The sequence below is a fragment of the Salvia miltiorrhiza genome, chromosome 7 (assembly GCF_028751815.1).
Source record: "Salvia miltiorrhiza cultivar Shanhuang (shh) chromosome 7, IMPLAD_Smil_shh, whole genome shotgun sequence".
In the NCBI taxonomy this organism is placed as follows: domain Eukaryota; kingdom Viridiplantae; phylum Streptophyta; class Magnoliopsida; order Lamiales; family Lamiaceae; genus Salvia; species Salvia miltiorrhiza.
This window is the reverse complement of record NC_080393.1, coordinates 29,420,246-29,487,532: the sequence shown is the minus strand read 5'-3', so window position 1 is coordinate 29,487,532 and position 67,287 is coordinate 29,420,246. Positions and strand designations below refer to the sequence as shown.

The 67,287-nt window shown below is 36.8% G+C and overlaps 5 protein-coding genes and 1 pseudogene across 13 annotated transcripts in view; 2 read left to right on the top strand and 4 right to left on the bottom strand.

The window, feature by feature from the left end:
• The first annotated feature begins 8,234 nt into the window (after nt 1-8,234).
• On the top strand, nt 8,235-11,843 carry LOC130995905 (UDP-glucuronic acid decarboxylase 6). Of its 7 annotated transcripts, none has more exons than XM_057921396.1 (14): nt 8,235-8,291; nt 8,446-8,504; nt 9,421-9,550; nt 9,637-9,723; nt 9,819-9,906; nt 10,018-10,109; nt 10,246-10,310; nt 10,410-10,498; nt 10,607-10,684; nt 10,781-10,874; nt 11,023-11,089; nt 11,179-11,242; nt 11,339-11,379; nt 11,453-11,843. In XM_057921396.1, exons 3-14 carry the CDS (start codon nt 9,461-9,463, stop codon nt 11,636-11,638), a joined length of 1,041 nt encoding a protein of 346 aa, XP_057777379.1. In that variant the 5' UTR covers nt 8,235-8,291; nt 8,446-8,504; nt 9,421-9,460; the 3' UTR covers nt 11,639-11,843. The 7 variants fall into 7 exon arrangements, with proteins under 7 accessions (XP_057777379.1, XP_057777381.1, XP_057777376.1 ...); XM_057921393.1 differs by lacking the exon at nt 8,235-8,291 and adding an exon at nt 8,766-8,855 and having other exon boundaries at nt 8,363-8,504; XM_057921394.1 differs by lacking the exons at nt 8,235-8,291; nt 8,446-8,504 and adding exons at nt 8,565-8,603; nt 8,766-8,855.
• On the bottom strand, nt 11,818-14,488 carry LOC130995904 (putative methylesterase 11, chloroplastic). Its single transcript, XM_057921392.1, has 5 exons — nt 13,505-14,488; nt 12,811-13,050; nt 12,543-12,686; nt 12,344-12,475; nt 11,818-12,239 (listed from the first exon to the last, which is right to left on the bottom strand). The coding sequence occupies exons 1-5, from the start codon at nt 13,868-13,870 to the stop codon at nt 11,943-11,945; spliced, it is 1,179 nt and encodes a 392-aa protein (XP_057777375.1). The 5' UTR covers nt 13,871-14,488; the 3' UTR covers nt 11,818-11,942.
• Nucleotides 14,489-14,543: 55 nt separating this feature from the next.
• LOC130995903 (pre-mRNA-splicing factor ATP-dependent RNA helicase DEAH10-like) lies at nt 14,544-20,460 on the bottom strand. Its single transcript, XM_057921391.1, has 11 exons — nt 20,010-20,460; nt 19,885-19,931; nt 19,606-19,686; nt 18,657-18,873; nt 18,052-18,439; nt 17,331-17,534; nt 16,077-16,261; nt 15,721-15,952; nt 15,399-15,598; nt 15,188-15,285; nt 14,544-15,104 (listed from the first exon to the last, which is right to left on the bottom strand). The coding sequence occupies exons 1-11, from the start codon at nt 20,090-20,092 to the stop codon at nt 15,085-15,087; spliced, it is 1,755 nt and encodes a 584-aa protein (XP_057777374.1). The 5' UTR covers nt 20,093-20,460; the 3' UTR covers nt 14,544-15,084.
• Nucleotides 20,461-20,586: 126 nt separating this feature from the next.
• Nucleotides 20,587-26,053, bottom strand: LOC130995902 (cell division control protein 48 homolog B). Of its 3 annotated transcripts, none has more exons than XM_057921389.1 (13): nt 25,575-26,053; nt 24,209-24,359; nt 24,078-24,122; nt 23,933-23,988; nt 23,424-23,573; nt 23,174-23,281; nt 22,984-23,083; nt 22,581-22,865; nt 22,337-22,506; nt 21,619-21,747; nt 21,435-21,522; nt 21,281-21,358; nt 20,587-21,135 (listed from the first exon to the last, which is right to left on the bottom strand). In XM_057921389.1, exons 2-13 carry the CDS (start codon nt 24,353-24,355, stop codon nt 20,671-20,673), a joined length of 1,821 nt encoding a protein of 606 aa, XP_057777372.1. In that variant the 5' UTR covers nt 24,356-24,359; nt 25,575-26,053; the 3' UTR covers nt 20,587-20,670. The 3 variants fall into 3 exon arrangements, with proteins under 3 accessions (XP_057777372.1, XP_057777370.1, XP_057777371.1); XM_057921387.1 differs by having other exon boundaries at nt 24,209-24,470; nt 25,575-26,023; XM_057921388.1 differs by having other exon boundaries at nt 24,209-24,445; nt 25,575-26,023.
• Nucleotides 26,054-27,132: 1,079 nt separating this feature from the next.
• LOC130994055 (pyrophosphate--fructose 6-phosphate 1-phosphotransferase subunit beta-like) lies at nt 27,133-48,746 on the top strand (annotated as a pseudogene).
• Nucleotides 48,747-65,491: 16,745 nt separating this feature from the next.
• LOC130995856 (uncharacterized) overlaps nt 65,492-67,287 on the bottom strand; it is a 5,037-nt gene continuing 3,241 nt past the window's right edge. The window contains exons 9-14 of the mRNA XM_057921303.1: nt 67,030-67,123; nt 66,631-66,827; nt 66,354-66,453; nt 66,144-66,260; nt 66,009-66,065; nt 65,492-65,834 (exon numbers count right to left, since the gene is read on the bottom strand). Coding sequence (XP_057777286.1) covers nt 65,727-65,834; nt 66,009-66,065; nt 66,144-66,260; nt 66,354-66,453; nt 66,631-66,827; nt 67,030-67,123 — 673 coding nt within the window. The 3' untranslated portion in view covers nt 65,492-65,726. The remainder of the gene's footprint in view (nt 65,835-66,008; nt 66,066-66,143; nt 66,261-66,353; nt 66,454-66,630; nt 66,828-67,029; nt 67,124-67,287) is intronic.

Sequence of the window (67,287 nt, the reverse complement as noted above, 5' to 3'; positions counted from 1 at the left end):
TTAACTCGCAGTTGCTAAGACAACACTCGTTTAACTTGCTGAGGCTAAGATTCTTTGAGTTCAAACAACTGTCAGTGTAAGTTTTTGAATCGGTGAAGATTGGAGTTGATCTAGGAGCTCTTTATATAGGCAGCGTCTGAATAGATCCGTTGGAAGAGATGGTCTTCAGAAATCTGCCGTTGTGAGACAAGATTTGAATCTGGACTCAGGCTTCAATCTTCGATATTCCTAATCCGAATAGAGTTAGCATGCTTTCGGCAGTAAGAATAAGGTGCTACAGAGAAAGATAACATGAAAGGGAAAACTCTGTCATTGTAAGGACGATCTTCATATCTTGGCAATTAATGCGGCTGTACTAGAATACTTTCCACGTGGCTTCCTTAAACTGGAGTTTCAGTCCGAGGAATGAAGAGTAACACTGAAAGTTCCAGATACTTGACTTTAGTATCAGTCTGTTGAACTCATCGTGGCATGTATCAGTAATTGCTCATTACTGATACTTCAGTACTAATGTCCTTCAAGAATATACATGACTATTGATTATCAGTTAAAATTGATATTTTATCTTCAGTTCAAGGTCTTCAGTCCTTCGGTCTTCAGCCCTATTACTAGAATGGACTAAAACACTTGAGTCCAGCAAAGACCTTAGTTTATAAGGAAACATCTAAGAGTTTTGAGATCATCAAAATCAAGGATGGATATTTCATTTATTTCCCAACATGATATAATTCTAATAGTTTGAGGTTTTCAAAAATATTTTTTATAGTTTGAAATATTTTTTGATAAAATAGGTGTAAATTAGGGTTTAATATGATATGGGGTTTGAAAAAAAATACTCCATCCGTTCCATTTTAAATGACCAATTTCTATTTTGGATTGTCCCACTTCAAATTATCCAATCCAAATTTTAAAATAAAATTAGGCATTTAACACTATATTTTGGATTATTCCACCATCACTTTATACATTTATCACTCATTTCTTAATTTATGTATCCAATTTTTTTGAGTCATTTAAAGCGGGACGAATGGAATAAAAAATTAACTCGTCGTTAATGAAGATCTTCACTGGAGATTACCTAAACTCATTTGTTTCTGGTATGCTAAGCTTACAAATACTTTTAAGAAGTATATACTTTAGCATATGCGAGTTCAGTTTATTTCATTCCATTTTTTCGAAAATTTATACTCTCTCCGTCCCACGAATCTTGACACGTTTTTCTTTTTGGACCGTCTCACGAATCTTGACACGTTTTCTTTTTGGGTAATAATTATTACCTTCTCTCTCCTACTTTATCACCTTTATTATATTCTCTCTCCTACTTTATTACTTTTATTACCTTCTCTCTCCTATTTTATCAATTTTATACTTTATTAATTGCACACTTAAATCACTAATCTACAACTCCTTAATTCCCGTGCCGAACTCAAACGTGTCAAGACTCGCGGGACGGAGGGAGTATATTAAAAAAACTTTTAAATTGAAATTAATTTTAAATCAATTTCAAATAAAATAGAAGGATTATTTATTAAACTACTACTCCCTCCGTCTTACTTATTTTGAGACACTTTCCTTTTTTAGCGTCCCACCTATTTTGAGACATTTATTTATTTGGCAAAAGTTTTATTCTTTATTTACCTTTTTCACTTTTTAACCTATACATAAAACATTATTTTCTTAATTCTCGTGCCCAAAAAAATATCTCAAGATAGCCGGGACGGAGGGAGTATTTATTTATTTATCTTCTTATTTTTTTTATCTTATTTCTTTTTTTAAATTGTGAAAATCGGCTAATTATAAAATACATATCAATTAAAGATCACAGCAAGAGCTTTAATTTGATACATATTTTATATAAGTATTGAATTTAAATGTAAAAATTATATTTATTTAAAGATTAAAGCTTAACAAAATTCTCTCATGTTTCTCATCTTTTTAATTATGAATAAATCTATTTTTTTTCTTTTAAATAATTTTATTTTTTACTTTTCATAATATTAATATTATTATTGTAAATTATTCTTTATTACTCCCTCCGTTCCAAGCAAGATGACACATTTCTTTTCGACAAGGGATTTAAGGAGTTGTAGATTAGTGTTTTAAGTGTGTAGTATAAAAATGATAAAGTAGTAGAGAGAAGATAATAAAGTGATAAAATAGGAGAGAAAATGTAATAAAGTGTAAAGTATGAGAGAGAATGTAATAAGAGAGTGATTAATTAGTTATAATTATGCAATTAAAATTCCTTATTTTTTCTAAATATAGAAATGTGTCATCTTGGTTGAGACGGCCCAAAAAAGAATATGTGTCACCTTGGTTGGGACGAAGGGAATATTTTTTTATGTTTAGATTGACCTATAGTTCTGTTATATTTATAAATATGATAAATGAGTTGATATCAATTATATATATATATATATATATATATATATATATATATAGGGGTGGGCTACCGTGAGAGCACAGCTTAAAATAAGAAATAAGAGCAATTTTTAATGTACGAATTTTATGTAGAACACGTATGAATTCGCTGTATAAAAGTATGAATTGTGAAAATAAAATTTTTGCTACCTTTGGGATTCGAACTCAGGACCTTAAATCCATCCAACAGGATTACGAAATGATCTAAGGGCTGAAAATGATTCTTATTTTATATCTTAAGAAATGCTCTTATTTTAGCCCTTCCCTATATATATATATATATATATATATATATATATATATATATATTCACAAAAAACGTTTCTCGTGTAATGTAAATGCTAGCTGCTTTTAAAAACTCAAATATTTATATTCAAAAAACCGAATCATGTGATGAATGTGATGGAAGTTTCTCGTGTAATGCAAATGCTAGTAGTTTTTAACTGATGTTTGTCGATTGATGTCCAGAAAAACTCCTGCCTAACAGAGTGATCAGTTGGTAACTCTACTGACTGCTCGTCAGCTAGTCAGTTGAACTAGAAACTGAAGCATGTACGACTTGTGGTGGAAGTTTTGACTCACTTAGAAAATCTTTCAAGTTATCTTTTTTCTGTTTGAACAAAGTGCAGTTAAAGGATCAAAGACTTGAGTCTAAAGGATGATCCTTGAAAAATAGTTTTACGTTTATGCAGAATACAATGCAAGTGGTCAGTATATTGAAAGGTTTAGCAGTTAAAGCAAATACCGAGCCAAAATACAAATTGTAAAAACACAGTCAATTTGCTTGGTTTGAAGGAGTTCAGTTTGTTGGTTAGTTTGAAAAGTAGTTTGAGCAAGTACAACAAAATTGAAGTAAGAACATAAAGTACAACACACAAGCAATTAAATGTGGTTCAAAGCAACTTTCCTATTTCCATGACCCTAATAAAACAAAGAAATCAGTTAACCTTGGATTCCTTATTTTATAGTTGCAAGTCTAGCGAGTTCCCTTACATTGATCATACGGATTACGTGGTCGTGACTGTAGAGGACAATTTCCACGGTTGCAATATTGTCTGCTATTTTTCAGTTGTACTCGTTACTTCGCCAACTTTCAGACTTCTCACTTGAAGCTTATTTATTGACTTCTCTTCACTTCTGCACTTATCTATATATAATATAAAAGAGCAGTTTAACGGCAAAATTTTACCGCCAATTTTTCTCTCTCCTATAAAAAAACTATATTCTCTCTCCCACAATCTATCCCACTATTTACTCATTAAATATCTACTTAGTTAATCTATATATATAAAACATGCACGAATTTTTTTCTACAAAAATTTCTCTCTTTACTTTGCATTTTTTGTTTTGATTCTTTTTTAAAATTCATCAACTTTTACTTATAAAAAAATATTTTATATGGACGTTAAATTAAAGATAATGATAAGATCTTTAATTCAATGTAAAAATTATAAAAAATAAATTTAAAATAAATAAATTATTATCATTTAAAGTCATAATTTTTTTCTCTCTCTCATCTTTCATCTATCCTCTCCTCTCTCCTACCTCCTTTCTTTGAATAACACGTTCAATTTTTTTTTTCTATTTCATTCCTTTTTTAATATTTATTTTATTTTATTTTTTATATTTTTGTTAGACATCATTTTTAATATTTTCTATTTTTTTTTGCTATAACAATTTAATGTAACTAAAAAGATTAGACTTATATTTGTTCATCTTAGAACTCTTTAGCTTAAAAATAAATTTTAAAGGTTGAAATTTATAGATAATTAATTAATTAAATCTTAAAAATTAATTTCAAATATGATTTAGATTTATTAAATTTTTGTATGAATTTTTATATTTCTTTATATTAACATATTTGTTATTGTTATGTCTTAATTAAATTTAATATTAGATTGAGAATTGACAATCTATATAGTACATAAAAGATGAGTTTTTCCCCTCCATGTTTTCCCTCTCTTTTTCTCTCTTCTTCCACCAATTTTTTTCACTTTTTTTTTTTTTTGCTTTTTATGTTATTATATTTTATTTATTTTCTAAACGTCATCAAATTTGATTCGTGAAAAAATAATCATATGTATCTTAAATTCAATATAGTATAAAAATAATCAAAAACGAATTTAAAACGAATAAGTTATGAAAAGTATAAAATATTTTATTTTCTGTCTCTTCATTAAAAAATTACAACTTTTTATTTATGTTTGTGTATGAAAATATTTATTATGATGTATAATACTATATAATAATGTGCATAATGAAAATTTTCATTACAATTTGTATAAATTGAAAATTTATAATTTTATATTCAAGATTTTATTGAGTAATTGATCTTAATTATTATACTCCCCCCGTCCACGAAAGAACTTCATATCTTTCCTTTTTGGGACGTCCACAAAAGAACTTCCTACCTATTTTTGGACTATACCCCACCACTTATAATCCTCTTACTTTTCACTTTTCACTTTTCACAACTCCCAATATTAATTATAACAAATTTTCACCACTCTCAATACATTCAACTACCTTTTATCCACTCTCAATACACTTAACAATATTTTTTCTTAAAACCCGTGCCACTCCCTCCTAGGAAGTTCTTTCATGGACGGAGGAAGTATTATATTTTTAAAACATATGTTGTATTTGTTTATATTTTATTTTTATTATTATTTATATTTATTTATTTAAATTTATCGTTTGATTTCGATATCCGTCGTGCATCGCACGAGTGTGCGTATACTAGTCTTTCATAATAAGTGAGAGTTTCATAGGAGGGAGGGGGGAGGTTCTCCAGCTAAGTGAACACACTGTTACAATTAAGAACAGTTGGACATGATCAATATGTTCGGATCTAGACTAAAGAAGTTTATAATGAAGAATGCTTAGTCTAAGAACTGCTAATGCATTCTCAAGTGCAAACTTGAAATTTTACAACGAAGAACAAATTTCTTTTAGGGCAATTGTTGTTCTCGAAAGTTAAACATGAAGATTGGAATATAAAGAACACAATAATGTCGGAGATTCACCACTCCACGTATCTTGATCTTCTGTCGTATATATAAATAGAAATTTGAATAGAGTCGTTGCAGAGATTTTTCTTCAAAGACCAATTTGTTGTTCGTTGAAATCTTCCCATTGTACCAAGGAATGACTGTGATAGCTGGATCCGCACACCTATACGTTTGATGTTGACGTTCTGCAGACATACTTGTATATTCTTTCAGAAAAGCGGGATTAACATTTAATGGGACCTCTATAGCATTAAATGTTCATAGTGACTTGATACACTTTAAAATTGACTTCTCTTTAAGCTCGTTGACTTCAGGGTTGATGTGACATAAGTGCTTTTGAACACGTGTCAGTTTCGTGTCCTTTAGTCAGTCAATTTGAGTAGACTGATACTCTCATTAGTTCATGTTTCATCCTTTGCGATGTCTTTGTGCCGGTGGCGTGACACGAACCTGATCAACTTGGCCATTTGTTGATCCTTCATACTAGAATTTCTTCATCAGTCTAGTTCTTCTTATCAGCTGGATCTTCTGTTGGGATTTCTTCACAGCTTGATCTTCAACTGGATTTCAGCAGCCTTCGACTTCTTCATAGAATTTGTCTAAGTCATTTCCTTTTAGACTTAGGTTTCAGCATACTACATTTTAACTGGGAATTTCCTGATCCTTCAGCTAGTTTTGGTCATCGTTGAAATTTGCATCGTTGGATTTTGACATTAATCAAAATTTAAAATTTTCCCAACACAATACCACAATCAAGCCCTGACCTGTATAACGTTGAGCTTCCAAATTTACCCCTCATCACTATATTCTAAGGTAACATTGTGTGACACCCAAAATAGTAGAAACATGCTCTCTATCCCCCTCGCTAACATTGGCGCTAAAAAGATTCATATTTTTTTATAGTTGCTAGCTTGTTCTAATGTTGTTCATAAACTCGCAACACTCTCTTTAGGTTTTTACATTCCATTGCCGAGGCTCGACAAAAGAATACACAATTATTGGCAAACATGAGGTGTGATATGGTTGGATCCCCCATCCAACCCAAATCCTATGAATAACACCCATAGCCATCTCGTAGTTGATCATCACCATGTATGATGAAAAGATACAGAGATAATGGATCTCGGTGTAATAGGACCAATAATGGAACCATTGATTAGCACATCATAGGTCATAACCTCATCCAAAACTCGCCACTTCTTGTGAAATCCCAATCGCACAAGAACTAAGTCAAAAATAATTCTAATCAACTCTATCATAATACTACATGTTTTATTATGACTTGAGAGATGTAAGTAAATTTTAATTTTAGGTGGTGTTATCTTTGATTGATAAATTTATTATGGAAAATGGAAGGATAACAACAAATTCTTCCTTTAAATCTCCTCTTTCTTTTCCCTCATTTTCTACGAATTTTTTTTTCACCATGTCTCATTCATTCTTTCACTCCAATAAGAGATATTGGAGGGATAATATTATCTTTTTTTTAAAGGTAATATTATTTCTTTTTAGAGTGAAAAGAAGCAATGAGAAATGGTGAAATCCTTTTTTGGGGGAAAAAAAGAGAGAATTTTTACTAGTTTTTATTTTTCCATGATAAATTTATCCATAAAAAATAGAACGCGCTAAAACTTAAATTATTCAACGATTTTCTCGGTTGAATAGATAAGTCTTTAATTAAGCACAATTTTTTCACATCGCAAAATGATCTTGGCTTTTACAATGTGATCATATATGAAAATGACAAAGCTCTATACTATTATTTACACACAAAAGTAATTACATATTACGTGTAACATACTTTATTGTATTATTACCAATTATTGCAAAATTGTCAAGATGATGATTCAAACTAATTTCATGTTAATTATTTAAAGAAAATAAAAATAAAAATCATGATGTAGGATTAGGACCTCTCACCAACTTCAGTTATATTTTACTAAACTAATCACCTAAAAATATTATCCCCTATGAAACGTTTGTTTTGGTATAATTGGTATAATATCCACTACTATTTATGAGAACCAACATATAAATATCTCTTCATTAGATGTTGATGCATGTGGATTACAAAACAAACCTAATCCACTATAACACGAGGCAAATTCACTCCACTCCATTCATCCTAGCTGTTCTTTTTATTATCTTAAATGTAATATGCTCACTTTTTCAATCTTAATGTAAAGTCTACTAACTCATATTCAAATAGTTTAACATTATAAAATAAGATGTTGATTTTTGAAATCGAAAACAAGCACGAAAAAATTAGCAACACAAGGTTATAACGTGCATGGTTCGTTAATAAAATACATAATTTACGTATGTATGTATTGGCTTAATGATAAAGTGATTAATAATGAAGACCAAATAAAAAATGAGGCACTCTCCCGTGCAACCGGTTGCACCGTGCAACTGGTTTCTGAATGACACTACTTCAACATACAAATGACACTTGAAGATCTTTAAGTGTTATTTGTATGTTGAAGTAGTGTCATTCAGAAATGTTCAAGTGTCATTTCCCGAATAAAATAATATTATTTTGGAAACCAGTTGCACGGTGCAACCGGTTGCACATGAGTATTTGTGATAAAAAATTAGAGTAACAAAAGGAGAAAATCACTTCAAATTTAAAGTAACGAGTAATATATCAATAATCCATTACAACCCAACAAATAATTTCAAACCAAATCATCATTATCACAAATATGAGATTTACTGTCATATTTGCAATATTTTATTTTGCCTTTTTTCTGGAAAGAGAATTAGAAGTTTTAACAAATTTTAACCATATTTCACCAATATCAAGAAGTCAACTATGCCAAGAGCCCACATAACTCGGCTCGACCGATAACAATTTTTGTAAGTGTGGATTATCAAGAATATTAAAATTTTTGAAGCAGATCAAATATTTGGTTTAAAAGGAAAAAAAGGACAACCAAATCAGATTTTTTTGTCTATACGTATATGGTTATTGTTTATTTTTATTACTAATTTCGGTGAAAAGTTATTGTAGAAGTTGCGTTTCCATGTCTGCCTCTGCAGGTTGTGTTATGGAGTAGAGTGATCTTGAAGGTACGCTGAAAAAGAAAAATATTGCATAAAATCATATGCTTCTTGCTTCAGTTTCAAGATTTTTTTCTCTCTCTCCCTCTCTCTCTCTCTCTCTTGTTGGTACGTTTGGTATGGCATAACGATGAAGCATGCTCTTTTTTATTATTATTATTATTTTCTTGTTCAGGAGTCCCCTTGATTTTCTTTTATTTTTTCTTTATTGAATGACTTAAATATATGTCCTTTTTTGTTTAGTTAATTTGTGTTGTTCAAATTGTTCAGTATATAAAGATGAAGTTTTGCAGCTGCTGCCATTATCCAGTGAGAGTGTGTGTGCTAGTTCCACTGATAAAATACTTACAGTATTCATAGGTGATCAGCTCTTGATTTTGTTCAAAGTTTCTTCTTTAAAAATAAATCTTTTTTTTCTTATTAGTTCTTGACTTAGTGAATGCTTCGATGAAGGATGTGAATTGAAGGCCGATTTATTTATTTGTTTGTTTTAAATGCAGGCTGATCATTTGATTTGTGAAGAAAGAGATTTTAATGTATTTTGTTTAATGATTAGACTCTTGTTTGCTACCAAATATTGGATTTTAAGAATGTTTTATTTACTACGTATATAGATTACATTCTGAAATGAGTTTTAATATATATATTGTATTTTCTCTACTGAATTGTTTTTCTTGCCTTTTCAAGTGTTTACTTTTGATTTTCCATTGAAGTTTTGTTCTTTTCCCGGCTGTTTCACTAATGATAGAGTTTGATTTCTGCTTATGAGTGATTAAATGACTATAGTGTGGTACATCTGCACCAAAATATAAGAATCTTGAATTAAATTGTTACACATATTTTTTTATGTGGATTTCTATATTAGTGTTTCAGTTTAAACATTCACATATTCTGGATATTTGCTGATTGTTGTCTACATTCATAGATTTGGGCTTGGAATTGGAAGCTGAAGAAGGCGCCTCATAATGGCTAATCAAGCATCGAACGGAGGCAACCATGTGACCACCAAGCCACCTCCCGAGCCTTCGCCTCTGAGAAAAGCCAAATTCTTCCAGGTAGTTGCTTATAGTCTCTTCTACCAGTAAAGATTTGTTCCTGTCACTGTCATTTTCAGTTTACATAATAATAGCTCGATTGGCAGGCAAACATGAGAATTTTGGTAACTGGTGGAGCTGGATTCATCGGTTCTCACTTGGTCGATAAGCTGATGCAGAATGAGAAAAACGAAGTGAGCATTTCTCTCTTGCACCAGCATCAGAGAATGCACAGGCTATGTGTTTTTATGCATAAGTGAACCAAATTCTTTTGTGGGGTGTTGTTTAGGTGATTGTTGTGGACAACTACTTCACTGGATCAAAGGACAACCTAAAGCAATGGATTGGCCATCCACGATTTGAGCTTATTCGACATGGTAAGCAGTCTTCATCGTTAATCACTTATCCTATGCTTTATTCTCACATTACATTCTCAACTTTTATTTGGTTTCCTCTTCTGGTTTTAAGATGTTTATTTTCTTTTGCAGATGTCACAGAGCCTTTACTAGTTGAAGTTGATCAGATATACCATCTCGCTTGCCCTGCTTCCCCGATTTTCTATAAATACAATCCTGTTAAGGCAAGTGTCTCAAATGAAAACTCTCCACACACCCACACAGAGTTTAGGTGGTCACAGCATATATCTGTAAATCATATATATAGTTCACCAACAAAGAACCATAGATCATTGATATTCAATTTTTTTGATGCAACAGACGATAAAGACTAATGTGATTGGAACACTAAACATGTTGGGACTTGCCAAGAGAGTAGGAGCAAGGTTTGACTAGACTTGTTCAGATTTTCTTTTCATTTAGCGACACTTACTCTTGAACTCGTTCATTTATTCTGCGTTTCATTTTGTGTAATACTTTGCTAGAATTTTGTTGACCTCGACATCAGAGGTCTATGGTGATCCACTGGTTCACCCTCAGACCGAAGACTACTGGGGCAATGTGAACCCTATAGGTACCTTATGTTGCCTACTTATGTGTGGATGATAGGGTGCCCCGATGAAGCATTTGGAACGAGGCGAGCGCTGATTGGGCCATTTTGTTCTTTATTCTGAAATTGCAGGAGTTAGAAGTTGTTATGATGAGGGGAAAAGAGTAGCAGAAACTTTGATGTTTGATTATCACAGACAACATGGAATTGGTATTGCCGTTTCTTTTACTACCATGTCAAATTATCCAAAATGCTGCAGCAACTTCATGCCTTCCTAACCAATGCGAAACGTTGAATTTTCAATAGAGATACGGATTGCAAGGATCTTCAACACTTATGGACCCCGAATGAACATTGATGATGGTCGTGTTGTGAGCAATTTCTTGGCTCAAGCAATACGGTAATAATCAACTATACACTGCTGTCTTAAAACCCAAATCTTGATTGTTGTCTGATCCTGATTCTCTTCTTTTGCGCGTGTGTGTGTGTTCGAGAGAGACTAGAGAGAGTCTTGTGTGATTAACTTTCTGAAATGCCACTCTGTGCAGTGATGAAGCTTTGACAGTTCAGTTACCAGGAACTCAAACAAGGAGCTTTTGTTATGTTTCTGATATGGTAAGTGAGAATAATTTTCTTATGCAATCAAAAGTGCATCATATAATCAATCCACTTATAATCTCAATCTACTTGTTGTTTTTGGTAAGGTTGACGGTCTTATAAGACTGATGGAAGGAAACAATACCGGGCCAATCAACATCGGCAATCCGGGTACATAAATTCAGACATGTTAACACTAAACTGCAAAGATTTTTCCTCAAATATTACTTTCATACAGATTACTAACCAAAGGAACATCTTTTTCAGGTGAATTTACAATGACAGAGCTAGCAGAAACTGTGAAGGAGGTAAATTTTCAACTTTTGAATTTCCTATCATGTTTCATTCAGAGTTAATATAGCATGACGGTTTTCGTTGCAGATGATCAATCCGAATGTGAAAATCATAACCGTTGACAACACTCCAGATGATCCTCGCCAGAGGAAGCCTAACATCACAAAGGCCAACGAGCTGTTGGGCTGGGAGCCGAAGATCAAGTTGCGCGATGGCATTCCTCTTATGGAGGAAGATTTTCGCAAGAGGCTGGGAATTCTGAGAAAGAACTGATGAAAAACAGAAACCTGTGAGAGATGCTTATATACGGCTACCACGCCTTCCTTTTCAGTCGAATCTCTGTTTTGTTTTTTTGGTTTGGTTTTTGCTAAAATGTTGTGATTTTTTGTGGTGCTAGCTATGAAAGCCTTTACTGCTACCAATAACATACTGAGACATTGTTGCATCTAACATTTTCTATGAAATATTTTTTGTTCAATTCCAGAGTTTATTGTGAAATGACAGTAGAGAGTGTCGCATGATCTAATTACAATCAATGGCTGCAACCAAAACAAAAAATGGGAGGCGTTGACGCCTTCTAATCCTGCTTCCCCTGCCTTACTTGTGGGATGTTTGATATCTCTAATAGAAGCCTGAGCAGTGCCTGAGGCTTCGAGAAAAAAGGCGAATGATCCGTGCCTTTGAGCTGAAAGACTTGCTTAGGTGGATCCGACTGTATCATCGCCTCCTGCAGTGGTTCAGGAATGGCGAAATCGTCGTCTGTCTTGACATAAAATCTTGGGACAGAACCATACTTTTCTGCAGAAAGGCAGAGCTTCTCTGTCACTGGTGCAAACGGCACAGCCCTCATGGATACTGATGCTAATGCCACATCCTGCATTATAAACACACACACACAGAAATCTTTCTGATGAGAAATCTTGAAAATGCAGATGCAAGAAATGCTCAAAATCATGATGGCATAAGAAATCATGGTACCTTTGATGGAGTCCGGTTGAACAAGAAATCTTCGAGCAGGGATTTGTCATAGTCCATGGCAGTTGGCGGCTGTTTCTCCCCGTTTGCATATACGAACTTCTGAGCACGTTGGTTCATCTCAGTTAAGCCCGACTGCAGAATGAAGTTTCGGATCAGCAAAAGAAGCTTCAAAACAGTAGGGAAAAAACGCGTTGCAGACCTGTTTGGAGAAGACATCAAGGGCACTCTGGCCATTGCTCAGCATAGTTGCAGCAACAAACACAGCTCTTGAAACTTTGCTAGGACTCATCTCCATTGCATAAGATATACAAGCTCCACCTAAATCATGCCCAACCAAAATCACCTGCATTTTCAAGCATTGATTATCATCATCATCATAATTCAAGAAACACAGCATAATATCAAATTCAAGATCAACCATTTTAACCATCCCTATGAAAGAATGAAGTACACAAATGCAAACATACCTCTTTGTCATCAGCAAGATTTGCTAGGAAATCAATGAGAGGTTTGGCATATTGAGGTATAGTTTTGATGGAAGTTACGTCACAAAAGTTAGCCCCAGAGCCAGTGAGGTCTATGGCATCAACTTCACATTTGGCTTCTTTCAAAAGGGCTATGATTTTGTACCAACACCATGCCCCAAAACCTCCACCATGAACCAGCACAAAATGCTTCTTCTCTTGACCATCATTTTTTGCAGCATCCTGAAATTGTTGGTATAAAAATAATTACACAAAAGAAAATTATACAGTTCATGATGGCATTCTTTTTTTTTTTTTTTGGGTTAAAGTTAAGTGTGGAAAAGAGGATTAAATAGTTATAGTTATAGGGTCAAGATGTAGCTGCAATTAAATAAATGGCCATAAAAGGCAACTAAGAAAGTTATTAACATTAATTTATGATGTTACTACTAGTCTGCTACCATCCAGATATGAGATAATTTCTCCTTAAAAGTCAATAAAATTTTATTTTAATATGTACTTCCATTAGTCTAAATTGAGTTATAGCTCTGCCTAAAGTAAAATCCGATTGAACACGTCCCCCCTAGTTGAATGAGACAATGGAAGTAAAAAACTATTTCAGCAGAAAGTGTCAAACAAAGAAACGTCACTATAATCAAATCCATGAAAAATGACAAAAAAAGGGATGTGAAGGAACCTGGAGATTAGGGAGGTGTAAAGAAGAGAGAGGGGTAGAACTGGAAACAGAGCGTGATCGCCTAGGAAGCTTCTTGGAAGAGGAAGAAGGAGGTGGATTCTTGGTGGAAACGGAGCGGTCTAAGTGGAGAAGAAGATCAGCTCCATTGTTTTGCAAGTGATGGTGGTAGAGCATGGAAGCAATCTGAGCTTGCTGCTTAATATAGGATTCGTCCAACAAGTCCGAGGTTTTCTTGGCCGGGGAAGAAGACGACGACGATGTCGATTTTCTTGATCTTCTGTGGGGAGCCGAGGGGGCAATCCATGGAGGGAGAAGCTCCTTTGCTGGAGATTTCGAGAGAGAGAAGCATGCAATAGAATTTCCCATCTTTGCTTTATTGCATGAGATGAGACTCACTCTAAGCTTCTAACAAATCAAATTTTGTGTGTTTTTGGATATCTATATATAACTGTGATTTTGTGTGTGTGTGTGTGTGTGTGTGTGTTACTTTTAAATTTGGACATCAATCTCTCTCTCTCTCGTATTTAAGAAAAATGGACTACTTTTAAAATTGGGAAGTAGGTGGATTGTTTTGGATGGTGGCTGTGTAGAACATATAAATTAAATGGAAGAGGCCATATCTGTAATTTTGGCGTGCGCAATGAATTTCCACAACTATAATACATGTGCGTGACTATGGAATAATGACAGTATTAATACCATTAATTATCACCTATGAACAAAAAAAAGAGTATGACCATTCTTGTTAGAAAATATGTATGTTGAAAAATGTAGATGAGCAAAGTATCTATTGACTTAAAATACAAGGCGGTTTATTTCTTGATACTTTTCCTGATTTGATAATACATCCAGAAAATTTGCGCAAGGCGAAAATTCATATTTACAACAATAATTGTGACAACTACTAATAAATACAAGTGTTTGTTTTGGGTATTATTGAACTAATTATAGAAAAATATAATTAGTCCTTGCGTTACTTGTGCGTGTGCGATTATCCACCAAGTGATGTTAAGATAGAATAAGATTTTCAAGATTGGCGTGAACAAATAAATAAACAACTAAGAAAAAGCCAATTTTGACCATTACAGTCCAGAAAAGGCAGCTTCTATAATTATGCAATGGCTGCACTTCCAAAATTCAAATGAAAAGAAAACAAAGTGAAACTTCCGATTTGAAAAGAACAAACATACCAGAAGCAAATAAATGGTTAATTTAATAGAGAAAAACAACAAGGCTTGAAAACAAATACAATGATATTTACCCAAGAACTGGTGGAGGTTTTTACATGTGGCGAGAGAAGATGAAGAGTGTTTTTCATGGTCACCTGCAGCAGCTATGGCATTTGCGTTGAGACGCCACTTATGTGCAGAGACGGGGCTCTGCTGCCGCAAAAACAGATAAGAAATTCGTTGAGCCCTATTCTGGTAACGCGTAGAATTGAGGGGCCAGCTCAGGTAACCACAAGTAATCTATAGTAGAAACATTGCGAACATAGTTCTGATTAGTCCGAACTAATTCGTTGAAGATTATGCATTCTGGTTTCGTCCGGAATAGTACAGACGAAGGATGAATCTGCACCGTCAGACCACTAGACAAACCCCTGCCATTTTCATGAATTCGCATTGTCAAGCTAACACTAGCAAATCTTTGCCAGACACAAGACTAATCAACTTTAACAAATACCTGTAAGTACCGTCAGGCTGCATCTGCGCAGTGGAAGCATGTCATCCCCACATGAAGTCACACCAAGACCCATTTGCTGAACATTCCTCTGTATTTGACTACAAATATAGAACACAATCAAATCTCAGATATGCATCTACAGAAACTTCAAACTAGGTCATAAAAAAGATTAGGGGAAAAAACAGTGAAAGATCAAGGTAGCTCATCAGACCTATGGATATCACGGGCATGTTTTAAAGAGCGGCTGTTGATAAAATTCTGCTTGCACCATTTTCTGAGTTTCTTTTCAGCCTTATCAGAACTACCTACCAGCTTGCTATTCTCCAAAAACTCATCAGAAGCACGATATATCTTTAGTAACGTCAAATGGTCGCCCTCTAAACTTGAAAAGCTTCTCAAGGCAGTTCGAGACTGCATCAATAAGTAAGGTTGGAATATCAGTTATTGCATGTTTTCCATCAGGAGACTACATTGTCATTATAAAATTACACCAATAAGAACAGAAATCTCGCAGGAGAAGACTGCAGGAATACCTCTTCCAATTTTTCACGGGGAGCATAATATATGGATTCGACTGAGAGCAATGCAACAATTATTAACATCTCCTCCAAGCAATTAAATTGATTGGCAACAACAAGAGCCTTAGAATAGATCGGATCCAGTGGAAGCCTGGCCAGTTGATGACCAACTGGATCGGACAATTTACTTCCATCCGTAAGGGCACCTAACAAGAATAACAACTCCAGTGACTTGATGATGGCCATCCTGTATCAGTAAACACAGTAAAACATGAATTGCTAAAGCTGCTTGAAGAAAGCACTAAAAACATAAAAGCACACCCTGCATCAATATTTTCAAAGCTTCATGAGAGGGGGGGTGCTGTAATCACCTGCCTGGTTCTTCAATGAAGTCGAAGCCAAGAATATCATCAACACCTAGAGTTTTAAGCTGCAAAATTACATTTGCAAGGTTGCACCTTTTGATTTCAGGTGTTGTAGAAGCTTTCAGTTTGTAAAATTCATTCTCCGGATAAAGGCGGTAGCATTTCCCGGTCCATCTCAGCCAGCACGGCCACTGCATTCAAATTGTAACATTTTATCACTTAGTGTAGATATCTCAAACAAGAACTGCCCCGGTGGCTTTTTCCTTTATCTGGAAAATGGGAAGACAACCATGCCCTTTTCCCAATATTTGCTACTTTTCTTCAACTCAACATTAAAAAAAAAAAAAAAAAAATTGAACACCTTAGACACTCCAAAGTAAAGTAAGGTAATACAATGTTAGTGTAACCAATGGGCTCACGGTTAGAAAGGATGGACTGTGCATTAGCAAGTATAGTTGAGTTCCCTCATTATTCCTAGGAACCCATATTAGAAGAGCATACAGATCACAAAGTCATCAGAGCTTTTCAAACAACATAAGACTATATCTTTAAATGTAACTGACCCATCCTTCAAAAGTTGACTACATGATACACAGTACATAAAGAAATTGCAGTTGGTAAACTTGAATGTGATGACATGATGGCCCATCCTTCAACAGTGGAAAGGAGAAAGAGGAGACATGATGATCCATCATGACAACTCATTATAAAAACATGAATGTGATGTAAACTTTATAAGTGTGAATTTGTTCGAGTTAAGAGCAATTCAATCGCATTACCTCCGTTGAAGTGCTTGGGCTTTTGAGGTTTTAACAATAATCAATGGCTCAATCCCAGTAGAAGCATCATTCGTGCGTACTTTGACCATTCCGGGGTCAATGACATACCTGATACCAGGTATTGTCACTGATGTTTCAGCAATATTGGTAGCTAAAATTACCTAAAAATCACACAGAAGCAAACATCTCATGATAAGATATATTGGCCTCATGAGGTCCCTATGGAGGGTCAAATGCTATTTGTGACTAACTAGCAGCTATTAGTGAAGAACTGGATTACTTCAGAAAAAGAACAAAAGAAAAAACAAAATCTAAATTGGTAACAAGATTGCTTCTAAAGGATTATCCAAGGAGAGTATATGACTTATGTTTTAGATTACAATATCCATAAAAAAGCCAATGGAACAGTAGTCTGCAGTCCAGTTAATGAACTCATTTAAACAATATCTTGAGGCAAATGAAAAAAAGGAAACAGGACAACCTTACGAAAACCACTTGGTGGAGGCATGAAGACTTTCATTTGTTTCTCTGATGGAAGAGATGCAAATATCGGAAATACCAGGAGCTTGCATTTACTCTCAGGTAATCTAGGAAGACGCTCCTGGATGAGCCTTTCAATGGATTCAATCTCTTCTTGGCCAGTTAAGAACACAAGTATATCGCCTGGTCCTTCCTCTAGATGTATCTGGAAGGTCAAAGGTAACAAAAGTTACAGTCTACGAACACATCAGTAAAGCTACAACAGAATAAGTGGAGCCTCTCAAAGTTCATTATTTATTTAGTTCTGAATCAGACAACATAACATGACAGGGAAAATTTAGGACCTTAAACAATAAAACAATGCATAAACAGAATCTGTTCCTATTGGAAAGAAAATAAGTATATGTTCTCTCAAGTGACATAAGCAGGATTTTGTTTTAGCAGGCAAATGCAGTGTAATGCACTCTCTTAAATGACATTTCAATATTTCATAACTTGCAACGTTTGTTCTTTAAAAAAACCTTATAGTAAACTACAGAATAAGAATGGATCATTTTAAGCTACAATGAAATCCTTAACATATGCAATACATGGATGTTAAGAAAGATGGTTCAGCTTTCGTATTCAGGCTCTTCTTTCTAAAACTATCATGGTTCCAGATAAAAGCAACTAATGAATAACAATTCATGCAATAAATAATAAAGAGGAAATTTTGCATTAACCTGAAATATAGTAATCAAGGTTGCATCTACGTAATCAGTCTCTGGTTGATGAGTGTATAGTACATCAACAGGATATTGTCGGCCTTGGACATGCATAGCTCTAGCACTACCAAAATAATCGGAAAAGATTTTTGCATCCAGACTGGCAGACATAATAATTAACTTCAATGGGGATAACTTTTTGCCTTGATTGTGCTTCAGAACCTCATTCTCTTTTTCCAACTGTATGCCATTCTCAGCTTTTATAAGTTGATTATGTACATGCGACCTTGTTTTTTGAACAGTCTTCAATAGACCAAGTAATACATCAGTGTGAACTGTTCTCTCATGAGCCTCATCCACAATAATAACTGAATATTTAGAGAGAAATGGATCCAATAATGCTTCCCTGTGATTGTAATTAAAATACGACCAGTTAGTTTGCTGAGGGCTGTACGAGTGTATGTCCAATAATTCGTAGCTCCAAGCATGAATCAAATGCCTTTGTGAATTGTGGATAGCAGAGGCACATGATTTTCACATATAAGAAAAAACCAAACTCTGATTTTGTAAAAAATATTATGCGTAATGTGGCAAATAGGAAACAACAAGCGTGTTTCTTTTACCTCAATAACAAGCCATCCGTCAGGTATTTAATCATTGTTGAGGGAGAAGTCACATCATCAAATCTAATGGCATATCCAACCTTTTGGCCTAATGTTACTCCACATTCCTCGGCAACCCTTTTAGCGACTGTAACAGCAGCAAGACGTCTAGGTTGAGTTATCCCAATGACTCCACCATTGCGGCAAAACCCTCCATTAAATAGATATTGTGGTAACTCTGTCAAAATTAAAGTTGATAAGTAAAATTGTGCAGATAAGAGCATGATAGTGTAAATTGAAACAAGTCAACATACAGGAAGTCCTAAAAAACATTAATCTACGCACAAGAAGGACATACTAGCATGTCATTGCATGCAAATATGTATACAGAAAAGGATCATCTCTTTAGGTTGCTCAACAGTCAACACTATACATGATACAACCTTTTCCTGGAAAGGTCATAATCAACACAAGCGACAGAAAATCAACACTCAGTCTTTAAAGTTGAGAGCTGAATACAGGCCACAGGTTCCACGCAAATGACGAGCAACATTAGCATTGTGGATAAACTAAAGTAGTCATGTAGGTATATCCACAAATTATAATAGCAAATATAAATCACGCCATGCTAAAGCAAACATAAATGCAGAAAGGAGAGACCACAAGGCCACCTAATAAGGTATTTGCCAAATTTTGGGAAAAGTAGGAACGGAGCCAAAATTTTGAATTCATAGTCGGAAAACAAATATCAAGTCTCTTCTTCCTTTAGTAACTACAATGGATAGCGCCACAAGAACTTTGGAGGTCTACTACGTCTATCTAGCATTGACACAGACTAATACAACACTAGTAATCCTAATACTCCTTAACATTGCACAAAAAGAGTAACTTTGAAGGCAATATCAAACGAATGTTTAATCTAGTATTAAGCTTTACCACGGAAAAATAAGAACTTCCAGCTCAAACTTACGTGTTGTCTTCCCACTGCCGGTTTCCCCAACAATAATTAGTACGTCGTTATTGCGAACCTCCTCCACTAGTCTCTTTTCGACTGCGCAATACAAAAAATTAAAAATACAATCATGTGTTTGACATAAATTTTGCACTCAAAACAAAATACAACTTTTAGAATCAGAAGAACCTTAAGACACTTTCCAAATCAAATTGTTCGAAAAGAACAAAATTGTGAAATCAACGAAACATCCACCAGCTAAGAACTTCACACCAAAAAAAAAAAAAAAACACTTGCCCGCAGCAATTGGCAGAGCTTTCCTGTGCTTCTCGATTTTTTGCCTCCTGAAATAATTCAAATAATTAATTTGTTAGTGCATCAATTGGAAATAAAATTGTGAAACTATTCGTATGTAAGAAAACCTGGCGATGAAGTCGGGTTTAGGGCTATTGATATGATTGATTTGGGCAGTGTGATTAGGTTTGTTGGAGGCCATTGACGGCATGGCCTCTTTTTTTGTGATGAGTATTAGTAATAAATGTAGAAAACGCAAGTTGAAGAATGTTGAATTTACTAATAGGCTTGCGATGGGAGTGAGGTGTGGGGTGGGGTGGCGGCGAGACGAGGTGAGGCGAAGGGCGGAGAGGACAGAGGAGAGACCGAGAGCGGAATTTAGAAGTGAGTGAAACCGTGTCTGGTTTTAGGTAGTTTTTTTTTCCTTAAAACATTATCAATAGCACCTATTTTCATGGTGATCGATGCACTGGTTGAGGGAGATTCGTATACGAATTGAATATGCGTAACTATAAGATTCTCGTGTATAGCTTTTGTGAGGCTTTTAGATCTTGTGGAATTTGTTTCAGACAATAGAGGGTCATATTCTTGTTGCGACTCAAAATCACAAGCTAGCTTTTTGTGTATTTGTACATATTTCGTTGTTTTGATGAAAAAAACAAATTCCCATTGTAACTTGTAGAAAAATAAGCTAAGTTGCAAGTGTAAAAAAAAGAGGGGGGATATTTCATCTACTAATCATCCTTGCTCAATATCTATTGCATAATATTTATATTAACAAAAATGTGTTTAAGTCGCTGGTAGCTCTCTGGAGATGCTCTCACTGTAGACACTAATACTACTCTTGAGACCACTAAAGAGAACTATACCAACTACACCTACTGCAGCCAGCAGCACACTCTTGCTCCCTCTGCTTTGCTGCTTGTACTCAGCTTCCGATGGAGCACAAAGTCTCTTACATGGATTCTTTCCGAATGAGGCGTAAGAGTCGACATCTTCTCGGCTAAGAGCTGGCTTCACAGATCTCATCACAGCCTCGAAATGTCTGCTGCACACGACTGTCGCGGATATGTCTTCCCTTAAAGCAACGATTCCTGCCTCTTTGCACAAACCCTCTAGCTCAGCTCCGGTGAAGAGCTCAGTATCTTCTGCTATTTCTCTGAGATTAACGTCCTTGTCTATCTTCATTTTTCGTGTATGTACACCAAGGATCTCGTGTCTACCTTCTAGATCTGGTGGTGGGACGTAAAGCACCTTGTTGACAGCAATGGAGCAACGTGAAACCAACATATAATCAACACTAATATTGACTTCGAGGAAATAGAGACTAAAACGAGAACTTATACTATTTCGAGGGTTTATTGAAAGCTAATTCTTGTGCAGCACATGGAAAACTTACTATATCAAAGCGTCCGGGACGCATAAGCGCAGCGTCAATTGCATGAGGACGATTTGTAGCGGCCAGAACAAGAATCCCCTGCAAGAGAACATACAAATCAAGGTCACGTCATCATGTTTGTAATTTGAATAAGTAATGATCGTATAGCTCTCACTTTAGCCTGCTCTAAGCCATCCATTTCTGTCAACATAGTAGTGAGAAGTCGTTCCCCAACAGTTGAACTCCCATTTGAGCTTCCTCCTCTGCCATTGCAAAAAAGAATGTAATAGTATATCAGGAAACAATATACTTAACTGAAATCCCAGAACTCTTCTACCAAATAAACTATGGAAAATCACCTCTTCGCAGCAACCACATCAGCCTCATCAAAAAATATTATGCTTGGTGCAGCCAAACGAGCCTTCCTAAATGTATTGCGCAATAAAGCTTCACCCTCACCAACATACATGGAATATAGCTCTGCACCACTGAAATAGAATATGAACTCAAGCAGCGAAGACATAGTAGGCTACAATCAATTCATAGGAAAAATAGTTGTTGTTGGCAAGCGAATTTAACTTTTTAACTTCAAGTCATTAAAATATAAAAGCACAGTTTCTGTATCGTGAAAATAAAATAAAGCATTAATCTCATTTAAAACAATCCCAACCATGAGAAGAATATCGGCCTCCAACAGGATTAAGTTACAAAAATAAAATGGATGGAAGGAAGGAAAGAAAAGCTTGTTCATGTGCAAATAGCAAATACAAGAATATGCAAAGGAATGAAGCATCTTTTACCTCCAATATTATTCTCTTGGAGCTTCCGTCATCCTTTTTACTGAACATAATGATGCAAATAGGGCTTTAATAGTTCTACTAGTATACAGACAATTAATTACCAGGCTACTTGTGATGATGAATTAAGACATGCTGTATATCATATGATACGGATAAGATTTATATGTGGCTTTAAGAACCTTTATTGGCCAAAATCACCAATTTTTTCTTCTCTTTTAAACCTATTATGTTAATAGTTGGTTCGGAAAGAGTCAAGAAGGGTTGAACGAGGACATACCTCAAAGAGAAAAAGGAAGCTTGTGCAGCACAAGCAGCAGCCTTAGCAAGGGTTGTTTTTGAGCACCCTGGAGGCCCATGAAGAAGTATACCACGGACAGGTGATACCCCCAGCCTTGAAAATGTTGAAGAATGTTTCAAGGGCCATTCAACTGCTTGCCGAAGCTTTTTCTGTTCCATTCACAGAAAATATTAACAAATTCAGTCAACACTTAAAGTAGTATTGTGATGACTAAGCTTCAAACCTTCACATCATTTAGCCCTCCAATGTCATCCCAGAAGACCTTTGGAATTTCCACAGTAACACCTCTAGTTATGCTGGGGCCAACTACAGACTTAGCTTGCTTCCAATCATCCACAGTTATACTACACTTATTAGCATCCTGTTCTACATTGGAAGATCTCTTCAGAGCGGACATGGCAGCCTCACGACATAGAGCTTCTAAATCTGCCCCAACATAACCATTACAAGATGCAGCTATGCCTTCTAGGTTCACAGTTGGAGCCAAAGGAAGCTTCTTTGTATAGAGCTGATATTTTAAGTTAAATAACTATCTCAGTACCAATCACTGTATTGTAAATATAGGTGGATATAAATGCAGAAACTAGAACAGACTTTAAGTTTTGACAGAGAACATATAATAATACCTTCAATATTTGAATGCGTTCATTTTCATTGGGAGTGGAGACTTCAATCTCAGCATCAAAACGTCCTGAACGTCTCAGAGCAGGTTCAATTGAATCAACTCTAGCCAGAAAATAAGTAAAACATATCAGTTCAACTGAAGACATGGTAACGCAAAACTGCAGACTTGACAAGAAAATTTCCTAGAAGTACCTATTAGTTGATGCAACCACCAATACATGTGATCCAGACGTCAAGAAAGATTTGTTTTTGTCCATCAACAAGGAGAGCTGAGTAGCTATGCGAATATCTTGTTCCCTCCTGCATGTATGGATACAGTGTCACAAAGAGTTGTTTTTTCACTAATTGCAGTATTTAATGAAACTAAGTAATATCTTCTTAGTAACACCAGCATCCAGTTACATAGTAAGGAGTTTCTTCACCAGCTTCTAATCAGGGGTACCTCGAGTCTCGACGAGGGCAAAGTGCATCTATTTCATCAATGAAGATAACTGAAGGTTTTCCGGATGTTGCATGATATGCTGCTTCATCAAAAGCCTCACGCAAAATTTTCTCACTTTCTCCAGCATGTGATTTGTGAACAGAATGTGGGCTGCAAGAGAATGCAAATAACAAACTCACCCTTATAACATGAACAATTTTCATCAACTGCCCTCACTCACACATGTGCAGTGCAAAAATCATACTTAACAGCTCCAACATCTCTCGTCAAATGCTCTTTCTAATTTGCTAACATAATCAGTTCTCGAAAAGATTTTGAAATAACAAGGCTGAAAGAATAATTTGCTTCTTGTGTCATGATATGGCTCCACAAGATTATAGTGATTAACCTAATTCAAATTTGGTTCTCATTTTCAAAAGTCCCCCTCGCCAACGAAAGCATAAATATCCAACCAACAAGAAAAAAGAAATAGCCACCACATTTGTCACTTTTAATGAAAGATAAATTACCTAATGATGCTCAAATGCGCATCACATTCGCGAACGACGGCTCGAACCAAGCTTGTCTATAAATCCCCATTATTGTAAATCAATCAAAAGGTCAATCCTTACCTACTTGTAAACACCACCACAAAATCAACAAAAACGTACAAACCTTCCCCGTGCCTGGCGGTCCATAAAGCAGCAAACCACGAGGCCACTAAAAGATCAGGGAGAAAAGACTATATTAATTAACCAACACATGTTTCTTCAGAGATTTATCGAGAGAGAGAAAGAGAGTTTTACTTTTAAACCGAGTGATTTGGATTCGCGAGAGTAGAGTATAGGGTATGAGATGAGCTCCCTCAGCGCTTGTAAAGCTTCAAAATTTCCAGCGATAGCCTCCTCCGCCCTCCATGCAGCGGTGGCGCTGCTTTTGCTTGAAATGGCCATGGATCTAAAAAATTGTACTCACTGTTTATTTATAGCTTCTTTTGACCCCGCCACTCCACACACGCTAATCTTTTTTGTTTCTTCTCAGTTCTTTTCTTGGTAACACATTTAAAAACTAGCGTCAGGCAGCACACCGCACATGCATCCCATTCCCATACAATCAGTAGTAGTTATTAATTTATTATAATAATATTAAAATTTTAAATTTTACTAATATTTATGGATTCAAAACAATAACAAACAATAAAATACAAATCATATATAAATTCAAAAACAATAGTGATATAAATCAAGATAATTTTGAACTCTAAATGTGACAGCCCGAAACCAAATTATTTAATTTAAATTATTTATTATAAATTTCAATTCTTGTTAAGCATTTAAATGGTGAGGTCATTGGAAATTTATGATATGCCAAGTTTATGAATCTGTCTAGCCGGGACTCGGAGACCTAGTTAAATGTTATGCTTTAAGAAATAAAAATTTCATCCTCAAGATCTTATTTAATTTGTGCCATGAATAAATTATTTGTATATACCTATTATATTGGGTCTTATTTTTCTGTTATTGGACTAGTCTTATATAATTATGCAGGCTCATAATATCATGATTAAATGAATTTTAACTAGAATATGAATCACATGGTTCATTCTGCTGAAGCCACATATTCTGATTTTAATTTAATCTGCGTATCCTCACTCTTTTTCTAATTAAGCCACGTTCAACCACATAAATTCATTGTTCATCAAGTTCATTCTATCTCATTTCTTCTGAAACCGTAAATCTTCCTCCTCATTTGAAAAAACTTCCCATTCTGTTCTTTGCCCAACAATCATTCAGATCTTTTCACTGCAGAGCTTCAACTGTAAAATTTATTAGTCTGTAAATTTTCATAACTTTATTCGACACAGCAAAATACCTTCAACTATCTTCTTATTTATTTATTTTCTGCAAATACAGAAACACCTAACCTCTCACATAATTTTCATTCTTAAATTCAGATGCCCAAACACACATCTTCGGTTAAAGAAAACACACACACGCTTATACATAATCTGATGCCCTCAACGATTCATCTATCTAAAATCATCGAAAATTGAAAAGAAATTAGAACCAATAGAAGTAGAATAAAATTCTGTCAGTTACACAATTGGAATAAAATTGGACACTTTGAGATTGAGATAGGAGGCGGCAGATGGCCAAAGGTGGAGGTGCTCACCGGATTTAGGATTGAGGCCGAGCAGGAGCACGTTGGTGTAGGAGGGGGCGGCGACGGCCACCGTCGCTGCATGTGCAGCGGCGGCTGTGGCTGTGCAGCGGCGAGGAGAGAGAGTACCGGGGGGAGATATATGGCTTTTGGGTGAAGAGGTGGAAGGCGGTGGAGATGAGGGCGGTGGTGGTGGTGACCGCGGCAGTGGCGGTCGGCGAAGTCGCCGGAGTCTGGGCGGCGGCGTAGGTTGTTCGTGTGTGCGCGTGTTCTGTGAGAAGAGAGTAAGAGAGGGAAGGAGAAAGTTTAAGAGGGGGCGAGAGGCGTCGTTGGCCGGAGGAGGCGGAGGCGGAGGCGGCGGCGGCAGTTTCCAGAGGGAGGGTGCTTGAGTTTGAGAGATGTGATCAGAGAGAGTTTTAGTCGCGTGTTGTATAAAAGGAGGAAGGGAATTGGGCTCTGTATTGGGGCCTTGATTTAATTGAACATAGTTTAAATGAGATAATAAACTAGGGCTTGCTTATATTCTTTGGTGGACTTTTTAATCAAGAGCAAGGTTACGGCTGGATTGCATAATAAGGTTGATTTTATTGATAGCCCCATTTTACTTTTTATATCCCCTATTTAATTAATAATTATAAATATAAATAATTAATACACTCATTCGTGCGATGCACAACGAATATCAAAATTAAATTATATATTTCAATATATAAATTAAATGGTAAACAAAATCAAAATATGTTTTTAAAAAATCCACATCAATTATTCAATAAAATCCTGAATTATAAAATATAAATTTTCAACTTTGTATAAAGTGTAATGATAATTATAGTTATTAAATAAATTAAAAAAATATTCAATAAAGAAAATAGCATTGCGCATTATTATTATTATTATTATTATTATTATTATTATTATTATTATTATTATTATTATTATTATTATAGAGTATTACACGTCATAATAAATAAATAAATATTTTCATACACACATAAATAAATAAAAAAGTTGTAAAATTTCAATGAAGAGAGAAATAATAAAATGTTTTAACTTAAAAAAAATTCATAACTTATTCATTTTGAATTCATTTTTGATGATGTTTACACTATATTAAATTTAAGATGCATATTGAATATTTTTCATGAATCAAATTTGACGATATTTAGAAAAAGAAATTAAACTAAAAAAAGAAAAAGAAAAAATAATAGAAAAACTGGTGGGAGAAGAGAGAGAGAAAAAGAGAGGGAAAAACTCCTCTTTTATATATTATATAGATATAGATTATATAAATTAAAATTTTATTAGTTTATTCTATATTTTATAGCCCCCAAATTAAATTAATTTATTATTGTTTTCACTTTGTTAATTGTTTGAGAGCTTGAATTTTTTTTATTTCTCCAGCCATTTTCTCTCATCTCCCGCCAGCAACCACTTTAACTATGACTCAACAGTCACTTGGTCTAGTTATCATTTACAGTGATCGACAAAGAGATCTCAAAATAAGAGAACTAAAAACAGCGATTGACATAGCCAAAAAGTTCTTTGAAAAAAAAAAAAAAAACTTATTGAAATGGAACACCCTAATCTTCCTCTGGAAGATCGAGAAAAACTTGAGATTGTATCTTGTAGCGCCAAGTTCTTGAGTGTCCGGGAACAAGGGTATCCCCAAGCGCCCCAGGCCCCTATTGACACCAATGTCCACGCCCTCACCGACGAGACCAAAATGAATTACGGCCCCTTCACGTGCCATGCCATTGGGGCATCTACCGCTCCAAAGTTTGAGCAAAACGTCACTTACGCCTTCAACATGTATTTCTAGTTCCATTTTCAGGATGAGAATGCCTGCCATTTCGAGGGTTTGGGCAACGTCACCATCACTGAGCCCTCCACCCATGACTGCGTCTTGCTTGTACAATTCTGATTATTTTTAATTATTATTTTAAATAAGGGGCTATGAAGAGTAAAATGAGGGTTATGAATAAAATCACCCGCATAATAATCAAGGTATTTTCAGTCGTTTGAGAGCATTTAGGTTTACAAAATTACCCTCACATACGTGGATTTCTAGAAGGTCTGCCTCTTTCACATATTCAAATCGAGCACGCTTTTGGTTGAAAAAACTCCAGCTGGTGATTTCAAATTGAGCACAGTAATTCCTTATTTTTAGGAACAAATTGCATATCGAAGATATTCAAATTGCCTTTTGTTGATAATGGTTGAATAACTTGTGGATTTGAATACTTCTTGTAGCTCAACGATCCAAGTTTGAATATACGGTATACATACTCTAGGGCTTACGATTCAGGTTGGAAATCTCAGAATCTGTGTACCTTGCGCGTTGCACTAACATTGTTGCCCTATCTGAGATTAAACACAGTAATTCCTTTTTAATTGACACCTTGGAAAATTTGATTTTTTTTTTTGGATAATCTCCATTGGGTATTCTACCTTTTTTTTCCCATCTCTGCCCTAGATGAGATCAACACCGTGAATAATTTTTCATTGACATCTTGAAAATTTTGAATCTTTTGGTGATATTCTCCATTGGGTGTTCTCACTTTTCTCACATCTCTGCAATTTAATCATGTGGTTATGTTCATATTATATGTTTTTTGAACATGTCAATGCATGCATATGCAAAAATATCAGAATGTGTACTTTGTAGTGGTAGTTGCAATTTCATGGTGAGAATGGGTTATCTTGATATAAGCAGCTGTAAATTTGTGTTTACTATAGTAGAAATAAGCATGTATTGACAATTTGGAAGATTTGAGCTTTTTATGATAATCTTCATTGGGTATTCTGACTTTTTTCACATCTTTGCAATATAATCATGAAGTTATATTCACATCGTATGTTTTTTTGAACAAGTTGATGCACACATATGCAGAAATAGTAAAATAAGTATTTTGCAGTGGTCGTTTCAATTTCTCGGTGAGCATGCGTTGTGTTGATATCATATGTTTTTTGAACATGTCAACGCATGCATATGCAAAAATATCAGAATGTGTACTTTGCAACTGTGAATTTGTGTTTATTATAGTAGAAAGATGCATGTATAGATCATCGCAAAATTGTCTATATAGGACAATTTAATACAAAAGCGCCCATAAGTGATTTATGATGTGAGTTTATGCAACAAACCCTGTATGAGCTACTTAACTGCCACTGTATGTATGTCTGCCAATCCATAATGTCCTCAACCCATGTGTATTCATATGCATTGACAACTTATGCTTGCACTATTACCAAAGTATATATGCCAATAACCAGAAAAATAACTGCTTATATCCAAATGATAATCGAGGTGATATTACAATGCCAGATTCTCCAAATTACCATAGTTCTTGACATTATTAGGACTAAAACACGAAAAAGAAAATGCGAGCAGTTGTAGAGCCATATGGCATGCTTAATCGGATCCCCGACCAGGTGAAACACCTTAACAGAATGATAGGTGTTAGTGACACATAATGTGTCCTAAATCTAAGAATTGACCGAAATACCTTTGGTAGGCTATGTCACTTGTTGAGGTATCTAGGAGGGTTGAGTGAGATATGTGAGTATTGAGGAGCAGGTTGCAGTATTTTTGTATATCTTAGCCCACCACTGAAAAAATAGTCGTCAAGTTTGATTTTTGGTGGTTCGGCCAAATTAATTATCTCCCATTATGTTCACACAATATTAAAAGCTATTATAAATTTGCATGTAATACCGCTAGTGACCCCCGCTGGAGATGGTTCAAGGTATAAACTCAACCATGAGCTCGGTGATTATGTAATGCCAATAGATAGATGTCTTGCTCAGTCAGCCTGTTTGAGAATTATGCATATAATGCAACTTATTGCCAATTTGATCTTTTGGTGGTAGGGATGTCTAGGTGCGTTAGATAAGACCTATATCAATGTTATGGTGCCTAACAATGTGTTGGGAACCTTGTGGAATATCCTAACCCTTGTTTTGATGATACCAAAATTTATAGGACTTAATTGTAATATACTAGAATTGCTTTGAACTCAAGTGTTAGAGTTCGGTTCTAGTTTAGCTTGCGGTGTCGAAGACTGAAGACTGAAGACTGAAGAACGAAGGACTGAAGACTGAAGACTGCAGATACCAACTGAAGTATCAGTTGAAGAATCAGTTGAAGACTGATTATTTAATGCGCGCAATGGACTGATACTAAAGTCAAGTATCAGTTGAACATTCCTCCTAGGACTGATCTTCCAACGTTCAGAGGAAGCCACGTACTCACCAAGTACAGCCGCATTAAATGCAGAGATCTCAGGATATCCTTATCCCTGCAGAGGTCATTCCTATCTGGTGGTTACTTTTCAGAGACGTCACATCTCCTGTCCATCAAGAGAGCCGTTTCCACCCAGACAAGGAACCTCGAAGATTGAAGCCTCAGCCCAAATTCGAATTGCTCTCCAACGGAAGAAATCTTGATGACGTTCTACGCCAACGGATCTATTCAACAGTTCTCCTACAAATAGCGCTCGAGGATCACTTCAACCTTCACCGATTCAACGACATAAGCTGAAGCTCTGCCGAAATTGCTACTCAGCCTAAAGCTCAATCTCCCCAAAGCTTGAATCAAAGAAGAGAATTCCAAAGCCAAAATCAGTCATTGCTGATTACACACATTCTCTTAGACCTTAGGCAAACCTCTGTTTACCTAGAAGCCAAAGGTCAAACTTGCTTCAAAGAACTTGTTCTTTGTAGTGAAGTTGGCACTCGTTCAAACCTCCCCCCCAAAAGAGTGTTTGAGTGATTCGGAGTTCAGGAAGGTACTCTGACTCTGAGTGAGAAGTCTTAACATGGGTTGTGCTGAGCAGAGAAATCCGACGCGAGTGAAGCGTGGGTCCTGAAGAAGGGTTTTCTTCAGTAGTACGGTTGTGTGCACCCGGCAAGCACATGGTTTGGTTTGCAGTGCACATGTTAAGCACTTGCGGAGTGGATTGTTGCTATGATCAACCGACCGTGGATGTAGGAAAGGGTTTTTCCAAACCACGTAAAAGTCTCTGTGTTGTTTACAACTTTCGGTTTTACATTCTTACTTGTGTTATTTCAATTGATAAACTGAACACTGATTAACTGCAAAGAGTAACCTAACAACCAACAACGTGCTCCACCAAGGCTATTGCGAAACTAAGTTTAATTTCCGCTGCGTATGATATCAGTCTGACTGATCTATCTTTTGATAACCAGGAAGGGTGTTATCATCTCTGTCTTAGCAAACACGACTGAAGCCTTTACGTGCATCAGTTAAGTTCCAACAACTTAACTGATAACTCTTTACTGAAGAGCTTTCAGTATCAGTCGTCAACCCTGTTTGGTCAAAACTGTTTTCAGTAAAACAGGAGTCTGTGTTTGCATGCAAAGTTTCGTTTTGATCTCTGACTGAGATCCCTCTGATTGAGGATTTGAAAAATAGCCCATAGGTGTATTCCCCCCCCCCTTCATACACCTATTCGAGACCCTCTGGACCTAACAATTGGTATCGGAGCAGGTTATTCGCAAGAACACTCTGTATCTGATTAGGTTCTAACTGAACTAGATCCTTTTTCTCAAAGGTCTCGAAAAAAGTTCTCTCTTTCTTTTTGTGCCTGCTATCTGTTCTATCTGCTGTTATCTGTTCTCTCTTTTTTGATGGAGACTAACCACAGTAGATTATCTTCTCTACCTATGTTTAGTATTGAAAAATACGACATATGGAAGTTTCGGCTTGAAAGCTTCCTCACTGCCCAACATTGCCGAATGTGGAAAGTCATCACCAGCGGACCAATCACCATAACCGAAACCGTCAAGAAGGTTCCTGTTGATCCACAACAAGATCCTTATGATGTGGTCCAGCCCAAGCCAAAGGCAGACTTCACCACAGAAGAAAGGAAGCAAGATGAGCTAGACAACCTCGCCAAAAGCATCATCTCCGGCACCGTTCCCGACAAGCATGTCATGAAGATCATCAAGTGCGGAACTGCAAAGAAGATGTGGGACATTCTGGAAAGAATGTGCGTAGGTTCCGAGGAAATCAAGGAGAATAAGCTATCCATAGCTTGCCAGAAGTTCGACTCCTTCCTCATGCTCAAGAATGAATCTGTCGAGGAAATGGAACTTAGATTCAACCAAATCTTGAATGAATTTCAATCCATTTCCAAAGACAAATACACTCAACGAGAAATCAACCTGAAGATTCTTCGAGCACTGCCACGAGGAGAATGGCAGATCTACTCAGTCGCTCATTAGCATAAGCCCGGATTCAGTCAGCTCCCGACAAACAAGCTTTTCTCCGATCTCATGGCAAATGAGTTCGACCTTCTGAGAAATCTTGGAAACAAGAAGGCTGGAGGATCAGACGAAGATGGTCCATCAACCTCAAGAGGAGTAGCACTGAAAGCCTCAACAAGAGAAGGCAAGAAGCAGATCAAGGAACCAACGGAACTCAACCCTGAGGACTTCTTCAGTCAATATGCTTTGTTGACTGAAAGATTCAACAAGATGGAGTCCAAATTCCGAAAGTACAGAAGGTTCCACAAGCAGCACTACAAAAGAAAGGAAAGAGAAAACAACTCCAGACATTCCACAGATCAAAGCGGAGAAAGGAAGTCAGCCGCTTACGACATCAAAGACATGGAATGCTTTGGATGTAGAAAGAAAGGGCACTTTCGAAATGAATGCCCTGATCTGACTCAAGCTGAGCGTAGAGAGCAGAAAGTTAAGAAAGATCGCAGCTTTTCGAAGAAGAAAGCGATGGTTGCTGACGATGCTGATTCTTCCAAAGACACCTCAGAATATCCAACTCAGAATGTGAGAGAACATCTCATGAGATCAAGAGGCTCAATCACAAGCTGGAAGAAACAGTCAAAAACTACATGATGCAGTCTCCCATGATGAGCAACTTTCCATCGAAAGGTCTTGTTAAAAGCATTGGAGGAAAGGTTGCAGCTGACAAAGGAAAGAAAATCATGATCATTTCTAAGGACGATCCTTCTGAAATCACAACATCAGAAGAATCAAGAGATCATGATATGGATGAAGTTCGCAAACGCAAACTGATGGCAAGATCAAATGTTTCACGTCCACGGAGCTACAGACGAGCAAAGGAGGCCCCCAACCAGATCATCTTACTGAGAAGACTGGAAAGCAGATTTCAGTCAAAGATCGGGGAAGGAACATCAGGAATCAAGAAAAATCTTCCTCACCAGTCCAGGGGGAAGAAAGGCTACATCAGTCAGAGACTGACATCAGTTCAGTTTCAGAAGGAACAACATCCATGGAGACCAAACAATGTTGAGTCCAGTCAAGCTAAGCGACATCCACGGCAACGAACAACTGGACATCAAATAACTCATGTCACACGACATCAGTCAAGTCTCCATAAGTCTGCAAAGACTCAAGTATCTCAAGGAAGATACTTCGCCGAGCAAAGAAGACCTCAACCACTCATCAGACAGAACTCCTACAAGAGTGAGGCCTTCAAAGGAAATTCTCAACAGAAGAATGCTCGTGTGTCAACTGAAGCGCCAACAACGTCAGTCAGACGATCAACAAAGCGCAAGAGATCAGCCAGACCAATTCTGAAGCAGATATGGGTTCCAAAGGAAACTCGAGCTAACATCGAAGGACCCAAATCTTGATTGGGTGCCTAAAGCAACTCTTCCTTGCAGGTCAATGTCAGGAAACACAAAAGGAAGGAAGAGGTTAAAGCTTCAATCAGAACATGGTATCTGGATAGTGGCTGCTCAAAGCACATGACGGGCTACAAAGAATATCTATCTCAGTATGTTGAGAAAGCTGGATCCAAAGTTGCATTCAGAGACAACTCAATCGGAGAAACAAAAGGATATGGTGTGCTCAACATGGGTAACGCCAGTATCAGTAATTTTAGCTTTGTTTCTGGTCTTAAACATAATCTGTTGTTTGTGAGTCAATTTTGTGACAGCGGTTTCACAGTGAAGATCAAGAAGGATGAATTCACTGTTAGAAACAATCAAAAGAAGGTGGTTCTGAAAGGATTCAGACAAGGGAGTCTCTACGTCGTTTCATGGGAAGACAGCCCACCAGAAACATGCCTCATCAGCAAAAGCATCTCGGAGCTCAACTGGCTGTGGCACAAGAGACTCAACCATCTCAACTTCAAGACGATCAACAAGCTTGCTAAACATCAATTGGTAGAAGGTCTGCCTTCTATTGTGTTCCAGAAGAAGCAAGAATGTGAAGCATGCCAAAGAGGAAAGCAGACGCGAATGTCATTCAAGTCAAAGTCAGGACACTCCTCTGAAAGAATTCTGCATCTACTTCACATGGATCTGTTAGGCCCTATCACTCCAAGAAGCTACAACGGTAGGAAGTACACCTTAGTAGTTGTGGATGACTATTCACGATATATTTGGGTCATCTTTCTCTTCAAGAAGAAAGAGACGTTGGAGGAACTGCCAAAGCTGCTGAGAAGACTGAGCGTTGAAAAAAAAGTCAACATCATCAGCATTAGATCAGATCGTGGGACTGAGTTCCTCAATACTGTCATTCGTGAGTATTGTGATGAACAAGGAATCAGTCATCAAGCTTCTGCAGCAAGAACTCCACAGCAGAACGGAGTTGCAGAAAAAAGAAACCGGTCTTTGAAGGAAGCAGCAAGGGCGATGCTAGCTGAATCAAAACTCCCCTTGAAGTTTTGGGCCGAAGCAGTCAACAACGCATGCTACACGCAGAATCGCTCCTTCCTCACTCAGAGACATGGAAAAACTCCATACGAGCTATGGAAGAATAGAAAGCCTTCGATTGCCTACTTTCATGCTTTCGGTTCTAAGTGTTTCATCCACAACAATGAAAAGAAGAGGTTAAGCACTTTCGATAGCAAGGCTGATCCAGGTGTCTTCCTTGGATACTCTGGAACAGAACGTTCAAGCAAAGCCTATCGAGTGTTTAATTCTCAAACTCTTTGTGTTGAAGAAACACCTCATGTGATCTTTGATGAGTCTACAGATGATTTCAGGGAACAAGAAGCTGAAAAGTGTGTCCAAAACACTGAAGGTTCCAAAGCTGAAATCCACAACACCGAGCCCTCTACTGTCTTGGTGTGGAGACCAGGCAAAGATGAAGATACTGAGATGCTTCAGTATCAAAAGATCAGTCAAAGGTCTGAAGTTCAAACTGGAGCCAATGCAGATGGCATCAGTTAAGGGGGAACTCCAGTTGCTGAAGATCGAGTTGAACGTGCAGAAGCAGCTCCAGCTCAATTCTCCCCTGCTCCAGAAGGTGCTCAACACCTCAGAACCATTCTGACCGAAGAAGCCCCACCATCTCCAGAAGAGATCAAGAAGTATCGAAGATGGTTTGAACTCCACTCAAAGGATAACATCATTGGAGAACCATCAGATGGCGTCAAGACTAGGAGATCAATGTGCAACCTCGTCTTCGACATCAACGAAGATAAGATTTTCAGTTGTTTCTTATCATCTACAGAGCCCAAGGACGTTGAAGAAGCTCTGAAGTCTACTCAGTGGGTTATCGCAATGCTAGAAGAACTCAATGAAGTCAACCGGAATTCAGTTTGGGAGCTTGTGGATCGACCAGACGATGCAAAAGTGATTGGCTTGAAATGGATTTTCAAGAACAAGAAAGACGAAGAAGGAAACGTTGTGAGAAATAAAGCAAGGCTTGTAGCAAAAGGATACAGTCAAGAAGAAGAAATCGACTACGACGAGACGTTCGCTCCAGTTGCCAGATTGGAAGCAGTCAGACTCTTCTTAGCCTTCGCAGCTCACAAAGGTTTCAAGGTACACCAAATGGATGTCAAGTGTGCATTTCTCAATGGAGTGCTCACAGATGAAGTCTATGTAGAACAACCTCCAGGGTTTCAGGTTGCTGGACCAGAAAAGGTGTGCAAGCTGAAGAAAGCGCTCTATGGATTGAAGCAAGCACCAAGAGCGTGGTATGATACTCTCTCGGAGTATCTTGTTGAACAAGGTTTCAAGAAAGGATCTGTGGACAGAACTCTGTTCACTCTCAAAGAAGGAGAAGATCTCTTGCTTGTTCAGATTTATGTCGATGACATAATCTTCGGATCCAAATCCGAACGCATGTGCAAGAAGTTTGCTGACATCATGACCAACAAGTTTCAAATGTCCATGATGGGAGAAATGAATTTCTTTCTCGGATTGCAAGTCAAGCAGACTGACGAAGGAATACTGATCAGTCAGTCCAAGTATGCCAAGGAACTGATAGCCAAGTTCGGTATTCAGCACATGAAATCAATCAAGATCCCAATGAACACAAACTGGAAAGTTGATCCAGGTTCAGAAGGAAAATCTGTCTCTTCGACGAAGTACAGAGAAATCATTGAATCTTTGCTGTATTTGACTGCGAGCAGACCAGACATCGCATTTGCAGTCGGGGTATGTGCAAGATATCAATCAGATCCAAATGAAGCTCATTTGGATGCAGCAAAGCGTATACTAAGATATCTCAAAGGCACACCCAATTTAGGATTGTGGTATCCAGCAGACGACGATATCAAGCTCACCGGATATTCAGACTCAGACTTCGGTGGATGCAAGCTTGATCGCAAATCAACCTCCGGAACATGTCAATTCCTAGGCAACAAGCTCATCTCATGGTTTTCAAAGAAGCAGACTTCAGTCGCCACCTCCACAACTGAAGCTGAATATGTTGCTGCCGGAAGCTGCTGCTCACAAATCCTGTGGTTAGTCCATCAGTTGAAGGACTATGGGATCGACGAAAAGGAAGTCCCAATCTATTGCGACAGCTCCCAGAATCCAGTTCATCACACCTGAGTTAAGCATATTGCTATTCGACATCACTTCATCCGTGATCATGTCGAAAAGAATAATATCTCTGTGGAATGGATTCCCACTGCTGTTCAGAGAGCGGACCTGCTGACTAAGGCTCTTCCAGAAGAGAGATTCAACGATCTGTGTGGAAAGATCGGTCTCATCAACCCTAAAGAGTGATGCTGTGTTTGAAGACTTTCTCAAACAGTCATGCTGACTGGTGGTCAACCAACTGCTGATTCTACGATCGCCGACGTGGAAAGCAATGAAGTCATAACGCTCATCTGAAGAAAAAGTTATCGTGATGATTCAACCAGGATCGAGTGGTATCGACTGACTACAATGTTCAGTCGATCAGTAAGTATTTAAAAGCTTACTTTTAAAATTAGTTATTTCAGTTCAGAGTTTTGAGTTTCAGTTCAAAATCTTTCTCTAACTGATCAGTTTCTTTCAAAAACTTTAACTGATTGTTGGAAAATGGAATATCCGAGAAGGACAAGAGTTTTAAAAGGGAAAATCTGTTTTGATTGAACTTGTCCTGATCTTTTGCCAAAAATCTTTCCAACCTTTTGCCTCTGTGATAAAATTTCTTGAGAAGCTCATTGACATGACAGAATGCAATGACAACTCTCAACTTTTTGAAGTTTCAGTCCCCTGCAGTGACGGCAGACGTGAATTTTTCTTCAAATATATTTTAGGCACAGTCTTCAAAAAACTTTTCATCTTCTTACGTGGTACACATCTTGTCTATTTATACCATGTTATCTTCACTATTTTTCTGCATCAACTAACAACTTTCCACAGCCTTCACTGTGAGAAAACTGTCAATCTTTCCAAAAGTTGCAGAGAAAAATTGTTCCGACTAAAGGAGAAATCTTTGACTGCAAAGTCATGGAGTGGAAGAATGACGCTCACATACTTGGTCTTCACCGGACCCTTCCACTGGATCACAACGTCTCTCCGACGCCAAAGTTTGCTCTACCCTGAGTGTCTTCTATCCTCATACCCGGTGCATCGGCTTGAAGTACCTGTCTGAAATAAGACAGACTTCATCGTCTTCTCCGAAAGGCCTCTCGCCTTTTGTGAAGCTTCGATGCGGAGCAACAACAATGAGCAGGAGCTCGTTGTCAACCGACGCTACGTCAATAGTGGAAACCTCTTGTATACCACTGAATTGACGTTCCCTCACCTCTCAAAACCTCTGCTTCTCTTCTTGTCTCCCTCATCTTCTTTCTCTTCTTCCTAACCTCCTTCTAAGCCTTCGCCTTCTGCATCCCCAATAACCCCAATATCTTCCTCATACGAACTTACCTTCGCATGCTCCTCGCTTCCTTCTTAGGTTCGTCCTTCTTTTTGATGTTGCCAAAAAGGGGGAAAGAAGATAAACCATCTGAAACGAACTTAAGTTGGTCAAGCAACATGATCATCCGATTTCATCCGATGATCATGAGGAAGATTAGCCAAGAGGTAAAGACCTCAAATCAACGGAAAACAAGTGAGAGTGGAACAAGCTTAGGAACATGAAGACACAAAGACAGAAGATGAAGATCAAGAAGTTCAAGGCGCAGCCAAGCAGACTGCTGGAGTCCATGGGTTTCCCATGTTGTTTTTGTTTTTCTTTTTTTATTCCAATGTAAGTCTTGCTCTGTACCTCGACTGATGGCTTATCAGTCTTTTATTAATGAAAAAAACTTCTTTTTGATCTCAACCTGAAGACAATGACTCTTTGTCCAGGCTCTGATTATGTTTTTCTGTCTTCTCCTTATTCTGTTTTAGAACTGTTTTCGTTTTTAACTCTAAGTACAAGTTTTTAGGTTCTATTATTAAGGGGAACTGTTTTCACCCCAGGTTTAGAACTTGTACTGTGAGTTCAGTCTTTTTGTTGTCTAGAACTGCTGTGTGGTTTTGGCATCATCAAAAAGGGGGAAATTGTTGGGAACCTTGTGGAATATCCTAACCCTTGTTTTGATGATACCAAAATTCATAGGACTTAATTGTAATAGACTAGAATTGCTTTGAACTCAAGTGTTAGAGTTCGGTTCTAGTTTAGCTTGCGGTGTCGAAGACTGAAGACTGAAGAACGAAGGACTGAAGACTGAAGACTGCAGATACCAACTGAAGTATCAGTTGAAGAATCAGTTGAAGACTGATTATTTAATGCGCGCAATGGACTGATACTAAAGTCAAGTATCAGTTGAACATTCCTCCTAGGACTGATCTTCCAACGTTCAGAGGAAGCCACGTACTCACCAAGTACAGCCGCATTAAATGCAGAGATCTCAGGATATCCTTATATCTGCAGAGGTCATTCCTATCTGGTGGTTACTTTTCAGAGACGTCACATCTCCTGTCCATCAAGAGAGCCGTTTCCACCCAGACAAGGAACCTCAAAGATTGAAGCCTCAGCCCAAATTCGAATTGCTCTCCAACGGAAGAAATCTTGATGACGTTCTACGCCAATGGATCTATTCAAGAGTTCTCCTACAAATAGCGCTCGAGGATCACTTCAACCTTCACCGATTCAACGACATAAGCTGAAGCTCTGCCGAAATTGCTACTCAGCCTAAAGCTCAATCTCCCCAAAGCTTGAATCGAAGAAGAGAATTCCAAAGCCAAAATCAGTCATTGCTGATTACACACATTCTCTTAGACCTTAGGCAAACCTCTGTTTACCTAGAAGCCAAAGGTCAAACTTGCTTCAAAGAACTTGTTCTTTGTAGTGAAGTTGGCACTCGTTCAAACCTCCCCCCCAAAAGAGTGTTTGAGTGATTCGGAGTTCAGGAAGGTACTCTGACTCTGAGTGAGAAGTCTTAGCATGGGTTGTGCTGAGCAGAGAAATCCGACGCGAGTGAAGCGTGGGTCCTGAAGAAGGGTTTTCTTCAGTGGTACGGTTGTGTGCACCCGGCAAGCACACGGTTTGGTTTGCAGTGCACCTGTTAAGCACTTGCGGAGTGGATTGTTGCTCTGATCAACCGACCGTGGACGTAGGAAAGGGTTTTTCCGAACCACGTAAAAGTCTATGTGTTGTTTACAGCTTTCGGTTTTACATTCTTACTTGTGTTATTTCAATTGATAAACTGAACACTGATTAACTGCAAAGAGTAACCTAACAACCAACAACGTGCTCCACCAAGGCTATTGCGAAACTAAGTTTAATTTCCGTTGCGTATGATATCAGTCTGACTGATCTATCTTTTGATAATCAGGAAGAGTGTTATCATCTCTGTCTTAGCAAACACGACTGAAGCCCTTACGTGCATCAGTTAAGTTCCAACAACTTAACTGATAACTCTTTACTGAAGAGCTTTCAGTATCAGTCGTCAACCTTGTTTGGTCAAAACTGTTTTCAGTAAACAAGAGTTTGTGTTTGCATGCAAAGTTTCGTTTTGATCTCTGACTGAGATCCCTCTGATTGAGGATTTGAAAAATAGCCCATATGTGTATTCCCCCCCCCATACACCTATTCGAGACCCTCTGGACCTAACACAATGATAAAACAAAGGTACTAGACACGAAAGATGAAGATTGCCACGAACGCTCATGGAGTATGTGATCAGAATCTCAAATTTATCTATGTCTTAACAGGATGGGAGGGATCAGCCGCCGATTCACGAATACTACAGGATGCTTAGAGTTTCAAAGGGTATTCAACTTCTTTTAACATGTATCTTTCATATTTTCCAACTTTTATATTATACATACAATTAACAGTTATATATGAAATCGATGAAATTTTTGCATGATATAGGAAATTATTATCTCTGTGACAACGGTTATACAAATAGTGAGGGCTTTCAAGCTCCCTATAAAGGCGTACGATACCATTTAAATGAATGGGGACCAATGGCTGCTAGACCACATAATACAGTAGAATTGTTTAACTCGAGGCACGACAGGGCATGTAACACGATTGGGCGTGCATTCGGAATTATGAAGATACAGTGAGGTATTCTTGGAAGTACAACCTATTACCCTATCATGATTCAAAACAAGTTGATAATGGTGTGTTTCTTGCTTAACAATTTCATTCGATCAAAAATGATCGTCGACCCAATACAATATGCATTTGACAATCTCCCAACGGACAATTATTACTTTGACCCTGAACATACCGAATGCATAGATGGAGTTAAGTCATCCCCCGAATGGAATGCCGAGATGTACATTTTAGCGGAGTTGCAGTATACAACTTCATCATAAAGGTTTATCAACATTTGAAGGCACAAGTGTGTTCTGTAATCTGCAATTTCTCTATGGGGTTTGTGTTGTTGTTTATGTGATTGGAGAATTAATATGAATTTTTCTGGATCATTTACTAATTTTTAATGTTTCTTGTTTTCATGTGAAACTGAGGGCTTATTTGTTATTATGTGATGATGTGATTAATATGATTTTTTCTGATGCATTTACTCACGAAGAATGTTTGTGGTTTTTATGTGAAACTAAGGACTTACTGAATAATATGTGATATGAGGGTTAATATGTTGTTTTCTAGGCATTTATTGGAGAATAATATTTGTGGTTTTTTATGAAATTGAGGTCCTAATGAATTTTTTATTTGTTCGTCTGTTATTGAATATGCAACTTTGGATAAATGGAGTCACACCAAGAATTGCAGCCAGCCATTCCTCACTGTAGTTGTGGCAACAGTCGAATGCTCCTCAAATTGGCTAGTAAGCATGCCGAACACAATGGAAGATACTTCTACAAGTGTCCACTTAACCTAAAACATTCTAGGCCATTCTTGTGGTGTGATGAATTCCACCAAAGTGAGCACAATAACGGCCCAAAACCAGCATTCCTCAAAACTGTATACAAGGAAAGCTAAACAAACTGCGACCTCTTCTGCTAATCAGTCTACGAATGCCGAACACCATGCACAGCCACCTCGGAGTCCCCTGCAACCGAAATGTGACATGGAATGGAATTGCAGTTTAGATTTATTTTATGTCATTTGTACTGATGTTGTTGGGAGTGGTTGTTGGCGTGGCTGTAGGCATGGTTGTAGGGAAGCTTGTGTAGGTGTTTGCATGGCAGTATGTTATTTATTTGGGTTAATTACCTGTAAATCCATAACGTTTACACGGAATTGGTTTTTGCTCCTATTTTAAAAAATCCGCCTCTAAATACATAACCTTTTGTTTTTGTCTCGTTTTTGTCCGGTGATCGGATTTTTCTTACGCCGGCGCTGGAAATTACAAGGTGGCAGCCGGAATCGATGCAATGGCAGCCGGAAAGTGACGCCTAAGCAAATTTAGGACATGTGGAAAAAAAATAAAAAAAAATGATAAAGAAAACATCCACATCATCATCTTCTCCATTCTCCCACCTTCCAAACCCTAACTCTCCCCCCTCCGCCAGCGCCGCCTGCCGCCACCACATGTCGGCGCCGGCAGCACCTTCTCCCTTCCTAGACCCATCGGCCTCCCCCTCCCCAGACCCCGTCTACCCCTCCCCTCCCCCAAAATCCCGTCAGCCCCTCCCCCATCCCCAGATCCCGGCGCCCCCTCCCCAACCCCAGATCCCGCCGCAGCCTGCCACAACCATACGCCGGCGCCCACCGCCCCCTCCTCCTCCCAAGACCCGTCAGCCCTTCCCTCCCAAGCTGTGGTCATGCGCCTCTTTCTCTCTCATCTACCCTCGCCATACCTCTCCTCCACTGCCTCTCTTCCACCCTCCATCGTAAAATCCCAGCGTAACCCCAACCCCGCCGATCTCTGCAAATTCGGCCACGCAACCCCAACCCTAGCCGATATCTTCTCCGGCTAACCCCTACACAATCGCACAGATCTAAAATCTAAGAAGACGCAGAATTCGAAGGGAGGCGGCGCAAAGATTCGGGGTGGAGGGCTGACGGGCTCTGGGAAGGGAGAGGGGGCGGCGCCGAGGGTGGGGAGGGGGATGGGGTGGCGAGCGCCGGACTGGTGGCGGCGGCGGCGGCGGGTGGGGGGAGGGGAAGTTAGGGGTGGGGGAAGGGGGAAGGGCACTGGTTTCGATTTTTGCTTTCTTTTTTTTGTTTTTGTTTTTATTTTATTTTATTTTATGCCACATGTAAAAAAATGTCTAGGTGTCAATTTCGGTTGCCACCTTGTCGATTCCGGCTGCCACCATGTCATTTCTGACGCTGGCGAAAGAAAAAACCGGTCATCGAACAAAAACGAGACAAAACTGAAAGGTTATGTATTTAAAAGCAGATTTTTTAAATTAGGAGCAAAAACCAATTTCGTGAAAACGTTATGGATTTACAGGCAATTAACCCTATTTATTTTGTGTAAAATGTGTTGACAACAGATTCATGGGGTATGGGGCATTTTGATTTGCAGCAATCTGTTGTACCAGAATTTGGGCAAGCCATTACTAATGTTATTTTGCGGCTGGATTGCATGGTTGTTGTGTTTATACGTGCTTGGTATATTGGATTAAGGAATTAACGTTGTGTTTATGTACTGACTTTTTTTATATGCAACACAACAAATTCAATGCATGTAATTTATTATTATTATATGCATCTTAATATATTGCAAATAGGATCTGCTTGATGCATCTGAATACTTATGTCTTGCGTGTCTAAACCAATCCAGTAGCTTTATGTCCACTCATTCACAGATTCTTGAGCAAAATCGTGGAAGTTCGAAACTTGTATGGTATACATGCATTAAATTCGACCTAACAGCCCTCTCACACACTTCGCCTTCCAATTGCAGCCATAAAATGTTGACAGCCATGTTATATATGGTGATGCACAGCTACTTGCACTAATTGTATTTTATTGGTTACTTATTGCCACCATTTTACATGCAGAGTTGCCATTATAAATACCACTATCACCTTCCACCTGGACACGCACTAAAAGCACTCTTCTCCTTATTTTTCGCTTTCCTCTTAGATGAAGTTCGACGAGATTTCCCCGCAAAACTTGTTCTTATACAATTTCAAGTGGAGTGCCGAGATGGACACTCTACTGATCCGGCGCATCATCGCCATGCGGAATGCTTCTGTCACCGAAAAATGGTAGATTAAGACGAAAGAGATGGATTTGATTGTTGAAAGAGGGATTGCTGCACATTATAGTGGCAAAGATTTTGTGAATGGCTTGGTTGGACATGCTATGCCGAGTGGCAGAACATTCAGAGGAAAAATAGTTTGCCTTAACAGTGCTTATATTGCTTTCAGGGTATAGTACTCATACTTTCTTACACTTAAATCCATATAGAAATTTCTTAGCTAACATCCTTGATTATGTTACTAATTATATGAACAATTGATTCGTATTTTCCTCTTAGGTAAGCTGACTAAATGCAATTAGGGAGTGGCAGGAGGAATTCTATAAAAGTTTGAATTTATAACTCAAAACTATAAATTAAAATAGTATGTATTCTTATAAAATTGATTGATAACTAAATATATAAAAGATAAAAACTTTCATAAATAAAACAGAACAACTTCATATTATGCGGAATGGAAAATATCAAATTCAAATTGTCAGAAAAATTTAAAATAAAATAAATGAGACAACATATAGTAATACACAAATCCACTATTTCTCCAACTTGACGATCGCTTTGATCTTCTTCGCATTGATTGTCGAAGAAAATTGATCATCCAAATTTCTCTTCAACGAACTGTGATTCATTTCCTCAATGGTCCACCCTATGGTCGGAGTTGTGTTAGGTGAACATTCAATTGGTTGCTCGGAAGATCCATGCATTTCATCAACAAATTTCGAGCTAGCGAGAATTGAAAGTAAATCTAGTTTTGTTCCCTATTTGAAATAGAATGATAGACAAATGTAATTATGCAAATCCCTATAATATATAAAAACATTTATTAATTGCATTTATCAAACTCAACCTCATTTGTGCAGTTCCTCATGCCACAGTATTTTGAAATGACATCAATATCCAAATTAATTGCAACAACATTGAATGATTGTCCAAACATGTGACCATCTCTAATATGTATTTTGAACATAACCTCTCGATCAACCATTGATGTAATTTCATTAGACAATTCATAGCTTTGGTCACCCTACATAATCATGCGGTAAATTAGTTGATAATTTGTTAAAAAGTATTAACAATAAAAGTATTAACAATAAAAAAATATTAGAAAATATTTTAATGCTTATGTTTTAGTATGAACTTACAATAACATATGCAGCTCTAAATTCTGTTACAGTATTTCCTATCAATTGTACACACTCTTTGTTCCATAATAACAATGATGCATCTCCAGTTTCATCGAAAATACTAAATATTAATTTGTACCTTAGAGTTCCAATTGCATTAGATAAATTACACTTATCACAAAATATTTTATATGCCCAACCTTGGACACTTTTCTCGAACAACGTGTGCATGATAGATAAAACACACTTCCACTTGAAGTAATCGAATCAATCCTTCCATAAACCTAAACGGTACCAACCTTAAGATATATATAATTGTGGTTAGTCGTAGATGAAGAATGGAGATACAATTATTATATAGGTTATATTAAAAGTAATAATTTATAATTTCAAATAAATATAATTAACCTGATTTCCTTCATTTAATGAGTTTATAGTGATCAATGTGCTTTGCCCACTTTTTAAATCATCATCCACGTGATTGATGGAGGATTTAGAATGTGCGGTCAAAGTAGAATCACTAACATCATTGTCTGTCGGCACACTGAAAAAAAAATATTCTCTTTGTCTGTCAAGAGTATGTCACAATTACCATTTTGGGCATCTGCAAAAAGTATGTCACTTTCCTTTTTAGGACATGGTCCCACATCTTTCCTTATCATTCATCCTTATAAATACCTTTTATTTACAAAAAAAACTTACCTCTTATTCAATTTCAACCACTCATTACCCTTTATCCACTACATAAAAATCACCAACCAATTTATTAAATCTCGTGCCCAACCTAAGTGACATACTCTTGGCGGACGAAGGGAGTTCATTTCTAATAATGCTTTTAATGTGTCATAAGAAACACTAAATCTATTATATAACATATGTGAATTACACTTGTTTAAAATCAGTTATCTCTTGAATGTCCGCATTCAATATCATATTGGTAATATCAAATACGTTTGATATGCAAACCTCACCTGAACCTATTGAAAGAAATTGTAAAATAATTTGTGATAAATTATTTGAATCAAACATATAAATACAATATATGCTATATATGGAAAACATTACAAAACAATACAATCATAATATATTAACGTACTGTTAAAAGCTTTTGCACGGCACATTTGAAGAATCATAATGAGTGGATGATTCATCTTATTTTTCCAAACACAAACAATTTCCTCACAAGTATCACCCCACAATGTACAGATAATTCGTTGTCCCCTATATTGATAAATATATGAATCATAAAAATTACCATAACAAAGTTATTAGAGCGTGTTGCAATGATTATGAATTTAAATTCTATAAATTTGTAAATGTGAAGAGTTTCAAAACTTATTAACTTATGAGTTTATTAAGCAATAAAAATCAACTAATATGGAAACATGCACATACACCGACACTTATACATTCTATGAGTTGTATATGACTTGAACATGTATAGTATGATTTATATACCTTTTAAAATACAAAATTATTTTTTAGGAAGCATTAAGCATGTGAGAAACATTTTTTGTCTCTTACAGAAATTCTTACTAATCTGACTTTTCCATTTTGAACATAACACCACTAATATAGGCTTGTGAAGATGTTGAATTCCACTTCGTAATTGAATCCGAATCAGCTCGATCATATTTTCTTTTACCTCATGTTTTTGTAATTAATATTTTAAGGGGGTTGATAAAACATCAATGAACATACGTATATATGTATATAAAATACAATGAATAGTAGACCGCGATAACATGATCAAACTATATGCGTGCATGAGCAATATAATAACTCTTATATGAAAAGCTACTTAATTATTTTTCAATATAATAATTAGAGATGTTTAATTACTAAATCAATCAAATAAAATATAAAAATATTTTAAAAAATTATACCCATTCGCCAAAAGTATCCAATATCTAATTAATTAATTAATTTTACATAATTATTTTCTGAGATGAGAATGAACGTTTAAATCAAGCAGATATTATAAAAAGAGATACTCCCTTCGTCCCATTAGAATTGTCACTTTTGAGTTGGGCACAGAAATTAAGAAAGTGGTGTTTAGGGAGTAAAGTGAGTGGGGATCATGTTATTAAACAAACCACTAATCATTTTCTCTTTCCACTTAACAATTCAATTTTTATTCCTTTTTTTCGTCATCGAGGGTATCCCCACCTCCGTGGATGATTCTTGACCTTACATAGCAAAAAAGACAAGAAGCGAGTTAGGGTTTCGTCACTTAACATAAGAATGATAGATAGAGACAGAGCAGTGCCTTACCTCCATAGTAGTTGGGCAAAAAATCTTTAACATTTTAGTTGCAGCTGGTGAATATCTCGGTTCCAATTCCGTAGCCTTCACCGAGGGTATCTCCACGTCCATCGACGGTCCTTCACCAACGGAATCCGACCATCCTTACACCCAAACAAAGAAAATTAAATCCTTAACCAAGTCATTCTGTTTTAAAGGTCGGAAATAAATGAAGGAAAAATCTAAAAATAAAGTTAGAATAAAATTAGAAGATCTTACCTCCCTGAGACATGGAGTCCGACGTCAACCTCCAAAAAAGTACTCGAGGTTCAACGGGTTCTGATTATGTGCTCTCTTCCAATGAATCAAGAAGTCGGGGTTTAGCGAGTTGGTCTTTCATAAGATTTGTGACAGACCTATAACGAGCGCTGACCAACTTGGCTTATTCCAGTGAGAGATCGATGCTAGAGATCTCAGAACAAGCGTCGTCATCGACCTCATTTTTTCGGGAAGGCGGAGGGGAGGTGAAAGATCCGAACTTTGTCGACATTTTTGAAGTCACAGGAGGATGGAGAAGCCCTCGAGTTGCAGACAGAGAAGAGAGGCACTCGAATTTACATAGGAAGGTAGAGAGAGAGAGAGAGAGAGCGGTGCCGATTAGGGTTGAGAGAAAAAGAGAGATTCCAAATGCGGCGCCTATTAGGGTTTGGGAGGGGGCTGTCCTATTTAATTAGCCAGTAATTAATTAAATTAGGGTTAGCCAGTGGGAGGGACAAGATAGAAACCCCTGAACAATTCAAAAAGGCCGAGGACACGGTGAACAAGCTTGATTTGGACGGACTTGTTGTCATATGAGGAGATGATTCAAATACCAACGCATGTCTTCTTGCTGAGAATTTTAGGGAAAAGAAAATCAAAACACGAGTCATTGGATGCCCCAAGACAATTGATGGTGACCTGAAATGCAAGGAAGTTCCGACAAGCTTTGGATTTGATACAGCTTGCAAGATATATGCAGAAATGATTGGAAATGTTATGGTAGATGCTCGTTCAACTGGGAAATATTATCATTTTGTGAGGCTTATGGGCCGAGCTGCTTCGCATATAACACTGGAATGCAGTTTGCAGACTCATCCGAACATAACCATCATCGGTGAAGAGGTTGCAGCAAAGAAGCAAGCTCTGAAGGATGTCACAGATTATATCACCGATGTGATATGCAAACGCGCTGAACGTGATTACAACTACGGGGTTATACTCATACCAGAAGGCTTGATTGATTTCATCCCCGAGATTCAACAGCTGATCTCTGAGCTGAATGAAATCCTTGCTAATGATGTTGTCGATGAAGGTGGAATGTGGAAGAAGAAACTCAGTAGCCAATCTCTCCAGCTTTTTGAACTCATACCACAAGCAATTCAGGCACAATTGCTACTGGAAAGAGACCCTCATGGAAACGTGCAGGTTGCTAAGATAGAGACAGAAAAAATGCTCATCGAAATGGTGGAGACTGAATTAGAGTCCAGAAGGAAGCAAGGTCTATACAAGAATGAGTTCAAAGGCCAATCTCATTTTCTCGGATACGAAGGTAGATGAGGTTTACCTTCGAATTTTGATGCCAACTACTGCTATGCATTGGGTTATGCTGCTGGGGCTCTACTTCATTCTGGAAAGACTGGCCTCATTTCCTCTGTCGGAAACTTGACTGCACCGGTCGACAAATGGACTGTAGGTGGAACAGCATTGACATCTCTGATGGATGTGGAAAGAAGACACGGAAAGTTGAAGCATGTGATGAAGAAGGCAATGGTGGAACTAGAAGGTGCTCCTTTCAAAAAGTTGGCATCAATGCGCGAAGAATGGGCCCTCAACAATCACTACTGCAATCCAGGTCCCCTTCAGTTTCAGGGTCCAACTTCAAATGTCTCAAACCACACTCTCATGCTCGAACTTAATGCCTATGCTTAGTTTCTGCAATTTGGCTTGCTACTCTGTTTTCTTAGTCTTCACTTCAATTGAGTCTAATGGTGTTTAAACACCCCTGATTTTTGCCATTTTAGGAAAGTGCCAATTGAAGTGGGACAAACAAAAAAGGCAAGTGTAGACGGAGGGAGTATTTAATTACCAAATCAATCAAATAAAATAAACAAAAAAATGGACTTACTCGATATTTTTAAGATATACATCCGTCATAATAGAATCCCGGTCATTGATCTTTTTCCTTTATACATCAAGTACATGATCAACTTTAGTTACAATATCTGCAAAATAGATCATAAATTTAAATAAAAAATGAATTGTTGAGTAATATTTAAATAAAAAAATTGTATAAATAAAAAGATTACCAAACAACTATTGACGTTCAATTGTGCAATATTTGTAAAAGTAGAAAATTCATGGAAAACGAATAAATTCGATGGAAAAGTACCATCGAATATCTCAATTGCGCGAGTCTTTGAGGTAGACGTAAAGTTAAAAATATTTGCGGTAGTCTTGAAACATATATTCTTGTGTTGTACTTGAATAAATTGAAATGCATACACATTACCAACATAAAAATCAATTTATATTCTTTTATGATCAACGCGTTTAATTGACCCATGTATTCGATTATCACTTCGATCGTGGAATACTACACGTATGATGAAAAATTATTCGTCTTTCCGCAGGAAGACAACTTATATGCCCGAATAATATTTCGTAACTTTAGAACAAATCAGCTCTACTTTCTCCAGTGTTTTGTATATGTTTGATCAAACTATGTAAGGGACCATATATTTTGGTGTTACACGTAAAATAATGGATGAAGATTCGGTGCAAGAAGTGGAGAAGAAAAGGATGTTATTTTATTTCACATCGGACATATATTAATAATGAATGTTGTGCTCATACATATTCATTGTTGGACTTTAATTTGGTCTCTAGTCACATATACATTACTATTGCTATCCACCAATTGTAGAGGAAACTATAACTACATCTGGTAGAAGCGCTAATCCAGAGACTGAAAACTACGAGGAGAAGTTGTCGTTCAAAGAGCTTTCTGAGACACCTATTAAGGCATTGCGTAAAACATGCAGTCTCATAGTAAAACAATTCGAAATGATGGAATCAAAGTTCAATCGTTACACAAGATTCCATCAAACAATCGTAACTCTCATCAACTCTCCAGAATTAGCAAGCCAACCAAGAAATCATCAAACTTAGATGATAAAGCCAAACACTTCATTGCCAACACAACACACACAATCAAGAATGAATTAAGCAGTAACCAAGCGAGTTGCTCCACTGGTCTTGACACAAGCTAGATGTGTTCAAGGTAACTTATAAACATCACGTTAAATGCGCATCTACAACTGTTGTTATCTCTAAATGGAAAATAAAATCAGATGAAATTATCCTCAAATGGAATAAGATGGAGCAAATCATGATTGATCATGAGAACTTGCTTAATCTGCACAAACAACCTCAACATGAGATTGGCAATCTAAAGGAAAAGTTCCAACTAACTGAAGCTAGTCATGCTGAAACCATCAAAGAGCTCACTAAAGAGAACTCTAAGCTTTGAAAAACAAGATTGAGCTATACTAAAAGATCAACGGTGACACGGAAAAGGCCAAGAAAAAGCTTGTAGACAAATACTGCGTCATTTATCATGAAGCTGAAACGGCCAAAGCTCAACTCAAAGCTGCACTTGTTAGAGAAGAAGCTCTAAGAAGCTTTTTCTCATTCAAGAATGTAAATGTTGGAAACGACATCAAGACCATGCTCGTGAAAGCAACTAACAATCCAAGGTCTTCGATCCAACATGCTAAAGGTACAATGGTTGTTGAGACACTCTTGAGGTCTAATTTTAAAATTCATAAACAAGCTAATTTCAACAGACGACCTCAAGTAACTCAGTTGAGAATCAATCCGCACATGCCTCATCCTTGCAGAAAGAATCTGAAGCCAAAAACATTGTTAGATATAGTTCTTTTTTTTCATAAACAATGTTAGCCTTATTATGTTACATTCACACGAGCATGCACTGCACTCACAAAAGCATAAAGCCTAACCTGCTGCTAACATGTTAGTTTCCCTGTCTAAGACCAAGAGATCCAAGATTGCTCATATTGATTTATACGGAAAACAAGTTCACGTTGATTCGTCATGAAAACCAATCAAACAACTAGGATTCCAAAGGGAACAGCTAACTTCTCAGGACCCTATATTAAATGGGTACCAAAGTGTATTATATTTGCAGGTAACTTCAATGGAGTACAATAAGGTGCTTATAAAGATAATTGAGAGAAATCTATGTATTTAGAACTCTAGACGATCAGAGCACATAAAAGGTCATCAAATGTTGTCTCTTAAGTTGTATGAAGGATATTAATCCAGGAAGTATCACTTGACTAAAGCTCCCGTGGCCACATCCAGCAAGATAGTCAACATACTTCAAGACGAGGAATCCTCTAAAAGATGAAATGATCAGATAATGCAAGTTACAATGCTCAACTACATATCCTTGACGATATCCATTTTGGCTTCTGCATCAACTAGATAATAATCTCAATCTCACTTCAAGGAGCAAATAAAAATCCAATTGAAAGAGCGGAAGAGTCAGAAAATGATGCTAAAGTAACTTTGAAATGATAAAGGATTGCCAGCCAATGGAGAAATTCCCCAGAGCTGTGGGACCAACAATTGGTATCAAAAATCAATGGAAAACTCTGATCCAAGTATTCAGCTCGAAATGATAGCTGGCACTCTGGGTGATCCATCTGACATCGCATCATCGACAATAAGCAAGTAGCATCAACAAACAACATCAACTATTGGTATCTTCAACAACATCAACCGATCTTCATTATAGAACTACAATTCATACGACAAAATGGAAGAGAAGTTGTGATCCAAACAAGAGACTGATGCTCAAGGAAGTCATGTATGGAGTTTAACAAGTAAATAAGTTGAATATGAAAAGTCATATCCACAAAGATCGAACTGATGAGATGAGAGCCCCCAATAGATTCTCATAAATTCATGCCTCAAAGCAAGGGGAATGCCATCAACTCCAAAATCGACTCAAGCTGAATCTACTAAGCTGATGATCTGTAGTAGCCCGCTCTTTTAATTATGATTAAAACTAGTAAATGCAATTTTTTTATAAATGAATCCAGTTTATGGTCCTGATTTTTTTTTATCAGAAACGGAGTTATTATTTTAGCTTTATACTTTTATAACGTATGAGAAAAACGCGACGAGGATTATTGAGCCATTCAATAATTATTATTTCCAAGTTGTAACTGACTTAGCAAAGTCATGTTATTTATTAATCGAGAAACAGAAGCAGTTATATTTATTAGTGCATTGAAGTCGATGAATTATTCCGACTGCAACGCAGATTAAATCTACGGATTTAATTTAAGTTATATTACAGTTTATTAAGTTAGCAGGCAAGGAAAAAGATATCAAGCAGATACAGAAATGCGATTTAAAATCGAAGCCAGTATTTATTTACAGTTCACAGATTACAGTCTAGTTCCCAGCTTGGGGAAAATCGTCTAGTATACCACAAAGGTTGTGGACTCTACGTGGCCACTTAATACCACTCACTAAAGTATTGACACAAAATCAAAAGAAAATCTGCATAGTACAAAAGCAAGTAGGTGGTCATTCCACCATACCCTATGCTGCCTGCACCATCTTTCAAACCATGAAAGTAACTCCACCAACTCCACTACCCTTTGCTCCCCGCCAACTCCACAACCACCAACTCCCCCGCCATACTCAAGTTGCAGCAGAAACTTCTTTCTCTACTAGTTGTTAACTTCAGCCAACAAACAACTCTCACTCTCACTTCATTTCACCAAGAATTATTGAAGATCAGTGCCTATCTTGTTCCTGCCAAGTTCTCACGGTAAGCTTGCCTTAATGTTCCCACCTTTCTTCCATTTGCAACCTGCATTTATTGAAAGAAACAAGTATGATTTATTTCAGAATTATTCCAGTTCATCTAGTACCTCAACAAGCAGCCAAAAACCAAACATTCACAAGGTACATATTCACTATCTCAATTACTCCTCATGCTACATGATTCACCATCAAGCATGCTTCAGTTTTATAGAATGCGGAGTTCATAGATGAATAATATATGCACATATAGACTTAGCAGAGTCACACGTTCTGTAATACAGCATAAACCATGACTTTTACAGTAAGAATTTTCTTACGACACAAAGCAAAACAACACTTAGTGTAAACTCCAGCATAAGCATAAGCAAAGTATGAAAACCCAAGATTTCATAAGATAGAATGAACTTAGACAATGCTAGTAACCTGTCGAGTTTTATCCTTGCCGCGTGTTGCCGTTCAATCTGGGGTTTGGGGTAGAGCGCGGCAACAATAAGCGGAACGAGTTCTGTTCCGATGGGCAGAGTGCATCGACCGAAGCGTCCGCTCGCTGGAACTCAAGGGCTAAGGCAGCATGCTACCTCAAGTCCGGAGACCCGACGCTGACGACGATCGCTCGCCGGATTCAGACGATGATGGCGGCACCTGATGGTTGGTCGCTGTGGCCGAAGGAGAAGAGGGGAGGGGCGGATTTCTGATCTGGACTTTGGGGGCTGAGAGAGAGTGAGATCTGATTGTGTCGCTGGTCGTCGGAGGGAGAGATGGCGGCGATGGCGGCGGTCCGGCTGACTGCTGCTGTCGGCTGGAGCAGAGGGGGCCAAGTCCGGCGGCTGCCTCGCCTGAGGTAGCCCCAGCGACCGTGAGTCCGAGAGAGAGAGAGGGAGCTAGGGCTCGGGCGCCGCTCTTCGCGGTGGGATGTCGGGCCTGTTTCAGCGCGAGAGAAGGGAGAACCAAGGGGCAGTGGTTGTCGCCGCTCGCTCCGGCGAGCTCCGACGGCGGTGAATTTCGAGAGGAGAGAGGGACGAGCAGATTTTGGGGAGGAAAGGGAGAGAGAGATCCGACTGATAGGAAAAAGGGAGGAGGCACGACCTTGCCGGGCTTAGGCGGCGGCGACGCCGGCAACCTCGTCGGAGCAGTGAATCGAGAGAGAGAGCTCGATTGGATTTTCAGCGAGAGAGAGAAGGAGGAGGACGAGCGGCGTGAGTTGAGATTAGAGAGAGAGACCGAGAGTGATTGTGGAAGAAAAGAATTTGGGCTTTTCCCCTTTTAAAAATTTTGGGCTGTGAATTGTTTTAATGGTTTTGGGCTTCCAGATAATAATTTCGAATTGGGTCGAATTATTTAAGAAAAAGTTTGGGCTTCACTTATAAATTCGAAATGGGCCAGTCTTTTATTTAATTGGCCCTTCTCATTAATTCTATTGGGCTCGATTTAATTAAGGAGTTGGGCTGATGCATATTTTATGATGGGCTATTATTCTAGTCCCATTTATATTTCGTTGGGCCAGTTTAATTCATCATTTTGGCCGATTAAATTGCCTTTTTGGGCTAAGATTAATTCTTTTCAGTCCACATTAATTATTATTTGGACCCCTATTTTAATTGTTTTGGGTCGAAGACTTTTTAAGTTGGGCTTTAATTCTTTTAAAGCTTGAGCTGAAGTTACTCCTTTGAGCTAAGCCTAGCAGTATCAATTTTTGATGGAGCCCAATTATTTATCAGTAATGAGCCGCCCAGTTTATTAATTAATGTTTTTGGACTTCCGACTTTAAAGCAAGCCATTATTGTTTATTTCATTTAAGCCACTGGTTTATTTAATTAATTGGCTACTCTCTTTTGAGCCTATTAATTATTTGAGGTTACGCTAGTAATGATGCTTCTATCGAAAAGCCCGATAATTTCTACAAGGTCACACCTCGTTTAAAGCCGAGTTAGTCCTTTTTCAATCAAGTACAAATGCGAGGTTTATTTCACGACTAGAATATTCCGATGAGGAAGGAAGAATCACAGTTTTATTCGACCGCGCTAGACGAGAATTAATTAAATCTATTAACAAGGATTAATAGTAGAATTCCCGATTATCGCTCAGAAGATTAGTTCATGCATACCAGATTCATGCATAGTTAATTATGCTTTCTCATTATTTGAGAATTTTCCTCGAGGCAATGTCTTATTTTACATTCTCGTGATTAAGGTCAAGCGCGAGAGTAAGAGCTATTCAAGAAGTCACAGTACTTAGCAAAACTTTGCAATCAGGTGGGCAATTTCTTACGCGTAAATAAAATGTTATGCAAGTGTTATGCTTTAAAATGCAAACTGGATCTTCAAGTGTGGTATGCTTTATTACGCTTAAATAAGTTAAGCTTTATTATGCTGCACGCTAAATGATTTATGCTATGCTGTTTATACTATTTACGCCTATGTAATTTACGCTTGATTACGCTTATTTACGCTTGAATGCTTTACGCTGATAAGTTTATGCTTATGTTTGATGCTTGCGTCTGTTGGGAGAGGCCTCCCTCAACTGTACGATGCCGTGTCCGTTGAGGAGGGCCTTCCTCACGGCGCGATGCCCGTGTCCGCTGAGAGAGGCCTCTCTCGCGGCGCGATGCCAGTATGCTAGTGTTACAGCGTCTATTGGGGGAGGCCTCCCTCAATAGTACGATGCCGTGACCGCTGAGGGAGGCTCCCCTTCACGGTGCGATGCACGTGTTCGTTGGGGAAGGCCTTCTCCACGACACGATGTTTGTTAATGAAGATTGATGATGAAGAATGCCCTTATGCTATTTATGAATTTGGAAATGTTTAATGAGCAAATGATATGAAAGAAACTCATGCCTCTTATGCGATATTGTGAAATTGTTAATGATGTTATGTTATATGCTTGGCAACTGCCCACTAAGTACTCTTGTACTTAGCCCTTCGATGTTTATGTTTGTGCAGGTTGAGCTGTGATGGGCGATGAAGTGTTGCTGAGTGGAGTTTTTGTCGAACCTAAAGTAGGCTCAGAAAGGATACATGTCTTCATACATGTATCTCAGTTATGCTTTCCGCTGTAAACACTGATTATTTCAGTTACGCCTTCCGTTGCAAACTCTGATAAAGTTTTACTCAAGCCTCTAACGATGCCTTTTTCCTTTTAAGGAATATAACGCGTATACAAGTTCTTTGAGTACCCTTTTTATGTGAACTATGCCTTTTTCCTTTTTAAGGAATATTTCACGCATATTCAAACTCTTTGAGTATTCTTTTATGCACCCCTTTCTAATCCCGCTTCTTAATTTTCCTTCCCCAGTCATGGTTTTCCCGGATTAATTATCCTTAATTAAGGCCGGTCGTGACATGATCACATTAAAAATTTAGCATAAGTTAGTACAACTAAAGAGGACATACGTTTATAAATAACCATGTCAAAAGAATGACATGATTGTTGAGAAAATTCACTTCAGAAGACTACCCGTTTATATAAACATCATGTCATGGAGATGAACAACTACTCAATTCGGGCCAGAAAAACTGAAGAGTTTCCCAATCAGCAAGGTTGATCAATTGTCAGCCAAACTACAAGGGATACTGAAGCAAGGGAAAACACGTGCTGATAAGCCACCTCTATCAACTAAATGTATCTTGAGCTAATACGTTCAACGGTTGACGATTAAGTGGTACTCTCTCCGTCCACGATAAGTGTGGTGTGGATGGGAGGGCATGGATTTTAAGAAAATATTGGAAGATGTGTATAAAGTGGAGAAAGGGTCCCACCAAAGTTAAATTGTTAGGTTATTAATAAATGATTGTGAGATGGGTTTTTTGTAAATCTTGTGTGTGAATGTTAGTAAAAGTATAAGGTATATTTCCTACAATGGAAAGACCACACTTATCGTGGACGGAGGAGGGAGTATCTGCTAATTACGATATCAACATACAAGTAAGTGATAACACTCATTTTTTCATGATTTTTAGTGTTCATATAATGTCATTTTTATAAGGAATTGAGTGTTGGATGATTATTTTGTACTTTTATTGCTTTATCTTGTGAACTATGTTACTTGCTCGAACTTTGATGGATTTTACAGAATTTTTGAGATGGAATTTGGAAATATTGTCAGAATTAGAAGTTTTAGTTCGTCTCAAGAGGAGTTTGTGAGCGCAAACGGATTGTAAATCGGAGTTCGAACGAGAAAGTTATGGCCAAAACAAGAAAGTCGCACACAACAGTGAATAGTGTTGACGGAAATTTCCGAATTTTCGGGAATTTTCGGGTTTTTTATATTTTCTCAGTATTTTCGAGTTCTACACTGTATTTATCTCCTGTGCCTATATATAGGTCCTTTCCCTGACCTATTAGAGACATCTTTTCACATCTTTTCACCTCCTTTCTTTTTCTTTTTCTTTTTTTCAGTTTTACATTCAGTTTTCATAGATTAGATTAATTTATTTCTGCAGATTCAAGGTGTTCATCCAAAATTTCTTTCGGGTTTTATCTATTTCATTTATTTTAATTGCTTTCTTTTTATTTATGCTTTTGATTTATTTTAGTATGTCTGGCTAGTTCGTTAATATGAACATAGGGTTTGTACATAGCTGATTAATTATGTGTGTATGATTTATTGATATCAATTTGCCCTCCAACTTGTGATTCATGATTCCTGGTGCTTAATTTCTTGTGAATTATTTGGCCAATAATTTACATGTCTAATTGTTCGATTTGAAGACTTGAATGCGATAATTGTTCGGCCGATTCAGGAATGCATGATATAGTGTTAGCCTTGAGTCTTGAATGCGACAGGTGAAGCTATAGAAAGCTATTCTTTGTGTGCTATTTGTAGTTAATTTATTCCTTGGAGTCTTGAATGTGAAAAAGGGTAAATTAATCTACGTTCATAGGTGTTCGTTAGAAAAACTTGTGAATAATATAGTGATCTTTCATCATGGATGGATTAAATTGGTAATTGAATTAATAGATTGAATGCATGTGTTCGAGTAACGATAGTACATCCCTAAGGTCAGAGTTTTTTTTATTATTTGAGTTTTTATCTTGTTTTATTTTGTTTTGTTTAGATTTTAGTTTTATTCTTAGTTCTTATGGGAGTTTGCCTGAATACTACTAGAGTTACTCGGGATTACTTAGAGTGATTCGTTATAATAGTCCATGTGGATACGATACTCGACTTGCTGTTTCTGTGCTACGATTACACTGTTTAGTTGCAGTTTTTGTTGCTATATAAATAGTAATCAACTTTTTAGCGCCGTTGCCGGGGACTGTGTAGAATTTACTTTAATATTCCTGATAGGACTTAGGCATTATTTTAGGCTTTTATTTATTATTTATTTTTATTTCATGGCTCCTGATGTTTGACTGATGTGTCCCTCAGAGTATAGGCGTATAGTGGAAGATCTGAAAAGACTGCTCGAAGAATCGGACAGGCGTGCACAACATCAGTCTTATTCAAAGATGCAGGATGCCGAGGAAAAAGGTGAGGAGATTGAGAAAATAGCAGCTGATGAGCCCCCTACTCCTAAGGAGGATTTTAGCATCCCTCATTTTTCTGCTGCTATAGAGCATGTTTCTATTCCTGCTCCTCCCAGGCCCGAGTACTGATAAACATGTATTTTTACGTCTTGGTGTGTCATATTTGATGTTTAGTTATGAAGATTTTGTGTGTTTGATGGTTTATTTGAGCTTATATTGGTTTATGATCAAGAACTTGTCACTTCCTTGTGTTTGAACGAATTTTAAGAAATAATGAAGCAGAATTTGGAAGAATTGACTGAAATACAAGTTGTAGTTCGTCTTGAGAGGAGTTTGTGAGCGCAAACGGATCGTAAATCGGAGTTCGGACGAGGGAGAACGAGCTAAAACACTGCGCAAAGCTGTCAGGAGTTCTGTTTCGTCATGCGGCCGCGCGACGTGGCCGCGCGAGTCGCCGTATTTCCGCCCAAAAATTCTACTTTTTAGCGATTTTGGGTATTTTTGAGTCTTACTTGACCTAGGGCATATAAATACTCCCCAAGAACTTATTCTCATGACCTTTTATCAACCTTTTATGACTTTCATCATATTTTACTTTTCCTGAGAGCTGAGAGAGACGGAGAACGGAGCCAGAGCAGAACTGGAGATTCTCGATTCTACTACGGTTTTATTGTTGAATGTTTATTTGTTCTATTGAGATACTGATTTTTAGTCATATGTCTATGTGTGGCTAAAATCCCTTTTTCCCAGGGTTTAGGGAGTAGACATGATTTGAATTTCTGACTGTTTGATTCAATTAATTGAGATTGTTATTCCTTTTTATGTTCTTGTTATAATTGTTTGCTTAATTGCTTGATCACCAATTTAGCATAATCATAGGTTTTAATTTGAGATCGGGAGATGATGATTATTACCTGAACTAAGAACATAGAACACATTTATTTTAATTCTAAAGGGAATTGATAATTGTGAGGGCATTAATCCTAGGAACTTATAGGAGTTATATGTTAGAAGTGTGATCCAGGGATGGTAACCTTGCATGTAATCAACGGTTTGTATGCCACGGAAGTGGGTATGAACTAGCTTAGAGATTGTCTTAGGAATCGTCTTATTAATTGAATTGAACATGTTAGTTAGGAGAATCTGTTGAAACCTTTGCCTTGGGAAATATTCTCTTATCTGTTTCTCTGTTTCGCAGCTTGATTTATTTTGTTTCCTGTTATTTATTTATTTAGTTTTAAATAAACAAAACTCTTAATTTCGTTTGTCCAGATAGAGTAGAATAATTTAGGATAGGAATTGGTAAATTTAGTCTCTGTGGAATACGACCTTGCTTGCTACTGTACACAATTGCACCCGTACACTTGCGGCGTGTCAAGTACAAGCTTGCTGCTCCAATCCCCCGCTGCTTGGCCAAGCCAAATTCAGATGAAAAGATAGTCAAGTTCTTGGAGATATCTTTGAAGCATAATGATCCCGATTACTTTATCGTTGTTTGTGTGATTGGTTGGCTTACCTTTTTAGAGGTGTTTTGGGATTTAGAGGTTTGCCTTCTTTTGATGCCCCTCTTTGTTTTCTAGCGTGTGGGGATAGGATGAGTCATGAGGTATCGTCGAGCTCTAGACGTTAAATTAAGCACTTGTTGGGAGGTAACCCAACCGTTTTCTTTGTTTTGTTTTCTTTCTTTTAGTTTCTTTGTTTTCTTTGTTTTCTTTGGGAGTTTAGTGAAGTGTTGAGCTTGGAAGATGCGGGAACTCGCGCCTTGTCCATACTACCACCATGGAGCATGTTTTTCTGTGAGTAGTGACACACATATCATCATCCCTCCAAACTTATTTTTGAACTTATGTTCTGTAATAAGTTTGGGGGAGGGGGGTGAGAGTAGATATGTGTATCACTTTTATTACTTTTGTTGGCTTTATTGTTTTTCCTGCTTGGTTGGTGATGTGTGTTTGTTTGGATTTTGAGTTGATTAATGCTCCATTAGATTTCTGGTGAGATGTCAATGATGATTTCTGTGAAAAAAAAAATGGAATTTGATTTTTCTTTGATGATTTGAGCATAATTGGAACTAATTTGTATAATTCTAGGTGATTTTGACCTTGACTTTTGGACGTTGAATAAACCTGTGAGATTTTGAGCCATAATTGTTTATCATACACAGTTTATTATTTGTTGTGAGTTTTGTCATGCATGTGGTGATCTTCTAGAACTTGCCATGATTTCTGTGTCGAGGTTGCTGTTGTGCCCAGGATTAGGAGATGATTTTAGGCCATCTTTTGTTAGCCACATTTTTTTTCCCAAACACTGTCCTTAACGAAAAATTACCCTTTGTTATCTACTTTGAGCCTATTTAGCTTTTATTCTTTAGCCGGATGATAGGGGGTGATGTAGTATATGGGGATCTTTGTGTGGTGAATATCATAGTGGGTCATGAAAAAAGAAGGGATGATATTGTGCTACTATTTACTCTTATAAGCTCTAGAAAAGTTGTGAAAAGAAAAGAAAAAAAAAGAAAAAAAAAACTGTTCACGAAAAAAAAGAAAAAGAAAAAAAGTATAAAGTCGAGTGTTTATTGAGAAATTTGTTAGAAAATCGACTTTGTTTGTTGGAAATAAATGTAGAGCATAAAAGAGTGTTTATTTTTGTATTGTGATGATTAAATCCATTGAGTTGTTTTGTTTATGGTGACATAGTTGGGTGGAATATGGAATTTATTCCATACTTGATTTGTGAAGCTATAAGGTTGGTGTTCTTAAATTATTTCGAGTCACTTAGCCTATATTTTCTCTACCTTAACCAATGTTCCTACATTATAACCCGAAGAAAAATACCATTCTGATCTTAGTCCTGGCACACTATTAGCGATGGAGATTGTAGACGATTGGCAAGCTTATGGTAAGTGATCTATATTGCATTGAATTTGATGAGATCATACACGTCCTATATTTTCCATCAAATTGAGAGTTGAGTGATACACATACCTTGTGAGATTCAATTGTTTGGAATGTCAAGGTTGATTTTGCTATAGGTTGTGTTTATTGGTGAATTTTGTGCTTAATTATTGAGGATTTGAGAATTCTATCATTCTTTATTTTTCGGGGGCATTGATGAACTAGATTTCTTACCCATTCGTGTTATTGATTGTGTTCTTCTCATTATTCGAGGACGAACAATGGCTTAAGTTTGGGGGAGTCTGCATTTAAATTCAGATATCTACAAGTACATATATATATATATGTGCAAGCATGCTCATTATGTATAACTATCTGAGTTAATTACTAGAATTTACATCTATTAAATCTAGTATATTTTCGTTATTTTGCATTAAATGTATTGATTTAATTCGTTGTGTGCTTTTAAATAGAAGATTTGCATCCCGATATTTGGCAGTTGATATATCTGACCAAAAATAAATACCTTTTTGGAACTCACATAAGAATCTCATTAAATCTTGGCAGAGTCAAATCTTTTCAACTATGAACCTAATATATCTAAATGAAGACGCTAAACATGCAAACAAGCAGCAAGTGCGTGGAAGAAGGCATCAGTTTATCCACCACTACTCACAGAGCGTGATCAACAAGCATTAACAAGTGTCCAAGTTATAAAAGTTGGAGCTTAACTTATTTTCAAATCATCCTTGAAACAAAAAGCTCCATGCAATATCCAAAATATCACATCTCCACCAAACACTTGAACTTCATCAACTCAGCCAAATATGACCTTGTCTTACCAAAATCAAATACAACAAGGCAACCGCCCACACCCTATGGTGTTTGCTTACGACTACCTGAGGGAGAAATTGGAGATGCAAATGCTTACAGAGAGGTTGCACCCTCTAATTTTGATAGAAAAATTATTCCCTCATATCCTTTATCCCGACAAAGTGAAAATGAGGTTGGATAGGCCACTAATACCATAGCCTTGCAAAGAGAATATAACCTAACTGACGACCGGCATCTCAACCACCATCCTAGATGGCCTGAGCATGTTTATGGTAACCTTCAGATCTAACATTCCTCACCTTGTGCTTCAAATACAACTGCAGAAGAAGGATGACACATCATGCAAATTGGGCAAGGAGATGTGCCACTTCAAGGCGAACTTTGACGGAGTTAGCATTAGCTCCTCACTTTCGTGGGCAATAGTAATAAAAAAATCGATGGTCTAAGGTATTAAAAAATAATAAAAATAAAATATGGTTTACGGTTTATGTTTGTTTTTTAAAAATATAGACAAAACCAGACCGTAAACCGTAATATATTTAAAGTAATTATAATAATTATTATTATTATTGTTATTATTATTATTATTATTATTATTAATTTGTTACACACTTATGTAGTTATTTTTCTCTAAGTTAAAAAAGAAAGATGCAATGAATGATGTACATAATTATATATTACTCATTATATGCTAATTATTGTCATCTTTGTTTTCTTACAATATTCATGTTGGATTGTTGATTCTGTCACATAAGTTGAAGATTTGAAGTTTATACAACTTCTTGAATTTTTGCAAATGGTGCTATTTTATTCTTAAAAGTCACATAGAGTCATTTCATTTATGTCTTAGAATAATTATTAATGTGTTTCGACTTTTTTATTATTATTATTATTATTATTATTATTATTTCAATAATATTTTATTTTTATTATTTTTTAATACCTTAGACCATCGATTTTTTTATTACTATTAAACAGGAAAATAAAAAATATAAACAAACCGCAAACCTAACCGCATTAATACAATTTGGTTTGGTTTGATTTTGATACTAATACAGTTTAGTTTGGTTTCAAAAAATTATCAAACCGTATTTTACGGTTTAGTTTGTCACCAAATTGAACCACGAACACCCCTACTATTTGATCCAATGTCGAGTATGGAAGGGTATACGCTCTTGGGGCATCTACCTTAGAGGTGCATTTGCACCTTAACCCTTTTAAAATTATATTAAATAAAAATAGCTAAAATGTGTATTGTGTAAAAAGAGAGAAAGAAACCGAATATGAAACGGTAAGTGTAGTTATTTTTAGTTGATTGAATTTTGAATTTTAAGTTTTTAGAAAGAGGCAATTATTAAATTAACCATTTTACTTAAGTAAATGTTGATTCTAACCATAAAAATAAAAATATAACAATAATGACCACCATTACCCAAAATGCCCTTTTATATATAAATTTTTAATATTTAGGAAAAGATAAATTAAAAAATTCAATAGATTAAAAAAATCTCACATTAGTTTTTATAAAAGTGATAATATATAAAAACAAATTAAACCCTAATAATAAGTCAGGGGTCTCCCCTTAAATCTGTCGTCGCTTTCGTTTGCTATATGCCGCCGTCGAACGAGTGTCATCGCCAAATTACTGCACAACCTCCACACCTCTGTTTCTTTCCTTCACCAAATCCTCCATTGCACAACCCATTCTCCGCTGCTTCACAATCACACCGTCTTCACCTTTGGTAGAATTAGGTTTTGTTTTCTTTCTTTATATCAGCGGCACTTCTTATTCTTCACATTGTGTTTGGGGATAGTGACTAAGAAGAAAAAGAATGAGATTCATAGTGAGAAATTGGGAATTTCTTCAAGGGTTGTTGCCCTTCTGTGTTAATTTAATGATTTCTCTCGTGAAAAAATTCCAACCGCCATTATTGAAGAATGAAATGAGAGCTTATCACCACTTTCTCTCTCACATACAAAGTTTCATTTGGGGGGGGGGGGGGGGGAGTTTTTTAAAATTCAAAATGTTGATTTCTTCTCCAAAACTTGGATTTAAATTTTTGCATTTTTTGTTGTTTATGGTTACATTTCTACATTGGACGAGAAGAAGAAAAAAATTGCAAAAAGTTGAACAGAACATAGAAAGAAGAAAATGATAGAAGAAGAAAATGATCGAACAGAAAAAGAAACTGATAAAGATATGGTATTTTTAATATTTCAAAAATTAATAAAAAACTAGTTAAAAATTTAATTAAAAGGGCAAAGTTGTCTCTTTTCTATAAAATTGAGTAGAAGTAATATATTTTTATTTTTATGGATACTATTAACTTTTTGATAAATAAAGTGGTTATTTTAAGGTATTAACACTTTTTTTAGAAATATATTTATAAATGACAATTTATCCATCGAATTGAATTTATTTACACATTTTTATATTTTTATATATAGTATAATTTGACCAAAATATTTTATTCTATAACATATTTTTTTATTAAATTCTACAAAAATCTAAAAATTTAAATGTAGTAATAATTGTTGAATATTATTACACGAAAATAACTGTGAATTATTTTGTTATTCCTCGTGAATCATGATAAATGAACTGCTTTGAATTGAATATGTTAAGACATATTAAAACCAAAACCAATAAAATAAAGCCAAATCTTGGGTGCGGGCGTCTGCATAGGATGCGGTTGGGTTGAACCACCCCGACCCTGAATCTTGACCCAAGCACAAAATTATTACACTTGTTTATAATAACTGATACTTTTAACAAGCATAAGATATAAATTTGTTCGCACAAATGTATATTTAGGTTAATATAAGTAGTTAACATCACTATTGTGAAGAAATGTAATGTTTCAAAAAATTACCTTTTTCATAATAATAATTACTTTTTATTATAACAATTATTACTTTTTATTACAACAATATTTACAATAAATATAATATTTTTTGAAAGATTACATTTCTCCATATCAAGTATTACTTTTAATTCTTAACTATTTGGTGAAATAATTATTGTCGTAATAAAAAGTAATTATTGTTACAATGAAATGTAATATTTCTAAATTATTACATTTGTTCATGATAATTGTTACTTTTATTCATGAGAATTTGTACTTTTAGTTATTTGATCAAATAATTATATTGTAAGAAAAAGTAATTATTAATATGTATAATGTTTTATATTGAATGAAGGTAAATACTTATATTAACATAAGTATACATTTGTGCGATCAAGCATATATGTTATGCTTATTAAAAGTAAATAGTCTTATTAGGGTTCAAGATTTATTGTTCAGGGTTTAGGTTTTAGTGTTTAGGATTTAATTTACAAGATTTAGGGTTTAAAAAATATAATACTACTTTATATTGAATGAAGTTAAATACTTATATTTACATAAGTACGCATTTATGGTAACAAATGTATATTTTATACTTATTAAAAGTAACAATTATTATAAACAAATGTAATACGGGTCAAACCAGCGCGGGTCAGGGTTCGGGTTGGGGCGCGGGTCAACCCAGCCGCGCCCGCACCCAAGATCGACTCATAAAATAATAATCTTTTGCTCCTTGCACTACTTCCTGTGATCAGAAAAATACAATTCTCTGCCGTTTTTGCAGCTCTTCATGCTTCAAGATGATTTTCACAGAAGCAGGATATCGGAAGAAATTAAAAGATGATCTGAAAACCATAATCACCGATTTTCACAAGCAATTGCTATATAAATAAAAAAGGGAACAAATAAGGGAAGGCAAGAAGAGTTGCATAGATAACAAATCATCCTTGCTCTTACACTATCTGAATTCTTAAAATTTGTCAAAACTGTTGTCCCTCAAAATTCCCTTGAACCACAGAAACAGATTAGTGCTTCTGGCAATTCAGGCAGGGATTGTTTCACTCTGATGCTCTATGAATCACCACACTTCCTGCAGAGGCTTGGTTTGCAGCTCGGTTGCTTCCGAAATTTTTCCTGTTCGATTCCCTCGCAATCCTTGACCCAAACTGAAAGGCAAATAAGGATCAGTGAGTGGATGGATAAACATAGCAGGGTTGTAAAACGGAGTCTCATGATATATGATATGCAGAATACAAGTTTCATTCTGTTCCTCTATTGTTCCGTTTCTACAAAAGATTAGGGAAGTGAATGTTCTAACCATATTATGGCTTTGAGTTTACCTGAATTGCCCTTTTGGGCAGAAGAGCCACTTCATCGAGACCAAGTAATCGTGCAACCTGCAGTAGTCCAACGGGAGACATCATATCTACGTGTTGCTATCAATGTTATTGCACAAATCATAGGTCGTGGCATACCTCCCTCAGGATTTTCTTGTCGCCAACTCCACTTGGTTGATCGAGGTTTGCAATCTCCCATAGAGGAACATCGAGCAAAGTCCTGATGACATCTTCATCGAGAAAAGGGAATCTTGCCTGCCGAAAACAAAATAATCAAATGTGAAATGTTGTTTTTGGATACACATTCATCTCCATCTCAAAGTTTTATAAGTCGAGAACTTCCAGCACCTCCTTTCCGTTGTCACTTATGCATCTGTCGTCTCTCCCTAAGTTTCTCTTCCAAATTCTTTGCATGTCTAGCTTCATTTCCTCATGGAGCCCAAGCCAACTGGCATGCACAAGAAGAAATTGGTAAACCAAACTTGAGAAAATTAATGAAAAGAGAAGGCATGAAATAACTCGTGTAAGTAATTTCTATGAGGAAATGCATGAGGTCTTATTTTGAGACATTTCGATTGTTGAAATAGAACACATGCACTTGTGCAGCTAACAAACGACGGGCCACCTTTTATTTCTAAATTTTGTTTTATGCCGACCATAGCCAGCACATTGCTCGTCTGCACCTGAACCCACCAGGAGAATCCTGGCCACGGACTTAAATTTGATGCGTTGATATTGAATGCCGTCATTGCTGCTTGTGCCCTGATAAAGCCAACCATCTCCTCCAGCAGCTAGCCATAATGCTATGCCTATATTCAGGTCCTGAAACAATGACAGGAAATCAGGAAGATAAAAAATTTAAATTGATATGCACTTTATATAAGTAATAAGAAAACAATATTGTTATGCAAGAGTGCAAGCGGCTAACATGTACGTAAAGTTCGATAAAAGCACGTCAGAAGAATCTTAAAGTACAGGAATCATCAACATCATGCTAATAGACAACCAAATGAAAGAAGAATACCATGTAGGTTTTAGATGGATTTATAAGTGCCATGACATGCTTCGTCTCAAACGTCAACTTCAGTAAGTCAGCATCAATTTCGACAAGGTTCCACCTGTAAATTGACAGGGCAAAGTAAAGGAAAAGATAATAATTGTTACTAAGGGGTTCTAAGGAGCAAGGGACACTTATCAGAACATAAACTGCAAATACATGATATGAGTTTCATGTATGAGACCAAATTGCAACCATAACTTCAATATGTTCACAAGAAATTAG

Coding starts and splice junctions, on each gene's coding strand:
- LOC130995905 (XM_057921396.1), top strand. CDS start 9,461: ATGGCTAATCAAGCATCGAACGGAGGCAACCATGTGACCACCAAGCCA. Junction 9,724..9,818: donor TGCAGAATGAGAAAAACGAA/GTGAGCATTTCT, acceptor GGTGTTGTTTAG/GTGATTGTTGTGGACAACTA. Junction 11,380..11,452: donor TAGCAGAAACTGTGAAGGAG/GTAAATTTTCAA, acceptor TTTTCGTTGCAG/ATGATCAATCCGAATGTGAA.
- LOC130995904 (XM_057921392.1), bottom strand. CDS start 13,870: ATGGGAAATTCTATTGCATGCTTCTCTCTCTCGAAATCTCCAGCAAAG. Junction 12,687..12,810: donor ATCTTGCTGATGACAAAGAG/GTATGTTTGCAT, acceptor TTGAAAATGCAG/GTGATTTTGGTTGGGCATGA. Junction 12,476..12,542: donor TTGATGTCTTCTCCAAACAG/GTCTGCAACGCG, acceptor TTCATTCTGCAG/TCGGGCTTAACTGAGATGAA.
- LOC130995903 (XM_057921391.1), bottom strand. CDS start 20,092: ATGCCGTCAATGGCCTCCAACAAACCTAATCACACTGCCCAAATCAAT. Junction 18,440..18,656: donor ACGGATGGCTTGTTATTGAG/GTAAAAGAAACA, acceptor TTACAATCACAG/GGAAGCATTATTGGATCCAT. Junction 15,105..15,187: donor CAGCCTGACGGTACTTACAG/GTATTTGTTAAA, acceptor TGAAAATGGCAG/GGGTTTGTCTAGTGGTCTGA.
- LOC130995902 (XM_057921389.1), bottom strand. CDS start 24,355: ATGGCCATTTCAAGCAAAAGCAGCGCCACCGCTGCATGGAGGGCGGAG. Junction 23,084..23,173: donor GTGGTTGCATCAACTAATAG/GTACTTCTAGGA, acceptor TTTTCTGGCTAG/AGTTGATTCAATTGAACCTG. Junction 21,748..22,336: donor GCTTCCTTTTTCTCTTTGAG/GTATGTCCTCGT, acceptor ATTCTATTTCAG/TGGTGCAGAGCTATATTCCA.